Source organism: Phaethon aethereus (genome assembly GCF_964289735.1).
Source record: "Phaethon aethereus genome assembly, chromosome: 23".
NCBI classification, from domain to species: Eukaryota; Metazoa; Chordata; class Aves; order Phaethontiformes; family Phaethontidae; genus Phaethon; species Phaethon aethereus.
Genome location: NC_138599.1, coordinates 2186220 through 2258308, shown reverse-complemented (window position 1 = coordinate 2258308; position 72089 = coordinate 2186220). Strand labels below are relative to the sequence as shown.

Here is a 72089-nt window from a genome sequence, read left to right as displayed (position 1 = left end):
CCCCAGCCTGCCCTTGGCGCCCTGCTCCCGATTGCCAGCCTGCCCCGACCGCCCCGTTGCCGGAGCCCCAGCCCACCCTCACCACCCTGCTCCCTGACGCCCAGCCCTAGCGTTATCACCCTGCCCCTGCCACCCACAGCCTGGCCCTTTCAGGAGAGCTGGCCGTGGCAGCCCTGCTCTCGATGCTTCAGCTGCACGCAGACCACGCTGGGGCCTCGGGCTGCTAGAAGGCAGGATCCTTGGGGCGCAGTGCTCTGCCATGGGAGCCATGCGTGAGGGCTGCCCAACAGCCAGCCCGTGGGTTATAGATGTGTCCATACCTCACCTGCTAATTTGTCTTTAAGTTGCTCACAGTGCAGCCCCTAGCCCTCTCCATCTACCTGTGCACACCAGAGCTAAGCAGCTGTACGCAGCATGAACCCAAACTTGCGGAAGGGTCTGCTAGCTCAAGGCCCTCCCTGGCCATAGGGAGGCCTGGTAACAGGCTGCTCTCATTAAATTCAACCCTTCCCTCATTTTCCCCATCTTCGGTTTGTTGAATAGAAACAAAACATAAAAATAGGAGATTAATAATTCCCATCTGCAGAGATCACAGCTCAACAAACTCACCTCGAGGCAGGCCCGGCTCAGCCTGCCACCTTTCTTGAGGGATCTGCATGCCTCTTACAGCATGTCCTCAACCAGGGCACCAAGGGGGCCACAGGAGGGCTGGGGGTGGGCAGACAGGAGAGCGAACATGCTGTACAGCCATCAGCAACCGGCAGAGGTTATAGCAGAAGAGGACAGTGCCTACAGTGTGGGATTTCTTGGATATGTGGGTGGAACCCACAAATCCAGCACTGTCTTCTTGCTGCATGCAGCAGCAATAGAACAGGGAACCTGCAACCAGCTGCCTCCACTGGGGAAGAGCTAACTGCAGGATGAGATGACACTAGCATTTGTAGGATCTGCTACTGGATGAAAATAACAGCAGAAAATTAGGACAGAAACAGAACTGCCAGAGGTTTTAAGTATTTTAGCATGAGTACAGCAAGTGACAGTGATTTTTCAGAATAGGTAAATTCATTACAATTTCCTGTACTAAAAATCCCTCATGAGGTAGTGACTGATGTTTGCTGATCGGTTTTGGCTGGATTAAAGACATCCTAAATGCTTGTTTGACATAAATGGGTATTGTACAGAATGAGCAAAATAAAGAGATAATGTAGGCTTTGCAAGAAGTGATTCATGAAAGCAGTCATTTTATTTGTGATTTGTTTAGTTCTCATAATAACTGCCCACATATTTCCATTGTTTTATTCCTGCCAGATTAAGTGCTTCCCACATTTATTTTCAGGTTCTAGGAGTGGGAAATATGATAGGAATTTAAGTAAATTCAACAGTAGCACCAGATGGAGCTTGGTATTAGGACACCTGAAGGGTGGGGGGGAAGAAGGAGGTAGTAAAGAATAAAACATGTATGATTACTAAATATAATCAACACCAACTTTTTCGTAAATGTCTGCTTGTTCCAAGCTTGAATAGCAGGTGTTAGAGGGCTATAAACTGTGATTATAAGTGCTTAACAGGGATCAGTTAATCATCTGTTAACTCTTAAGTAGACTCCACATAGAGCATGGCTGAAAACATGCTGGATTTGCTATATGCTCTGAAAGTCTCCCATCTTGTAAAGCGTTTTCCCATAAATTCTTTCAGGAAAGCCCAAGGTCTATCAAGGTGTCAGAGTAAAGATTACAGTTAAGGAGTTACTGCAGCAGAGAAGAGCACGACAAGCAGCAACCAGTGCAGCGGTAAGAACCTTTTGGAGTCTGCTTTGTCTTTGTCTCTCAATCATTTTTGCCAAAACTGTAATCTCCAGGCCAAGGAGACTGCCAAAGTCTGAGTGTAGCAGGCTGGTCAGGGTGGGGGAGAAGAACATTCAGACAGGGTAACTGCAGCAGTGATCTGAACAGGTGATGGTCTGAGCCATTAGTGCAGAGAGAAAGCAGAGCTAGCGCTCCAGAAACGTAAGTCACTCTGGGATGGAAGGCTCACATGGACAGATTTCAGTCCAACCTACAGTTATCAGCAACTCCAGTATCATTATGGTTGATAAGCAAGGCGTGCCATGGTCACTTCCCCTCCACCCCCATGTGGCCTGGCCAGGCTGAAGCATGCACTAAACTGTTCTGCAGCATCAGGTGAAGGATATGCTCATGGCATGCCTTTGACCCGACCTGTGCAGCTTTGAGCAGCAACCAGTGCAAAGCTCTGGTCACACTAAAGCTCCCCTAACCTCCCCCTTTTCCACAAGGGTCAGCCCTCCAGGAAGCTGCTTTCAACCACCCCCTACCCCTGGAGGCTTTCTCTCGTCCAGTTAGGTCAGGCAGGAAATGAAGGCACTAGAGGTACAGTGCCTTCAGCAGCTCCCAGGCAGTGGAAAGGATTTGGGAATTTGGGACTTAACAACAGCCCCAGATGTTGGCTAGCAGAAAGGAAGAAGACAAGGCATGGGCAAAGACCCCTTGAAGAGGGCTCCATCCTGCTCCATTAGGGCTCCTTAGCATAATATTCAAACGTGCTTGACTGAATCCAGGTCTCTAACATTTTTCAGTACCACTTGGGCAGCTCCTAGCCCCATCCCTTCCAAAGGAGGCGACTGAGATCTGTGTGTGTGTGTACACACACACGTGTACACTCACTCTCTCACTCACTCTTCCATTCTTTGTAGCAGTCCTCTAGCTCCAGCCACTCTAGGGATTTGCATAAAGAGGTTGGTAAATCATTACTTCTTCCTGGTTCATGACCTTATAGCTTTGGGTGGTTTTCAGATTTCACCTCCCAACTGCTGTACCTCGTTGCAGCTGGGTGCACAAAAAGCTGATCAGCCCGCAAGCCACAGGCAGAGAGGCCTGGCCAAAGAGCGCACAAAGCTGCTGAGCTTTGGAAATGCTGGGTCACTCCTCCAGCCCTAATGCAAGCAGCCTCTTCATCGCAGCCAGGCATCACAGGGCTGCGTGGAACAGGTTTCTGCTTCCCGCAGCAAGTTTACACAGCACTTGTTTTGCCCACACAGGAAAAAGTGAAAAGTGTCAGTGCAGGAGGTCACCTTTGTGATCTGCAAAAGGTACGCGTTGTCCTGGAGAGGCCCCAGACGTTAGGGCCAGCAGGGGAAGCTGCCTCCATGCAATGAGAAAAGCCAAACCTGAAAAATTCTGCTGCCGGTGGTATGGCTCTGTCTGTTTTGTTACACATCTGCAGCCAAAGAGAAGTGGGGTAGTCCTACAGGCACCTTCAGCTCAGAATAGCTACTGTTTAATACATTAAATGAACAGGGATGTGCTAGGAAGTTGTTGCTAGGGAAATGAGCCACTAACTCAACAGCATTTTCAATAAAGGATATTAAGTGGAAGTCTGTATGAACTAAAACTGAGGAAAACAACCAGTATTTGTATTTGCAGAGTAAAATCCTGGTCCCAAACAACAAGCATCAAAACTCCCATTGCTTTTGGGGTGGATTTCTCTCCTCCAGCAGGTCAAGTTCCTAGAACAGATTGATCTGTCTGCTTCAGTTTCCAGCATTCCTCAGAAAAAGAGACTGTCCATTTTCACAGAGGCACATAGCTGTGTTGGAGTGGGGAGTGATGCCAGAACTGGTTTTCAAATGACATCAGCACTAAGCACGGCGACCCAGTCTGATGCCCAGCCATGGGGATACCTGCAATTGTCTTTAGTCATGTTTCAAGAGTTATCACTACAATTTGTTAATTGTTCATTCTCAGTCATATTTATCTCTACAGATTCTTTGAGATCCCCCCACTGTGGATTTCATGGTCCTAGAAATGAACACATGTTCATTTCAAAGGCAGCCACATCTCTGCTGAATTAACAGTAATAATGCCGTAGGAAGAGCACACTAGCAAGGTGCTGTAGCAAGTGCTTTACACCAGGTTGGTGGTATGCTCCTCCAGTGCCGTTATAGGCTCAGGGAACAATGTTGTTCTGTGAATGCTAGGGCAGTTTTCCACGTCACAGCCATGAGGTAAGTAAGATTTACCTAAATTGTTTGAAGCGAAATTCTGAATTACATCAGCAAGCAGAAAAATGCTCCCCTGTGTTACAGTATCTACAATTCCTTTTCTTCCCTTCTTTTTGGTCAGGTTTCTTGGGGAAACAGCAGCATCCAGTTTTCAGAGTCTGTGTCTCCTCCTCACCCAGGTTGGTACAAAGTCCATCCACATGTCCCTTCCCACCCCTTTCCCAATTTTTCCCACAGCCCAGAGTCTTTCCAGCCCTTGGTTGAGGCAGGTACTACTAGATAACTGGCAATGCAGCCAATCAGCACCTGAAAGCAGCCCAGGAAATGGAGACAAGGATGCCCTGAGGCCAGCAGGATACAGTGAGGTACACACTCACATGCTCTCATTTGTGCAGTTTCTTTTTCCCAGAGCAAGGAGCAAGATTCCCTTCAGGAAGGGATGCTCATCCCCTGGGGAATAACACTGCTAGCATCACCTTCTCCAGGCTGCAGTCTGTGGGTCCGATTGCACGGAGCTAGAGGGTCAGATCACCCTGGAGCACCTTGCTGAGCTTCAGCGGAGTTGGCTGTTCTCATTCTCCTGGCAGCATCCGTAGGAGTGTGTCAGGTTTTCAGCAACACAAAGAGTTTTTCCTCCTCTATGTGAATATCCAAGGGAAGGGGATGGGGAGGAATAGCAGTTTGAGCTCACAGATCCTTCAATTATTCTGCAGCCAAAGCAGAGAGACCTAAAAGGTTGGGCAGGCGTGAATATATACATTGTATGGACAAGGAAATGATTAAATCGTCAATATTTGGGAATCAATCTGTTTATGTTAATACAGAAACATGAGACATACCAGAGATTTTCAGACTGGAAAGTCTCCATTTGTTTATGTATTTTGGATGCTTTTCACTTCCTCCCCACATGCGGCTAAACACTGCCACCTTGAACCTGCAAACAGTTATGACTGAGTGACTCTTTACCCATGAGCAGTTCCATTGCCTTCAGACCTGTGCCCCTCCATGTAGACAGGTGCTTTTAACCAGATTTGAACGCAGCATGAAAAGATAATAATTCTGAAAAGTCAGATCTGCTGTGGGCTTTCATAGCCCAGCAAGCGTGTTGCAGTACAGTGAGTCTGACCCTTACAGCTTTCTAGGAACTCACACTTTTGCCAGTAACACTATGTGGATGCAATGCCGTGTTATCACTGACTTGCTCCACTTTGTCTGCTCAGAAGTTTGTCTCCTCTCTGGCTGTTTGGAGGATGAAAGAGCAAATTATTCTTTTGTTACCCCCTTCTTCCAGTAGATGTAGCTACCCTGCATCTGGACACTGGGTGAGGCAAAGGTGCAAGCTGTCTGCCAAGCTGTGAAGCATAAATCGCTGCATGGTGAGCTTCTAGGTCTGTAAACAGTTGACATTTGAAGGGAGGCCAAAGGGTCAAGAGTCTGAGGGAGTTTGCAACTGGATCCCTGTCCAAAATGGCTGGAGCCAGAAGAGTTTCCAGCAATATTGAAAGAGCTTTGGAGCTTTCCAAGGGGACTAAAGTTCCCAAGTTATTTGCATGCTTTTAAGCATCTTCCTCCTGGTGTCTCCTTCCCTAGAAAATTCACCCTGAACTTGAAGGACCTTTTTCCTTGTCTAAATCCATAGGGCTACTGAACATATGAGAGTACTGAAACCTGACCTGGCGCAACACCTGCCCTTTGTGAAGACAGATGCTGAATAATCGGCTACTGTCTCATTTACCTTCTCTCCTAGCACCTTTTGATGCAGAACCCATCTCTTCTGTTCCCAACTATTGTCCATCATGGCAGTTTTCGAATTGCCTCTCCTGTGAAGAAAGCACTAGCTATTTGGAGCAGCTGGTAGATTCCTGTCTTCAGACAGAAGCGCCCTTAGACCCAGCCTTTAGTACTTTCCAGACGTCCTCACACTACACCTCGGAAGCCTTCCAGCCAGTCCCGCTCTGCTTTAACCAGAGCCTGGTAAGCTTTGTGTCCCAGGGGAGCAGCCACAGGTGCACTCAGAGGGAAGATGGGGAAGGGAGTCACATCCTGGGGCAGAACAGCAGCAAGCTGATTTGGAAATGTGGCTGCTTTTAGGGGCGTGGGGAACAGCCACAGAAATGCAGGTTGCTTGTGTGGACTTCTGCATGGTTTCCTGTTGGGAGCAGAGGACAGGGAGGCCCAGCCAAAACTAGAGAGAGGCTCCAGAATAGGGAATGTCCCTTCTACAGATCCTGTAGATTTTCTGCAAAGAATAGCCCAGTTCCTGCTAGCGGTTGTCTAACTTGCAGAGAAGTTCCCTATTAGTACTAACATCACAGGAACTGCCTCTTGGGTTTAGGCCTCCAAGGGCCAGATCATCTCCCTGCGTAGCCAGACCCTCCTGAGAAAGGCAACTGCATCGAAATTCTGTCTGCTTGCCGCATTTCCCCAAATGACACCCTGAAATGTCTTTTTTTTTTTCCTTCTCTCAAACTGTAGGCTGCTGGATCCCCCAGTTCAGCTGATCTGTCCAGCCCATTAAACTATAGCTGCTCTCCTCCTCAGCTATCTCCTTTCACCCCGCTGAGCCACAGTCCACCTTCTGCTCTGGACACCAAGACCTATGGCTACCCTGCAGAGGAGTGGTCTTGCCATACACCCGCCCCATACACCGCCTCTGCGTGCTGCTGCACAGCTTGTGGCTCCCAGCATGTGGACAACAGGGTCCCACAATACTTCCCCTGCCCCAGCACGGACTGCATGGACTACCTACCGCCCATGGCCATGGCTGATGACTTCTTCAGAAGGGATAGGAACTGTGACATGTGCTATAGTTAATGGGGACTGCGGTTTTACACATCCACTGTATCCAAATCAGATTAATTGCCCATGAACTATGCAAAGTTGTGCTGCCTAACACAGTCCAGTTTATTCTTCACTACTCACACATTTTCTACATGACACTGTCACTACATTAGTCCTCCTGTCTTGTATGGTCAGGGGTGTTTTGTTATTGTGGTGGTTTGGGTTTTTTTCCTGTTTGTTTTTGTTGTTGTTTTTTAAAGAAATCCTAAGCTGCCTTACCAAATACATGTCATTAAGCCACCTCTTTTTGATACAAATAAATAATTTGGTACGCATGATGAAGCCTGTTTGTTCCTCATGTGCTAAATGTCAGTACTTTTCTCTTCTGCTAATGGCCCGGGATCCTGGCCCTGTTCTCACAAAGCTGAGGAAGAGATACTCACAGCAACCTACACAAGGAGCACTTACTCAGAGCATGAAAGGTCTCGCTTACCTTTTCCAGCAGATAAAATGTCTCTAGGTATCTCAGCACCCAGAATGCTATCAAGAGAGAAAGCTGTGCAGCACCTCTCTCTGACATGGTTCTGCATCTTCTCAGCCACTGCTTCTGCTCAGGCTGCCGTGATGATGTTCTCTAGCAGTTCTTGTAGAAAAGGAAAACCACTATTTTCCATGCAAGCTCAGAGCTTAGCCCATGGGTCATGTGCCCGAAAGACCACTCAGGCCTGCTCAGAGGTTAAATCCAGTGTGAAACTTCTTTGGCTGCTGCTCAACACCAGCTTCTCCATGAAGGCAGAGTTTCAGTGAGAGGCTGATGTAGTTTGGCAGGCCTTTGTATAGTTTGTTCTGTTGATATCAGATTTTCTGCACCTTGCAGCATAATCAACTGAAGAGGACCTAAATGATTGTTTTTATTTTTTGGAAGTAGGTAACTGGAAAGTTATCATACCTGAGGATTCCCTGTTTCTTGCATAAACCCAGACCTTTTTAAGACTGTGTTTCACCTCCTTTTAATAGCATTTGGTGAGAAAGACTGCCAAGCCACCAGTTTCTCAGCTGAGTACCCAGACTGGAAAGAAAGAAGCATCTCTCGGTATTAAATCCAACACAAATGAAAAATCCAACACAAATCCTACACCTGTGAAGACAAATACATAATTTAACTATCTCTATGCTCACACCTTCTCCTCCAGACACTTCTACAGTTAACTGAAAAGCTTTCCTCTCCTCAGAGCTGAAATTACGCATATGGCTGAGGATGCAACAGACACATATATCTGTCTGGCAGACAGGGAGGTTTTCTTCATTCTACCAAAAAAACCCAACCAATATTTCCACATTCTGTGAAATCTATGAAGAACTAAGAGTAACATTTTTGTAATGAGACTTTAAAAAATATTTATATAATGCCAATTATTTCAACCTTCTATCCCTGCCTTCATCAGAAAACAAACCTGTTACCTCCCATGCAGCTTCCAGGGTTCTCTCCACTTCAAGTTCTAGATGAGCTAAAAATGACTTTTTTTCCATGTCCAGTCCAGGTCCCTGGACAAGACGTTTCATTTTTGCCATGCTAGACAAGGAGACTACACAGACATAACTGTATCTTTCCAACATCCAGTTCCTTTACCTCATGTAAAGTAACAGGTTTTTTCCCAAAACTTGCTTTAGAATAGTTTGACAATTTTAAATATCTTTCCCTCTCCCCTGTTGTTACCTGATTCATCTCAGAGTTGATTCAAGTGATAAATGCATTTAGTCACAGAAAGCTTATAAATAGGAGTTAATAGCTGTATCTTTGCTGCAGTTAAAGATGTGATTACCCCTGTACCAAGGGTATGACACTACTAAAATGATACTATTAGGTATCATTTTAATAGTGCTGGTAGGTGCTTCAGCCCCTGAGTGTTATCTCAGGACACTGGAGGGTTACACTTCTACTGCCTCAGCCTGCTCCACAGCTTGCTGAGTGCCAGCTACTCCTGCCTGCTGCTTGAGGAGTGGGCACACCTTTAGCCACATGTCAAAGCCCCTTATCACCACCATGAAAGAACCACAAGAAGATAAGGTTGAGGCAAGATACTTGAGGCTTCTAGTGGAAGTGGGGTGACCACATCCTCCCCATGGGTTGGCAACATTAGCCTGAGCTTAACAGAGCCAACAAAAGGTGTTCTCCTATAGCAAAGGAAAGAGCATGTGAAAATCTTCAGTAAGCATTCAACAAGGAGGGTGCCCATATTAACACATCTTACACCAAGGTTAACAGTATCCCAGTCTACCCAGCAGTGCCAGCAAGGAAGTCAAGTAAGCGTTACAGTCTAAGAACGTATCTCTCACCTCCCATCAGGAGGATGAGTCGAATATGTTACCAGCAGACTGCACATTTAGCAGTATATTGTGGCATAGATGTGTACAGCTATCAGTGGTTACACTGCCTGTCCGAAGAGGACTGCCCTGCGCAAAGACTGTGGTGTGCAGTGGGGAGGTTGTGCCCATCATTAAACCTATGGCTGCTGTCTAGGCATGACTACTTAGGAATGGCAGTTGTGAGCATGAGCACTACAAACCGCCCTACATCCCACTCTTATTCTTGCTCCTTGGATGTTGCCTGGCCCAGGCAAAAAAGCACTCCTCTAGTAGGGGAAGCTGTCTCTTGAAGGGTTGGTCTGGTCTCACCGCTGAGCTTCCACACTTCCAGGGCTTGCAGGTGGCTGAGGTCCTGAGATGGGAGCATGCAGTGTGTTCTTAAAGATAGCAGATATTTAACACCTGTTGGCCTCATGCTGCATGGGACCAGCTGCTCTGTTGGGACAAGGATGTTTCCAGCAAAAAGTTTTTATGCACCAGGGTCTTTGGACTCTAACAGCTTCCATTAAGTAGTGCTGTCCTCCATCCCTTGCGGCCTCTTCCTTTTTCGCTGCTGCTCTTTCTTCAGTTGTTTTGCAATCCCCCATGCCAGGGACTGGAAACGTGTTTTAGACACTGTTCCCTAACTCCATGTCAATAGCTCCAGGTGACATATGCAGTGCAAGTAAAAGCTTGCTGACTGTTGACACAATGATGTCTTGTTGACACAAAAAAGGAAGAAAAACAACAGAGGAGGACTATTCAAATGTTGATTGTGCATTTTCTGGCTATGAGGAACATATTATTTCCCCCTTTTATTCCCCCCCACCAAAAAAAAAAGGGGGGAGTTAAAGGAAAGTAGCTTGGGTCATACCTCCAACAGAGCAGGCACAGCACTACTGAAATGCTGGCATTTCATCAGTCCCTGCCAGAGGAAGTGCTGCCAGCCTATATAAAAACGTGTTTACATAAAAGTGAGGATCACCTCATTCTTACAAAAGCCATGAATAACTCCAGAAGTTATAGAGAAAATAAAAGGTTCTAATTTTCAGGTTCTTTACCAGTCGCACAGAGTATTTGATCAAAAAGATTTCCTTGCCAACCGACTGGCAACTTTTCTATGGTGCCACTTCAGAATATTTGTTTGGTGATAACAAGCCTTTGTTATTAGCAATTTATCCAAAGCCACAGGTAGGAAGAGATAAACTGTGCAAACAAAGAGGTATCACACACTGCCAGTACTGCTACGGTTATAAAAGGTACATTTCCCCTGAAACAGTAATAAAAAATTGAGAGGTTAACTGTGAACTAAGATACTGCTTAAATCAATGAAATTCACCCCAGCACAGAAGACTTAACACTCAGACCACCTTTGAGCCTTAAAATGGATTTTCGTGATACACGGGCCAGGAACTGGCTGGCTTGACAGGGAAAGGGAAAGGTGCTTTACATGCATGGGGAAGCAGCAGCCTCCAACTGTCTCGTGGATCCAGTCCAAAGACAATATGCGCAGCTTGTTGATTATGGCTGTCTGCAGAGCAGGCCTCTAATACATGAGCTTTGGGAAGCTGAACACAGGTGTGCTTGTAGAGAGAATGAATCCTTCCTGGGTCGGTCATGGGATCTTCCCTCTGTAAATCTAATCAATCAGCTCTGAGTAACACAGTCTGCTGGGGTGATGCTTTGAATGAAGCCACATCCATCCCTCCCCAGACCTATATTTTCCCCGATATTCTGGAGATGGTATTGTTTACAGACTACAAGTCACTGTATTAAGTCTGTATTAAATATCCAATAGCAGGCAGGTGAAACAATAAAGAGATAAGCCATTCTAGAATACAGCTCATGTCTTTTTTTCGCTTGATGCAAAAGGTCTTCTGTCATCTCATAGACATTTTTAGATGGCAAAAAGCTTTTTACATTTCCCCTAGTGTACCACATGCCACATGCTGGTCACAGTTTTACAGTTTTGTTGCTAGCAAGTTCAAGAAATGGATATTTTATTGACCATTTTGTCTTGACACACAGTAGTAACTCACCAATGCAGTTATCACTCAGTTCAGGGGTTGTTATAACATCCCTTCAAAGTAAGAAAGCACATGCTTTTCTGGCCTATGCCCCAGACACATGCAAATTTATGCAAACATATGCAAATACATGTCTGCTTTTTTTTGTCAGTGGATATTGGCAGGTTTGTAGATACGATGTATTGAGAAGCATAGCAAAATAGCAGAGAGGAGGGATGAGAAAGTTGAGAAGATCTCTGCATTTCTTAAGAGCTTTTGTTCAAGTCTGCTAAAGAGTTGTTAAACAGTCCAGGTCTGTGAGACTGACAAGCACTTTAGAAAACCCCATCCCATTGAGCTAGTCAGTGGGTGATCAAGGAAGTTACTGCAGTGATTTAAGATATCTGCCCTTCATCTTATTGTTCAGTCCTGTTAGAAAAAATAACTTGTACAACATTGAGAAATCAGTGAACTATAATTCAGAATGTGTACTGAAGATGAGACACCCTCTGTGAAAGGGTTGTCAAAACATGGCTTTCACTCCCTTCAGGCATCTACGTTCATCCTATTGACCCGGCAGAGACACTGTTGCCAGTTGATTGCACAGCAATTCACAAATCATTTCACAGAAAGAATAAGAATCTATCAAAAAGCCCTCTTAGTAAGAATGGGAACAGGAGAGCACTTACCACATTGCACTCTGACCCTGCTGTGTACAGGCCACAGAGCTCAAAGATTTTCTACATTGTCCATGCCTAAAAGCTATTGAAGATTCAAAGGAAGCCTCCATCTCCTACACTGGCATTAGCCCAGGTGAGGGTTCAGCTCCCACTCTGAGTTGCGTCCAGACTGTTCTTTGCCATTAAAGCTGGAGACTTAGATTGGATCTGATGTCTCAAAGAGGAATCCCTTCACTGGGAAGCACTCAGAAGCCACACGAACCTGCGCTGCTGAGAACCTACCCCATGTACTTGCTCTGACAAGTATCTGTTTTCTTGAGGCGGGGTGAGACTGTGGCAGTAGACAGCTCCTTCAGCTTTCTTCCACACATGCTAAGAAATGGGGTAGTAGCAGCTTGCAGGACCCCTTGCTTGGAGCTCTTGAGTTCGGATGTCCATTCGCTCAGGTGAAATACAGCCATGGATGATGACTCAGTCTGACTTGACTTCTTCCATCCAGTTTTTTCCCTCCTCTCAGGTTCCTGCCTTCCCAGGCTAGTATTTCTCAATGTTTTATAGCCAAACTACCATCTTGTGTTCCATCACCACTGTGGGCTTCATTTGCCACCAAATCAAAGGTTGGCTGCACTCCGAACATTTGCTTATTTATATAACAGCCATTTGCTTTGCTTGCCTCCTTGCTTGCGAGCAATGCTTGAGGTTTATTAGTATTCTTTGTTAACTAAATAAAGTTTTCAACCATTTGAAAGCTCCTCTTCCGGCACCTTACATGCCACTCATGGTACACAGGTTGAGAAACACTGTCATCTCACCCTGGTTTAAAGATTCTAAGAGCAGGGACCTTGGTTACCATCCTCACAGTTTCTCTAAGAGGCCTTGTGCAATCGGCAAGCTGAAGATGAAGCCATTCCACAAACTGCAGGCAGCCTAGGATCTGGCATTTCGGTGACAGGAAATGAAAGCAGATGCAACTTTCCCTTTCTTCAGCAAATGCCTAACCTGCCAAAAATGTAGAAGTTCATAACATACTGTCTGAAACTGCATGCAGGCACCCAATACATACATACACACACTTATATACATGTATATGTGATATTAGGTACGGATAAAAACATATCAGAGACTACAAGGAGCTCCAGGAGCCTTTTCATAACTGTAGGCATGAAACCCGGTCATCCCTTGAGATTTGCTGCCATTATGAAAGAACTATACACTGATATCTCCTCAGATGTATTAGGAGTACCAGCTAATGGCTGCTTTGTGCTCCTCGATTATGGGTTTACTGAAGTGGGGAACCCCCAAGCCTACACCACTTCAGTGTCAGACCCATGTCATATGACTTGGCCTCACTATTCCCCTGGTAAGGACAGACAGCTGTGGTGTGCACAGATGTGTTAGGGAAGCAGCAACAATGCAGATCACATACCTGATACCCAGCTTTTCCAGAAGGAGCCATGTGGATTGGCTGATCATTGTCTAAGTTTCGGATGCTCGGGTCTGCCCCGTGGTCAAGGAGCAACTGGACGATTTCTTTCTGGTTCTTGTCACGAGGCAGTGCAGCTGCCATATGCAAAGCTGTATTGCCATGTGCCTAATGCAGTGTAAGAAAAAGATAAAGAAGAAAGAAAGAAAGAAAGAAAGAAAGAAAGAAAGAAAGAAAGAAAGAAAGAAAGAAAGAAAGAAAGAAAGAAAGAAGAAAGAAAGAAAGAAAGAAAGAAAGAAAGAAAGAAAGAAAGAAAGAAAGAAAGAAAGAAAGAAAGAAAGAAAGAAAGAAAGAAAGAAAGAAAGAAAGAAAGAAAGAAAGAAAGAAAGAAAGAAAGAAAGAAAGAAAGAAAGAAAGAAAGAAAGAAAGAAAGAAAGAAAGAAAGAAAGAAAGAAAGAAAGAAAGAAAGAAAGAAAGAAAGAAAGAAAGAAAGAAAGAAAGAAAGAAAGAAAGAAAGAAAGAAAGAAAGAAAGAAAGAAAGAAAGAAAGAAAGAAAGAAAGAAAGAAAGAAAGAAAGAAAGAAAGAAAGAAAGAAAGAAAGAAAAGAAAGAAAGAAAGAAAGAAAGAAAGAAAGAAAGAAAGAAAGAAAGAAAGAAAGAAAGAAAGAAAGAAAGAAAGAAAGAAAAGAAAGAAAGAAAGAAAGAAAGAAAGAAAGAAAAGAAAGAAAGAAAGAAAGAAAGAAAGAAAGAAAGAAAGAAGAAAGAAAGAAAGAAAGAAAGAAAGAAAGAAAGAAAGAAAGAAAGAAAGAAAGAAAGAAAGAAAGAAAGAAAGAAAGAAAGAAAGAAAGAAAGAAAGAAAGAAAGAAAGAAAGAAAGAAAGAAAGAAAGAAAGAAAGAAAGAAAGAAAGAAAGAAAGAAAGAAAGAAAGAAAGAAAGAAAGAAAGAAAGAAAGAAAGAAAGAAAGAAAGAAAGAAAGAAAGAAAGAAAGAAAGAAAAGAAAGAAAGAAAGAAAGAAAGAAAGAAAGAAAGAAAGAAAGAAAGAAAGAAAAAGAAAGAAAGAAAGAAAGAAAGAAAGAAAGAAAGAAAGAAAGAAAGAAAGAAAGAAAGAAAGAAAGAAAGAAAGAAAGAAAGAAAGAAAGAAAAAATAAAAAAAGAGAAACCTTCTGCTAACCTGTGCCACCTACTCAGAATTGTCCTAGAAATGGACACTTGTGAAATGAGAGCTGAAGAAGCCTCACACGATTACTTACTGGGACGTGAGGGCATATCCCTGCTCTGTTTCTCCCAGGTATGGCTGCTCATGCAGGAGATTTGTGGATTTAGATTTTTTCAGTCTGATAGAGCACTACAAATTGGTGGGCATTGATGCTTTGGGTACAGCTAACAAATAGTCTTGTATCAGCAACGTTCCTAATCGATCTGCAAACCCCTGCTAAATCGTACCGTCCGTACCCTTATGTAAGGAGCGACCCAATGAGTTATTTGAGTAACAGAAGGATAGAGGACATGTAACATGCATATTTATCCAGGTCCAGGTGAAACAATAGGAACTATTTCACTGGGAAACATTTAAGTCAGTCCAAGTGACACAAAACACATTATGCTGTGTTACCCATCACCCATGGGCTACGCAAGGATCGACAATAGCAGACGCATTTGTGCTTCACACATCGCCACTACTCCCTTTTACAATCACTTGCAAGTGCAGAAAGTTGCAAAGAGACTTTGACACAAGTGAAAGCCAGACCCAATAGTGTATAGGTTATACGTGAGGCTCAGACTGATGTCCTGGATAACAGGCATCTCAGATTGTGCAAGTCCACCCAGGTGACCAAACTCATGGCATTAGAAAGAGGTGCTTTGAAAGCCGTCCAGCTGAGCCAGAGGTCCAGCAGCCTGTGTCCCTCCGTGACTTTGTGTACCATGGACCAAAGAGGGCTGCAGGTATCTTGGCTCTGCAGCAGACAAACTAAGTCATGCCAGGCTCCAAACCTTCTTCTAGTTCCTTCCCAGAGTGCTGAAGGTAGTGCTTGGCTTTATTTTCATGGCGATTGTCATTAAGCAGAGTCCTGAGGTCAAGGGCGTACTTAAGCATATATTGACTCCAACTTTTTCAGTAAGAGGATTTGCACAGAAATCATAGGTAAAATTTGTGAGCCACGGGGGGGCGCAGGATGGAGCATGCTGAGATTTGTTGCAGAAAAGCTCTGGTATCACCAGACCGTGTAGAAATCTGTGCCCCTGCCTAGTCAGGTATGACTGGTAACGGTTTTAAATGAGAAAAACCTAATACGCAAATGCACAAGGCAAGGTATTTTTAGTCTGCAAGAAGTCTCATTTAGGCAGCTGTATATTTTTTCTCTCAGAAACAGTCACACATTTCTCATGAACTTGGAATGGTTGGACACAAATTGCAATGTGTATTACTATTTCAGTTGTTAAAAGGAATACATATGATTTTCAGGTTCTATTTACCAGTGATACATAAGGCACATTGAAGCACAAAACAAAATAGCAAAATCTTACCAGCTATTCTAAGACAAGGCATTTTTTACAAGCCCTGAACAAGCAGATCCTTGTCAATTTTATCATTCCATACAGTCAAGGGATAATTACAAACTCTTTGTAGGAACTCTCGTTAAAATGGACACATCTGCATTTGTGGTAGAAGCACTTGAAAGCTTCCAAATCCAGGCATGAGGCTAAGAAAACAAGACAATCTGACAATGCTTGATCTTGAAGCTTCTCCATTGACTTTAATAGGGCTTATGTGAGACAATGTCCCAGAGCACCAATATGTGGACTCCAGGAAGCTTTCATGAGAAAAATACTTGAAAAGCCTCAATGCTTTTCTCGTTATGAAATCCACAAGGAAGTGGATTTGGAATGAGACAACCTCAGCAAGCAGTGGGTGAGCCAGGGAAGCCAAAACATCGACTCCAGCATCCCTGTTTTCTTGTCGTCTTCATACTTGGAAGAGCTAAAAAGCCAGGATGGGTATCAGACAACCTTGCCATCATATTTCTCACTGTCTCAGACAGCTTAACAACAAGACTGAAGACTCCAAGTGATCCTATCACAGTAGAAAGCTCTCAGAGGATTGTGATCAGGAGACAACAGCAGACTCCCATGGACAAGCTAGCACCTGCCTAATGGGTCTTAAAAGATACAGAAAGAATGTAGTGAAAAGGCAGCGTAAGACCCCTCACTGTACAGAAAGACAGAAACTCAGTGTTATTACCAACATACACAAAGCAAAACATGTTTCCTCCAGTCCAACAGAAATCTGTAGGCAAAAAAGCCCATGAAGCTGCCCAGTATCTGCAGAGATGATAGAAAACATTCAATTCCTGTCTTATGGACACAAGCATATGGATGCTCTAGGGAGTACAAGCAAGGCTAAGAGACTGAAACTCTTGAAATGAAAAGCTAATGCACTGACACTCTCAAAACTGGGAGCCCTGGCCTTGTCCTCCCCTCCCTCTGTCCTTTCCTGCTCAAGGGTACACTTCTGCAGAAGCACCCAAATCACCCACTTAGTCCTGCTGAGATGGGGAAGCTAGGTAAGAGCCAAAGCACTGGCTGGTGGTGAAGAGCAATGTCTCAGCTAAGGCACAGGAATGTCAGGATTTTTGCTTAGAAGGAAGGGTGAAGCTGATACATCTGCAAGATAGTGTCACTGCTTGGTATCTGCTCAGAGGTGAAGCATGGGGCAGCAAGGGGATGGGTGACACAACAGGAGCACTAGGAAGGTTTCTAGCTTGCTTTATACCACCTAGGAAGCCCTGCACTGAAGAACCAGTGTTAGCAAAACTTCATCTCAGTAAGCAGGGATGTACAGGGTGCCTAAATCAGGGTCTGGAGCCCCCAGAATCAGTGCATACTACTTGCCACAGTGCATAGACTCCTACATGCTCAGCAAGGATGCTGACACACTTCAAAGAGCTGGTTTCCCCATGCTTCACCTGCCTGGCAATGTCAGCCACTGGTTCACTGCCTGCAGAACATGTCTGTCTTCTGTTACTGTTCCTGGCAGCTGTTAGGGCTTGGTGGGCCCTGTGAATATTTTCATTCTCCAGGCTCAAACTCGCAGGCACAAACAGAGCCAGAAGACTTGCAAATAACATCTAAGCTAGAAAGAGCCACCATCTCCCTTAACTGAAATAGAAGCTTCATCCTTCCTATGGATGGCATATTTGACAGGAGAGATTACTTGGTACATGGCTGCCCTAAACTGCCATTTTTCAGTATTACGTTGCTGCCAACAGCAAACCATTGCATCATTGCAGATCCGTTTTCTCAATCTTCAGCCTAATGTAATAAAGTTCATGTTCCTCCTTAAGTAACCGCTTCCCACGTCCTTCCTCTTCCCTGGTTATCTCACTCTCTCATTCTGTCAGCTTCTGCCTGCTGGGAGAGAGACCTGCATTTCATGACACAACTCACAGTTCAAGCCAGGTACTGCTTTCCAGGTGAAGTGTGTATTTACTGGAAAATGCAGTTTCTTGTTAAAAAAAAAGTTCAGAGTCAGAAACTGTTGCTCTTTTCTAGAAAAGAGATGTATGGGAAGAGAATAACTGGTTTCTGCAGGACCCCACAGATCTCCTAACACCTCTGTCTGCATGCAGCCTACCACGATAGCACAGCTCTCACACTGCTCATGCATCTCCTCTGTCTGTGGATGCACACACAAATCCTGTCCATGCATGGCCGAACTCACCTTGTTGTTGACAAAGTCCTTGGACTTGAAAGCATCCAGCTCCAAGAAGTATCTGAGCAGGGAGATGTTCCCATCCTGGACTGTATAATGAAGAACTGTCTTGTTGCTTTTCACATCCTATTTAAAAACAGAAAAAACAAGCAAAATAAGAAAGACATTATATTAACCCATCGTGGAAAAGTCCACGCCAGCTCTGCAGCTAATGTGGAGCATCTCCTTCCCTTTAGTGGCCCTCTTAGTGTCCGGTGTTTGCTTTGGGCTGCAAGAAAGTAACTCCAAAAGGCATCAACTAACTCTGCAACCAGTCACTTGAAAGGGGAACAGGCTTGTTCCTTCTGTCAGCAGTTCATTCCTTCTCCAATTCTATAGTTTGAGCATAACACAAGCATCAGGCAGGGCTGGGGAGAGTTCCCGTACAAGCAAACAGTATACCCATAACTGAGCTGATTCCTTACCCGGCTGTAGATGGAGGCTCCTGTCTCCACCAGGAGGTGGATACAAGACTCCAGCTCTTTGCTCCGGTGCTGAAGATCTTTCTGCTGCTCCTCTGTCAACGTTTGGGAACCCTGCTCCCGGAGCAGGGTGTTGTGGGACAGAACAGCACAGTGGAGTGGGGTATGGCCTGGAAAACCAAGAACGGGAGGGAGATAACGACAGTCCCAACAAAGATACTGACATACGGACAGGAAGCGAGGACTGGCGGAGAGTGAGTGTGCATCTCTGCACACATGTTGTTAAAGCACAAGCCCCTCTCTGGTTTCAAAGGTACCATATTGGCTGTATAGACACTTTATGGGGCACTCTAGCACATGCTCAGTTCCAATTGTGCATTGAATCACCACTGAATCATCAGCACCACTGAATTTTGTGCCATTTGAGCGAACAGCAATGACTGTCCCCCAGGCAGTTTCTGAGGCCACTCTGGCCTCCTAGCACACCACCAAATACCAATGAGCATCAGCCAATGAAATAGCTGATACAGTTTTTCCATTTTATTAATACCACTATAAAATATTTGTACAAAGGGTCTTACCTTCAAAATCCTTCATTTCTAAATCGAGAGGGAAACCTAGTGACAGTATAACCTAGAAGCAACAGAGAAATGGAAAAATTTAGTTCAGCAGAATACTGTCCGAGCCAAAGTCAGTCAAAACTAACAAAAATTTAAAACAAACAAGCAATCAGGTAATTATCATTTAACTACAAACTAAGCCCTTATTTGACACCAGATTTCAGTGCTGTGAATCTATTTCCTAACAAGGACATTCAGGGTTACACAAGATGATCGTGTTCCTTGGTTTTCTAAACCCCACCTAAGTGTAGTATGCTATTAGGTTCTCACTTCAGAACAGTAAAATTAAATCACTGCCCTCACCTCAAGAGTGCTAGCCTCCTCGCTTTCATCCTAGGTTAAGCAAAGGCACCAATAACACCAATTCATATTTATTCTGAGTTATTCTTGGCAAGGATAAATTAAAATCTCTCCTTGACATGTACAGCCAAACTTTATTACCTAGAAGTTTGCTGACACTGGAAATTCTCAGACTGGATTTATTTACTTTTTCTTTTTAATGTGCAGCAGATGTGCAGCAGTGTGACAGGTCAAAACCACAGCTTGTTGCAATGGCTGCAGCAATGGGGATGCAGAGCCTATAAATGGCATGAAATAGTGGAGATGAGCAGCGCTTGGATTTAGCGGAGAGTAAAAGTTTAAAATGCTTTAACTTAAGAAAATTATAGATTCTATGTGATGCAGCGAAGTAGCTCCTTGTCTATATTATTACAGATAATGCGTTTTTTGCTCTTGACTGAATAAAGGAAGTTGTTCAAATTACAGCATCTTGGCTGAGAATTTTTGCAGTGCAGTGACTCATCCAGAACCCTGTCAAGTTAGACAAGGCACAGGACAGAATCCGTCTGCTGAAGGATTATCCAGAATGGTTAGGGCTTGTGCTCTCTTTTCATAACAATACTATAATATACCCAGACAAATATTGACAAATAGCTCTGAGCTGCTGGATGATTAGAGATTAGTAGAAAAAACAATTAAAATAAACAAATAAACAAAACATAAAGCATTTCAAGGCTTTGACATCACCAAGAGGCAAGCCTATGTGAGTTTTCCCTTGTTATGTCATGGGGAAAAAAACCCCAACAACAAAAAAACAAACCACAAACCACCACAAGGCACTCTGGGAGGCTTTGTTGGAACCATCTGGATGTAAAGCACTTTTCCCCACTGAATGAAACACCTGTTTTCCAAAGAACGCGCAACGTTACACATTAACTCCCTGCGCACGACTTAACCCAGGGCTCGTGCAAGGCAAAGCTAATGAATACTGGAAACGGACTGCCAGCATGCCAGGTACCCCCTGGCACTTCCACTGACACATTCTCAGAGGACCCTGTGCCCTGCCCTCAGGTAAACTCAGCAGCAGCTGGGCTGCTGCAATGAAGCTCTGCATTGAAGTTGGCTATATTCGGTCCTTACATGAATCAAGGAAAGTGCGTTGTATTAATTCCACTTTATGGCCAATAGCTAAGCATTTAAGAGATGTGTTCCAGAACGCTTATCTCTGCTATGTAATACCGTCTAAAAATTCCCACAGTGCCTTTTATAATGTGCTAATTTGCTCTTCAGCTCTGTTAGAGTCTGGCTAGCACACAACTTAGATGTAGACCCTGTCTACAGAAAGAGGTGAAGCAAAAGGGAAGCGAACATCTGGTCATATAAGTCATGAAATTCTAGTAGATTCTGGCCATACAGGAGTGTCTAGTTTCTCTCACACCCTGGAAAATCTTCCTCAATGGATCTTGGGTTTGTATAAAATGTGCAAAATGAGTCTCATTTTGAAGGCTGTTCCTGTGCTGGCTCTGTCTACAGGGTCACATCTGCTCTCTCTCTTCAATTGGCTTGAGTCTGGACATAATTCGTTGCTCCCGTCTTGATGACACCAACATCAGGGAAGGTGTTTCTCACTGGCCTTATTGCTCCCTCTCCTCACACCCCACTACTGCCTGCAGTCTCTGGGGAACGCCTTCCAACACTTGGGGCTCAAGCCAGAGCAAGCCCACTCTGCCTGGCCTGCCATCAGCAGATTTAGAGCTATGATCTGCAGAAAGAATTTATTTTCCCCCACAGATTTGCTAAAGCCATTTCCTCTGTAACAGGAGGCTGATGTTAACTGCAAGTGTAGTCCTAAAACAGGAATAACCTGGGAAGTCAATTCCTAACACAACGGAAAAGGAGACTTTGGTCAGTCTTCATTGCTTACTGACATCTTGCCTTCAGTTATTTAAAGACACCAATATTGAGACTTTATTGTAGGTTTAAATTGCTAGCAATTAAAACCATAAAAACTTTTCCTACCTGAAGAACTTGGGCATACCCATATGTTGCAGCAAGATGTAAAGCTGACTGCCCTTTGTTGTCTACAGCGTTGACATCTGCTCCTGTCTGGATCAAATCATAGACAATAGCTGGCTGCCTGGCAGTGACAGCCACCAGCAGAGGAGTCTGAAAATAGCAGCACAGAATATAAAATGTGAGTATACAAGCAGATGCTATCATAAAACAAAGAACAGGGAAAGGCAGTCTGGGCTGAATGGTATCTAGAATCCCAGGGATTGTGGCACATAAACCAAAGACAGCTCACAGACAGATTTTGAATCCCACATATTAGGACCCATGGCATCACAAGATGGGGGGCATTTCCCGGCTCCTGCTGAACTTCGTCTAGGGTTCTTCAGCCCTAATTTGGATGACAACCAAAGTCCAGCATTTTTGAAACAGTGCTTATGTCAGTGCAACGTTTGTAGCATAAATCTGTTGTTCATAAAACCTTCAGCCTCAGAGACTACTGGCAACATACACATTTCCCCGGACCAGTGTTGTCTTAGATCATTTCATGAACTATGGGCTGAAAAGAGAAAAAGCCCATTCTCATCCCACCTAATTTTAGGATCCTGCCAGATAAGCAAGGCATATCAAAGCCCAAGGCTTCCTTTGCAGTAACAGAGAGACAGAGCTGGATTTTTCAGGGCGTCAGCTGCTCTCAGTCATGCAAAGCCCATGTCTCAAACATCACTGTCTGCAGGAGAAAGTGAACTGTATTACCTTTCCTCTGTGTTCCTTGGCATCAAGTCTTCGCAGCAATTTCATGCGCTCTGCAGCTGCCAATGTATACGCCCTCATACCTTTAGCTGCATAAATATGTAGAATTCTAAGACAGTAAATAAAGACACCAATCACTGCTTGGCCATGAACCACCCTGGGAGCAAACAGTTTTACAGTATAGCCACTTTGGGGGTTTTATAGCCAGTGTTCCACAAAACCATGCCATAAGCCCCAAAGGGTTTGACCTTGAAAGCACCCACACCCACACCCACAGAAAGGGCTTCCTACCTCAAAATAACTGCAGCATTCAAGAGCCCTCAGCACTCCTGAGCTTTGACATGTTGTTTCCTTTCCACTTCAGCACTTTCTTTCAGGTGAGATTCGCCCTCGTGCTGGGAGGTATCTAAGTCCCCCACAGAGCCTAGTGTTTGGTCCCAGTGTACCACATTGTATGTATGTATCACTTGTTGGGGTGATAGGGCCTTGTATGCATCGGTGCTATGTCACCATCTGGGATTACAAACAGACTCTTCTAAATGGTGTATTTCTAAACAGCCTGTTAAGCTCTACTTTTTTATCAAAACTACTGGTGAGAGGGACTGAGTCCTTAGCTTGTGCATAAGACAAAAAGCTGTCACAGCCCATAGCATTTACAGGCTTGCTGGTGACACGGCCCTTAGCGACGGGGAAAACACTTCACTGCTTCACTTTGGTTGCCTGGCTGTATGGCTGGAGTTGGAGCGAATCACACAGAGCTACTCACGGGTTCCATTCCCCCAGGTCCTATTTGCAAGGGCACCAGGCATGCACAGGTAGCTTTGCACTTCCCCTCTGCACAGGAGGAGAAGACCATCCTACAGGCCCCAGGCTTGTTTTGCTCCAGACAGCAACATTTGATACTTGCTAGTCAGCAGGTTGTAGGCAGTCATTTCTTTCCTCAGGTAATTTTGTACCCCAGAGCCAGACCTTGCAATTTCAGGAAGTAGAAATGTGACTTTATGGCTAGTCTGGTTTTCAGCCAAGCTCAGCGTTAGCTGTGGCTGCACACCCACACAGCCCGAGGAATGCCAATAGAGGATAATAGTGATTGGACTAACATCTTAACTACAGACTTGTTTCTGTGAGTAAGGATAGATTGAATAAACAGTGCCTCCAGGCCATATTTGGATCATGAAGTTCCTCCTTAGTCTGCCTTAATGTGCAAAATTAACAGAAAGTCTAACAGCTAATCTGTAGTTCTAGCCTGTACATATGTTATTGAACTAATTGATTGCTAAACGAATGCTGGGTTACGCTTTTGGATAGGAAATAAAACACTCTAGGCATACGAAAGTTACTGTAGAGCTTTATTGAAAAAGGTGTTGTCTTTTTCTAACCAGAACAACCCAGAAAGAAATTCGGAAACAGTTCATCATTGTTTCATATTCACACACAGAATTTACATACATTGGAGTGAAAGAAATTTAAAAGCAATCTTAGCAACCACAGGCTTGATTCACAACTGCATTATCCCAGTTTTACCTACTGAATGTCTTTGTACTCATACAACTGGAGTAAGCAGTGGTGAACTAAGCTCCTTAATTTCTTTGCTGGGTTTTTCTGCAAATGTAAGCCACTAATTTCAACGCACCTGAACTACTGCTATTTTTAAACGACTTTATGATCACTTACATGATCGATTGCTTATGTCTTCCAGATTTGTCAATATTAAATAATAAAATATGCTTTGAAAGTCCTCAAGACTTTTGACCTGAGCTTGCAAACCTCACTCAGGCATAAACTGTAGGTCACTTGAAATATTGCCTGGGTGGCAACTGGAGTGCTGGACACCAGGTAATAAACAGTGCAATAAATTATTTTGCAGTTAGTCTTGCAAATAATAAAATCACGTAAGGATCCTGGGCTTTAGAAAGCAGAAAAACCCAGAGAAATTGTGTTCACCAGCCGAGTCCCTTGTTTATTAAGAAAACAATAAACAGAGTTAGAAGGGGATATATCTCCTGCAAATAGGTTTGCCTGTGGCATGGACTTCGGAACATCAACAATAATATTCACAGTTGCATCAGAGGAAAAAGTAAAGCTACTCATTCTCCAGAAAAGAAAATCAGAAAGCTATAAAGAAAATGTGTGCACCTGTGTGCTTGGGAGACTACAGCACAGAGGAACTTTCCATAGCAGTAAGGCACAAGAGAGGACACTAAGGTTCCCTGGCTCAGCATGACATCACCGACTTCACATTCAAATGCTACAGAACAAACAAAAGTACCGCCGGCTAATAGTAATGCCATGAATTCCTTGTTAGACTGAAGTCCAGATTTTGGAAGACCCTGTCTTCTTAATGATCTCCTGATATGGGGCCATGTCTTGCAATCCTGACTCAGGCAAAATTCCCGGTGACTTCAGTGGGACCAGGATCTGTCCATTGGTAGAACACGCAGCATTACCAGCCAGCCACAAAATCAGCCCCCCCTCTCGAAGGTGGATATTTTAGAGTCCAAAAACATTCTGCAGCTGAAAGACCATGACTCCAAACCACAGTCCCACACCTACATGGCTGTCTTCCAGTGACAGACAAGGTAAGACCTTCAAGTTACACTCTTGTGTGAACTTAAGCATTTCGTCTAGGCCACTTTGTGTTGCTCTGTAAGTAGGAATGTCTAACTGCACTGGTGTTTAGTTCAGCTGTATTGACTCTCTGTCTTCAGACTAATGCACCTACCTGCCCCTGTAGAACAAAACTACACTTTACACTTTCCTATTTCCCAAAGGGTCGGCCCAATTTAGGAAAGAAAAATGTCAATTTAGGTCCCAAAAATATTTTCTAGTGGCCTAGATCAGGTAGAGGTTCCTCCGTGGACAGGGCAAATACACACACAGAGAAGGAATTTACACTGAGCTCTGGAAAGCAGTCCCGTTGAACTCGGTGCTGCCAACAGAGGTAAGCGTACCCTCACCAAATGCTACAGCTGGCCACGGCTACACTATAGTACGTGAATTTGAGACCACGCCCTGTGTCTGAGGATGAAAGTCACCTTGTGCTGATGCTGAGCACGAGAACTATGCAGTACAAAAAGTCTGCCTGGGAGAGGTAGCAGGAACCGTAACAGCAGAGAAATCTTGTGCTGGGCCCCAGGACAAAGCAAGTTTCACACACACACAAGGCGTGGTGTGCTAGAGGTGGACACCAAAATCGCAAGTAAAGTTCCCGCCCCACCCCCCAGCCTACTTTTCCTCTGTACTCAAAACTCACTGTGGCACCAGGTGGAGTATTGAGTAGGTGAGGATCAGGCCCCAGGTGTGCAACTTAAAACCCTTCAACAGAGAGAACATGGTTTAAAACATACGTATCATTGTCTTCGTCTTCTAGAAGCAGCTTCTCAATGGGCAGCGTGCTGATGACTCGTCTGGCATCGTCCAGCTCCTGGGGGGCTGGTTCAGGAATGGAGATTGGCAAGGGCACAAACTGCGGTCCGGGAAGCGTGGAAGAAGCTGCCTGGTACTGCAAAGTGGAGGCTGGCAGCGCAGAGAGGGGCTGTGCCCATGGGAAGTATGTGAGAGGCGGCTGCTGATCCGTCGCCTCGAGCTGAGGCACTACAGCGGGGGTGGTGCTGCGGGGCTGTTATAATAGAAGAGAAATAAAACAGAATAAAACAGCTGGCCGGGGTTGGGGGGGAAGACACAAAACAACAGACTAAGGGTGCTCAGTCTCACTTTTAACATCCCTTTTCCTGTCTCTCTGGGTAAAGCGTTATACTGAGTGTGACAGTTTTCCCACGCCGGCTCCCATGGGAGCAGTGGCTGTGGGTGTCACAGGTGCTTGCTGCCAGTAGCTCACACTCATGTCAAGTTCCCTTTAGCCTTCTGTTCCCACTGTCACCCTCACTGTAAGCCCATTAAACAGATACACCCTATGCTGAAAACTGCCACCTTGGACAGTTTCTCTTTCAAGTTGAATGCATGGGCACAAGAACTTTGCTGTCACAAGGCTGAAGGCAGCTTATTCTGGCCTCTGCGACGGTCCTGAGGAACCCGTCAGCCGGGGCAGAGCCGCATGTGAAACGGTAGCCCTTCCTCACCAGGGAAGGCCACAGGGCACAGGCGTGGGCCTTTGCTGATTTGGTGTGTCAGCTTCAGCAGCTGAACTGAAACATTAAAAGGAAAACAAGCTGCTTAACTGAAACAGAATTGTCTGCCCTTCTCCTCTAAGGAAGAACAAGTCATCAGCCAAACAGATTTTTTCCAACCTGAAACCAAATAATCTGCTATGTTTATGTGCTATTGTGGCCTTGCTCTTTCTTCTTTAAATAGCAATTTTTGAGAAATTTATTGCCAAGTAATTTTTCCTGCTTCACCCGGTGGATGTGTTTCCTGGAATCCCATTTACTTTTTTTTTTTTTTTTAAAGTTTGGAATTAAATCATGAAGAATCCCCTGGATACTGCTTAGGTCTCTGGAGGGACTGTGTCCTAAGCACTTGTCCAGACAACAGCATTTATTGACTATAATGTGCATCCACTCCATGAACTACTTTAATTCTGCTTCCTCAGGTATTCCAAATCCAAGCTGAAGAACACCTTCCCAAGTTGGAAGCAATGACAACAGTAAATGTAACACTCCCCATTATTATCCCTGATCTGCAAAGAGTATTCTCCTACAGTAAATAACTGTTCATAGACTTGGACAAACTTGGGGCAGTGGCAGCCCTGCTGCTGACTTGAGGAGAGAGGACTCATTTTCCAGGACACCAGCAAAGAACAGTGTATGTGTTAATAACATGGAAAGTCTGGAGGAGTGCAGAGAGCTGGGGAAATGGCAGGGAAGTGTGTCTGATTTCAGTGCAACCACAACTTTTTGTCCTGCTCAAACCATACTAAAGTCCAGCACAGTGCAGACAGGGCCAGTGCTAGAACAACTATGTGGCATGGATGCGAAGGCACACATTATAGTAATAAATAAATTATGCTAAATACATCTGGCACTCCCCATGGCTCTTGCTGGAAGGTGGGGTATTTGCTGTCATTTATACCTAAGTATTTTTGACTTACTGCAAAATTGGTGATCAGCGGTTGAGAAGTGTAAGTCAGAACAGATGAAGGTCCAACCAGTGTGTAACTGGGACACATAGGTTGAACATACATATCTGCTGTGTATGGACAGCTGACTGCCTCGTGGGACACATAATCAGGGTAAGTGGTCCACTGAGTTAAAGGCTGTAAGGATGTGGGAGAGGGCTGGGAGATCCAGCCAGAACAGAGTGCTCCTTCATCTGTAACAGGCAATGCAGAGGCAGCAACATCCATATCAATGCAAGGCTGGCCTAAAAAACAAGAGAGAATTAAAGCCCAGTTCAGCATAGCCTTCCCTGCAGCAGGGCTGACAAACACTTGAAAAGTCAGGGAAACATTACCCATTGGTGAATAGGAAGGAAGCGGCTGATGGGGCAAAACAACCTAGAAGAGAGAAGAAAAAACCCAGGCATTAAGACCATAAGCATTAAATTCAATTCCCTCTGAGAAGCACTGAGGGACAGAGCGTATTACCTATTATCAGCTGATTATCAGCTCCTATTTCAATGTTGGTGCCTGAATGTTCCCACCTGCCTCTACAGAAGGGCCAGGGAGCCAGTGCACATAACCCCAGCTCTGTTCATGGGCCTAGCCAAAGTCCATGTGTCTCTTCAGCTCAAAGGGGCCTCAAAGAGTATTTAAACCTTGTGTTGCAGAGGGAATTCCTCTTCAGAGAGGAGCCAGTCAGACTGCTTCCTCCTGGGAGGACAGACAGCGGTAGCCTGAAACTAAAGAGCAGATAGCCAAGGATGGCTCTGGCTGATCTCTTTTTGTGCTCTTGAACAAGGTGCTTAACTTCCAAGACACTTGCTATTCCTAGGAGGTAGATCCTACCAAGTGCAAAGCACTTTCACCCTTCCATTAAGTCACTCCACCAAAAGTAAAGATATATTTATAGGTATCTCCAGATAACATGGGGCTGCATTGCCTTCAAAGTGCTTTAGAGATGCAAAGATTTCTTTCATTGCCAAACTATTGCCAGCTGGTGCCAGGGCTGGTCAATCATTTAGCTACTGAGGAAGAACTTTTTGCCTGTGTGTGTTTTCTCTCCTACCGTTGTAGCTGCCGTTGCGCTGGCATTATGAACATTCCCCCGTTTCCTTTTCAATAGCTCCTTCACTGGCTCTTTGACACGGACACCTTGATAGGGGCGAGGCTGCGGCTGCTGTTCTGAAGCAGAAGCTGAGAAAAAAAAAATTGCAGGTGACATTTGTTTTCCTTGCCCGCTGTTCGCACATAGCCAAAATCCCCATGGCAGCCTGCTTGTCTGCAGGCTGTATTAGTCAACACGGGTGGAGTCTGGACTCATAAACATTTTCTTCCTTAGCTGATGGTGTCTTTTGGCCCATACGTGATGTCAGATGGCATACGCCGCCTTTGACCTTTGCTGCTTGGATGCTGTGATCACACAGGTGGATCATGAGGACAACCTAGCCTGAAATAAGTACGCTTGCAATTCTCTCCAACTGTTATATAGCTGCAGCAATACAGACAAACTCTGCCCACCCACCCTTCCTTTTTTTTTTTTGCAACAGAGCCTTCATACGTAATTCACAGCGCAAGAGCTTGCGCAGGCCTTGCAGGCGCGGTGGCCTGGAAGCCAGAGCTGGCCTTTTCCCTGCTGCACTAGCAGGTGTTTTTGTGGTCTGCAGAAGCCACGTCCTATCAGGCACAGGGCGTAATGAACATGTTCTGTTGAGTAAATAGGCATATTACTCTAGACATTCATGAAAGCTGGGGAGGATGTAGTACAAGGAAAAGGGGTTGCTGCTGTTATGCGGAGGATGATACTCTATTCCTAAAAGAAACAGCTATCAACAGACCTCCACCTGCCTATGGGGGTATACTTCACACATGTGTGAAATGAGAGTAGTAATGGTGAGCCACACACCCTGAAGGGAGGTGAAAAGGGTGTCCTTCTGCAAAACTTACCAACTAGGTGGACAAAAAATGAAAATAGAGAGAGGCAACAAACAAATGCTGGTTTTCCTCAAACTGTCTCTAGACTAAACCTTTCATTCTGTTGCCTTCAATGAGATTTCAGTGTATTGTGATGCTCTTCTTCTTAATCCCTGAGCCTGAAATTCTGTTTTCCTTAGGCTTCTGACAAAAATAGTGTGCTTATTTTATTCCTCCTGACTTCACTTGTGTGTATCTGCTTTATGTTGCTTCAGTACCACTGACCTGCAGTCCAGCATTTTACACCCACCTGAAGGACAAGCCAGACGGACTATATCCAACAGGTGTAAAATCCAGATTTGTTAGTAGATATCTAGCCTATGACATAACATAATTGCTGGCCGGGTAGGTACGTAAAAAAGTAGAGATTAGATATTCAAGAGAAATACATTATATTCTGTACTTAGATGCAAGCTATAAATGCAACCCGAATTAGAAAAGAATCCTCATTTTGAAAGCCATTTAACTCATCACTAGTTTGGCATGCATACCTCATAACTTTTGAGAACGGGCAGGTATACTTAAGTGCCATCCTGGACCAGAGTTATGTTTCTGTTCCAAACATAGCTTTGTTCATAGCCTGGCCAGGAGGTTTATAGCTTGGTGAGCTGGGACATGACTCGGCTTTGTGGACAGTTATATTGACAACATATGCCAAAGCTTATACCCATAAACTCTGATCCATTTTGAAAAGTAAAGCTTACAGCCAGCTAAAAAGGCCTATCACAAAACCTTGTGACAACTGAAAGTTGAGGAAGCACAGTTCTTCATAAGCCAATATTGTCAACCCATACTTTGCATGAAGTATTTGGAGGCAATTGATAGCAGAAGGAAACCATAGGATATCAAAGCTCAGGGAGGCCCAATATTTGGCAGGTAGCAGTAGTGGCTACCTGCCCCTTTTTACTGCACTTTGGTTAGTAAATATTCTAACTGAGAAGTTTTCATTTCTAAGGATTGCAACTGGCCTTTGGTTTTATGAAGTGCGGGTGGATATTCAGCTCAAGTCTTAAACTTAAAATATTATTCCACCAAGGAAGCATTTATTCAGATTTACATTCTGTGCTTCACATGACAGAAGAAGATGAATCATTTTACTTCTGATCATCTCTCTCAGTTACATGCAATTACATGCAATTACACTCTGAGATGTGGCTATTACACCTTTCTGGGGGAGAAAAACTGAGTCTAAATACAGACATTGTAAGCGAACCTCAAAAAATATTTAACAGAATGAACACTTCTGCTTTAATTTCTTTTTAAAAAATGAAATACTTCTTTCTCTTCAACTTTGCTCTACTGTTAACCCTTTCTGACTCACTGCATATCATTTAATCATGAAATCTTGATCGGCCATTATAAATACTTTTGGTACCAGACAGCACTACATTTAGCATTGAACTGTTATCTTCATTACCTTTTTGCATATTGGGAAAATACTTTGCTTTAAAATAGTAACTGAAGAAAAGATTATTTTTCAGCCTTTGCCTGATCTACCTTTGCTTTCTGTGGACGTTCTTTGTGGGACTTCAAATTGGGTTACTTGCATTCTCATGAATCCTCTGGCTTTGGAAATGCAGTTAACAAAGAGGATTAAGGTCACTTTAGTTCTGCATACAAGCATCAACAAGGGCTTTTAATACAGTTCACATTTTGCTTTTTAAGTTCAATTGGTATTAATTTATCTGAGTGCAAACAATAGACAGTGCTAAAAAGTGCTGTGGTATGAGCTGTACTGAGAACTCTGAAAAAGAGCTGAATACTAGACAGGAGGTCTGAAATGAAGACTATCACAAAGGTGCTGTCTTGGTCTTAGAAGAGATTTATTTACATTTGGAAATTATTTATCTATACTTTACTGAAAAGCTCTTCAGAGTCAGACATTGCTGCTGCTGTTTATGCCACATGGAAACATTAACTCTGCCAAAGCAAATATGACGTCTGCTATAGACTTCATGAGAAGCAGAACTGTACCTCTTGGGTAGTATGTTACCCCCGAGTCATCACACAGATTTCAAAGGGCCTCCTTGCAGAATTAGGGTGGGGAAGGAAGACAGTTTCTGGCTCCAGCTTTGGGGGATGGGAAAGAAGAAATTTACTGTAAAAGCTGACAAATATACCTATTCAGAGTTTCCGGTGTAAGCAGAGTAACCAAAAAAAAAAAAAAAAAGAAAAAAAAAAAGAAAAAAACCAAAGTCTGCAGAACATATTTCGGTTCCCCCAAGCTGACCTCCAGAAATAAAAATAATGCTAGCACAGCTGCTTTTCCACTGTTCAAGTGAGTACCAGTTCTGAGCATTACAGATGAACCACAGCAAAATGACTTTTGACTTCAGTGTACAATTCCTCATAAAGCAAAAGAAATATGATCATTAATATATGATCATAAAATAAAAGCATTTTGAGAAATAATGACAATTAAAATAGCCTTGTAAAGGAAGTACCTGGATTTAGTGTCTCCAACTCCTTATACCAGGCTTGTCTTAATAAACTATGAAGCCTGCCTTGGACCGGGTTTCAATTATATTTTTATTTAAGTCATGAGCTGCAAATGCACCAAGGTCTGCATGCCCAAATTCCATTCAAACAAATAAAAGGGACAGCAGTCCGTGTGCTCTAGTGCTCGAGTGCCCACTGTGTTCTAGCTTGTCTATTCGATCCTTGGTCAATTCAAGGACCACAGAACAGCCATATGCTGTTCCTTAATAGGTGCTGGATCTTGATTTGCAGCTGCTCTCTGAATTTGGAGTAGTATGAAGCATCAGAAGTCAAGAAAGAAGAGAAGGAATCTAATCCAACCAGTTGGAAGCTTTGCAATAGTTTCTACGTGTAAATATATTTTAGCTCATTGCAACGCTTTTGTCATGCTGCCTTACAAATCCATGGTGTGTGTATACACTCAGGCTCCTTTCATCAGTGTTATCACTTACTGTATTTGCTGAATGTCAACAAAAACCCAGCACAGACCTTGAAGGCTTTTGAGTAATCTTTCAAAGTGGCTGGATAACACAACAGATAATGACAAGGTACCAAATGCAGCAGTCCCACTAACTTTAAGTATCAAGTGATAACAGAAGAAAGTGCATAATGATGTTTGATTCCAGATCACTCTGGAACTCAGCCTGAAAGTGTCCAGACTGCACAGACAAGATTGAAGGTTGCCAATTTCGGTGGACTCTGGATGAAGAATTGACAACTCCATTAGTGTTGTTGTTAAGGTCAACATGCGCGTCTCTACATTGGTTATCCCTCTGCCAATTGGTTTGCACCTAGGAAAAAAGATAATTTTCCCTGCTGAGTATGAGTCCAAGTTGTGCTGAACATAGCAGGCATAGCCAATGGGGATTTTGCTGTTTGTTTCTGGGGAGCAGCTCCAATCCCAGCTCATGGGCTGACAAGAGCTTCAGGAACATGCTTCCCAAGACCCTTTGCCCAAGGTGAGCAAAATGCTGAGCAAACTAATGTGTTGGTCAGTAATCGTATAAACCCTGGCCTTCAGTTTGTGCTTCGGAGAACCTGAGAGGTGTCCACAGCATCTAGTGCAACAGGCAACAGTATCCCATTTTTGCATGATATTTGTCATCCCCAGATTTTTATCAGTACAGCATCTATATACAGATACAGTCTTTTTAAAGATACCTGCTTCTCATTAACATCCATGAAATGCTGGTCTCAGTAAAAGTTCAGACAGGGAAAGCATACCAAGACATTGCCAAACAATTAAACCAAGCAACTTCAAAACGCATCTTCCTCTACATTTTTGTTTAACCATTGCTGAAATTAGAGGGAAGATAATGGCAAAACAGCTGTTGGAAGACTGCAAGTATTGAAGCATGACAAGTTTCACATCACTAAACTTCATATTAGCACCACTGGCCTTCACACACACATGAACTGCAGATCAGTTTAAACCTTCGTCCTTTCAAACAAGTCAGAATGATTTCCCATCAGGCCAATTTTCAGTTTGAAATACATTGCTAATCTTTAAGAGTTTGCATGATTACCTGCCTGCAACAGCAAATGACACACTTGTCACTGTTTCAGAAGATTTACTGTTTCTTTGCTCACACGCTGACATGTGATAAGCTTATCAATTGATCAGCGTTATCAGTGTAAATATTTTTCTTTTCTTCTTTCACTTTCAGCATAAAAAAAATTGAAAAGAAACACAATAGAAAACTTTTTCTTATTTGCAGTAACATCAAAAAGCAAACAGTAACTCTTGAATAACAAGAAAAATTTAGATTTCAATCAACAAACTAGTGAGTTTCTGGCTTGGATATTTAAGACCAAATTACTTTAGGCAGCTGCTGACATTTTATTCATACACATTGAACTTTGGTTAATAAAAAGAAAAAAGTGGCTTAGCTTTGTATACACTACTTGGATACTTAGACTCTAATCAAAACCTTTTTACAGTAAGATATCAATGTCCATTTGGCAAGGGACTAAATATTTCATCATGGCTGTCTGCATTTTACATTGACTTCAGATACAGAACCCTTAAAAATGTTTTTTTAACGTGTTAAAGCTAGTAATACCGTTTTTGGTCTGTTGCTGTTTTGCAAATGAATCATGTGATCAGAGCTGACATGGCTGCTCCTGTGATATTGATAATGTTCCACAGTACATCATGGATCACTGTGAAAAGCACCTTGACAAAATGTAGCCCTTAGCAGCTACGCAGGCGATCCTTCGTATAAGAATTATTTAATCAGCTCCCCTTGTATTTCCATCCAGCCTACCTAACCATTCATACTAGTGGATCAGCAAGGAAAGGCAAGGAAAGACAAGTAAATCTAAGTCCAATTCTTAACTCTGCCAGGACCTCTGTACAAAGCTGAGGGAAGGGTCACACAGCTGGTAGATCTCCAAAGTTATTTGGCCACCCAAGCGTAAGTGCTTTAACAGAACTCTCAAAAGCACGTTTCAGTGGTTATAGAAATGCCTGCAGAGGAGGATATGCAGTTCATAGGCAGTTAGATTCCCCTTGAAAACTCAGAACAGTACAACCAGGAGAAAAACAGTCCTTATTCCTTTGGCTTTCTTGTGTTTGTACCACTCTTACGACAACAATCTGCCAGTCCCCACAGTATTCAGGTGGTGCTAGAAAGGTAATCCAGCTGCAGCCATTCTCATGGCAACAGCCAGAGCTTGGATGCTTTGACTCAAATCACACCACCAGCACCCACTTAGTAAATAGCATAATATTTGTAAAGGCAGTAAGTAGCATAATATTTGTTCAGGTCTCTGTGCTCCCTTAAGCATAGCCAGCCAGTTGGGGAGGCTTAGAGTGCATTGCAGAATGACGGTTCCCCAGTCATGACCAGAGATGATGAGCCCTGTCCTTATTTGCTGGCTAATTACATAGTTTCCCTCAATACGTTACTAAGAGTGAAAAAACGGAATGATCTTTCCTTATCTCTGCGTTATGGTAAGTCCAGGGCAGGGAAACAAAGTACTGAAATCCATTTAACTGTACAAGAACCCAGATAGTAACATGATGGAGTCACTCAGGAGAAAGGTTCTTCATTTCAACTTCATCCCTGGCCCTCAGCATCCTCCAGGGTGTGTCTCTTTAACTGCTCCAATCGATCAGTCAAAAGTGAAACACTCTGAAATTATCCATCTGCAACTCATGACCTTGGAAACAAAAATCATTTATTTCTACCAAGATCCATATTAGTGAGTTGTGTTGCTGCTAATAGGCTTGGGTGCCTGGTACCTTGCCTAAATGGGGTAATACAGACCTGACATACATTCTCTGGCTGGCCCCGACAATGAATAATCTACCATACTATGCTCACACACAAAATCATGTGTACAGCATTGCCAAATAAATCATGAAACAACTCAGAAAATGTTTATCTGTATTCCATTTGGCTATAACTTGCTTCATTATCTTGTCAATAACCTTTCCATCTGAAATGATGTATCTCAAGGCCCCAGGTTTGCGGGTCAAGGCCCATTTGAAGGACTGAATGTGCAGCTCTTTTTGTGCATCTGACACATCCCAAATCTCCTTTGAATTGTTACCGTTATTTTTTGTAGACAACCCTGACAAGGAAAACTGGACTGGAGTGGATATTGTCTATACTGTTTGTTGCACTACGGGTGGATATTTTAGTAAAGGTTTAGTTAAATGCAAAGCACTAAGCAAACATCTGGGCAGAGAATCTGCTCTACAATAAACAGAAGAACTCAGAGCATGAGCAAAAGAGCCGAGTGATGGTTCATTGCTCAGCATAAGGAAATGAACTTGGGAGGGTTCTGAGCATAATAAAATCAATAGACTAAATATTTCACTTGCTTACCAGCAACTCAGTACAGGATTTGACTAGGTCTCTTTCTGCTCTCTTACACAGCACTCTGACTACCGAAGTCAGTGAAACATGTTAGCTTGAGAGTGGTATATTTCAGAACTATGCCCAGTATCTTTATTTCCAGGTGTTTATCTGCAGTTGGAAGATTGCCAAGAATGAAATTAGCCTTGGATTCTAGCAGTGCCCTTGTACCCTGCCTGCACCATTCTTGGGGGAATGGTATGCTTTTGACTACTGTCCTTTTAAAATAGGTCTCCTTCACACCTCCAGATGATCTAAATGAGTGGAAGTCAGGAGAGCACTGTGCAGAACCTACATTCTGTTCTGTGTTGCAGATTGGCAAACAAAATGTTAATTTTGTATTTTTCCACCTGGATAGAAAGGAAATCAAAGGGAGGTCTGAAGACGCTGGGGAGACAACATGAAAGGCTGGCTAGTAATCCCTATTACTTTGATTATTCTAACAAAAAAAATTCCAAATAAACCAAAAAAAGAGCTTCCAAGTGCCAAATTAGAGTTGGCTACATTGGCCATGTAGTGGTAAGGGCTACTAAAAATTATCTGTTTCAGAACAAGAGAACCCCTGTTACAAAGAGGAAGCTGAGATAGACAGAAAGTGTCTTAACCATAAGTCTCACCCGCACATCCTAATTCGTCCCAGCCCATAATACTCTTTCCATTTTAGTAACGCAAGCTTTCCATTTAATTGCTTATGTGGTCATTTGTAGAGCTTGACACCTGCTTTGTAAAGCATGGATAGGCTCAACTTTCATACTATCCATCTTTCCCAGTGGGGTTTTACCAAAATTAAAACTCACAAGGTACAGCATATTGCAGTTTCACCTCTCAGTCTCATTATCTGATACTTTCAGAAAGGTTGTACAGACCCCACATCTGTTGTGGGCAGAAAAGGACTTACGCACTTAAAAAGCCTTTGGGAAGAGGTTTTCAAAGGTGCAAATTCACATATCTCAGTTGCATGGGAATCCAAGCAGTCAGTGGAACAGCTAAACAGCTGAATGTCTGCCTTAGGTGCAGAAGTCCCATTGGACTGCAACAAGAGTTGAGTGTCCAAAGCATTTTGGGCTAGCCAAAAGCATCACCTACATGTGACTCCTGCAGAATTTCAACGTGATTGCATACCCTCTCATAACAGAAACTATTTGCATGAAAGGTACGTTCATTTTGTTTTCAAAATACAACATGAGGTAACTATCTGCATAAAGACACGTAAGTGGAAAGCAGCTGGTGCTTTAAGAGGTGCTGCCCATTAGAAATTTCCCATCCCTGAAGGGTTGCTGGGCTGCAGAGCGGGCCTGCTTCCATTCAGCAGAATCCTGCCAAAAGCTGGGAAGCCCCGACCAGTCACTTCGCTTCTGCCGTGGGAGGGGATGCTTTCAGGCTGAGACATTCTCTGGGGTTTTGCTGAGCGGAAGCTCTGGGCCCCACTCCTGCAAAGAAGTGCACTGTGCCGTGACCCTGAGGGAACAATTTCCAGTGCTCAGGGCCAGCCATGCGAGACTCCCTGGAGGACAAGAGCCTCTGACCATAGCAGCTGAGGGCAAGGTCTGTTAGTTTTCCATCTGTTCCTGCAGGGCTTTCTACAGAAGGGTTCCCTGAAGAAATGGGAAACTGCCCTTCAGAAGGTACCCATGAGAAATGCCCTCTGGTGAGGTCACACCTATTTAAATGAGTTATTGTGTCACTCTTGGGTTTTCGGTATGTAAGAGTTTTTCATTCTTTGGTGGTTTTTTGTTATTGGGGTTTATTTTTATAGCTGGGGAAAACGTATGGAAGTGATACCATTCCTTTTGAAGCCTCCTATTTTGCTAAAAACCAGTTATAATCCAAGTCAAGGCATCCTGATGGAAGAGGTTGCTAGGACTTCTATGTAGTACCTTTTCACACAGGTACAACTAGAACAAAAAATTCTGCCTTTGCTTTCAAGCTGGCACCGTGTTTGACCACAATTGAAAATGCAGCTCCAGCCTGGGAACAACTCTGTTCCAGTAAGGCAGGAATGCTTTAGCGTCCAGTGTGCCTTTTGCTTCCTCTGGCAACACAACGGTGCACGACCTACTCATATCCCCATATTCCCTAGTCATCCTGCTGTTTAAGCATGTAAAGTTGGCCTTAATAATTGTCCTGTTTTTGAATCCAGTCTCCTCCAGAAACTAGGTCCATACTATGAAATTTGCAAAGAGGCCTGAGGGAATAAATGCCTGACTCCAGTTGACTTTCACTGGCACTTCAGTTTGTACCTCCCCTTGTCTGCCTTCTGAATCAGTTATTACAGCATCCCTGCTGTCTCTGACAGTTCCCAAGCGGGATAAAAATCTCTTTTACGTGTGACCCAGTACGTGGTCATCCGCCTCTCTAGCCTGGTTGCTCCATAATACAGCAGCTTAGAGCACAGGGAGGTAATTTACCTGCAGGGTGAGAACTGTCCAACCCTGACATCCGTTCCTGGGAGTGCATGGCTGGGTGGCAGCCTCGGTCTCATTTACCTGGCAGTCTGGCAGCCCAGTACCACACGTGTGCAAAACGAAACAGTTGCTCTTGCCAGGCTTAGAGCCATCTGTTTCTACACCGAACATGGGATGCTTTGTCCCATACTTGGGGAAAAGCTTCACCCACCCCTCAGAAGGTCCCCACAGACTTTTTGCCCATCTATCTAAGGTGCCCTTTTGCCAGAATACCTGAGTTTTGGCTTTAATTGTACTGAAACCCTCTGCATGGCAGAGGAAAGCTCCTCCTATGTCCTAGGTAGGGAGCAGAACAGAGCAGGGTTTTTATGCTCTCACATTAGCCTAGGGCTCGTACAAGCACGCACCAAGTTCCCTGGTCTCCCATGCTGCCTCTGCATCAATTTGTATTTTATATTTTATAATAAATAAATAATAATAAATAAAATAAGTATTTTATATTTTAGAGCGAACATGGCTTGCATGTGGGCACTGGGACATCCATGTGATCGCAGGTGGTTTGAACCAGAAGGTACAGGAAACTTGATGCCACAGCTGGCCACACTAACAGGAAATAAGGTGCACCAGAGACACCGGCTGGAGACTCGCAGAGATACTGGCAAGTCTAACTTCCACTGAAGCCTTTGCAGCCTGGCATCTGAATCACTGTACTGACCCGAGCAATCTACCTACGGTCACACGGCAGGTCTCCAGTAGAGCAGGCAATCACACCCAAGCTGCCTGCATCTCAGTCATCAGGATACTCTTCCTGTCTACCTTCTTCAAAGCCAAAGCACATAATTCATTGCTGTGATGGTATAGAAAAGAAGCAGGGTTAATCAGATAACAGTTCCACGTTGGAAAAAGGAACGCAATGACACAGCAGGCAAAGACAGCAAATGCCAACAGTGAGCACAGACTCAGCCAGGCAGACAACTACAGAAATTTCCCCTCAGCTCCTTCTGTGTCTTAGTAATGCCGGGCTGCTCTAGAAACCAGCCCAGGTCAGAAGTCTGGCCACTCCACTGGCTACTTCATCTGACTGGTGTGAAAAGGACTTCCTCAGCAACAGAAGTCAGATCAAGGCAGTAACTGTGTCTCATGCAGGTTTTCAAAGCAGTAAGGAAGCAGTGCTACAACGGGAGATTCAAGTCTTGAGAAGCTCTGGGGCATGGAGGGACAGGTAGGTATTGGCCAGAAGTTATCCTGTCTATAAACTATCAACAGGGAATGGCTGACATCAAGGCACAGGTTTTGATCTCTCTCATGCAGGCATATAATTCCTGCTTACCTTTGAAAGCACTGCATGTGTCAAAGAAAAAATGCAAAGGAAAAATACCAATTCAGTTACCAATTTTGTTCTGCCTAAAACATCAGGTTGTTAGTATTGCTTTGTCATTGCAGAAAAATAAAACCAAAACAAACCATTAATGGACTTCTGAGATGGAAGATTAGATTCAAGATTTGAATCTAATAATCTTGCAGTACTCTCACATCATATACCTACTGATTCTGAAAACAGCACAAGATAAAGGGGGCAACAAGCTGTGTTGCCATAATGCAGCCTGTTTACTGCTTAATACTTGTCACACAAATTGCAACACAATTGAATGAGCAGTCAGAACTTCTTGCTACAGGACATTACAGTCTACAATATAATTTCACAAATATACATTTCAGCTTCCAAGCGTTCAAAAAGCAGGAGAAATGTGTAACAGAGAAAACAGACTTTAACTGCTAATAAGCTCAGAAAGGCATACGGATAGTAAACCAACCTCTGAACAACCTGCAGGCTCTTAAATAAAGATGACTAATGTTAGTTCCATATCAGAGAAGTCATTGGCAAATGTTTAAGAAATTAGCTTCTTCCATTCAGGTGTATTGTATTATTCCAGGTTAATGGAACAGCAAGGTGAAATGCAAAGGATGGCAGCACATTTGCAAAAATGAACGTCATTACAGATCCATACAGTGAGAATGAAAAACTTGCAAGAAGCAAACACCTACCTGTGTTATGATCAGTAAACTATTCGAGCAAAGGTGGGCCAAGAGGAGTGAAATTATCTTGAAAACAAGAAAACTGATTTCCTGTAAAGTCATAACTGTATTGCCCTCAACTGCTTTGTTCCTTATCTTTTTTATTAGTTGAAAAAAGTACATATCAAAAAAGGCACAGAAATAAGATTTCTCACAGGTTTCACTTTTAAAAAGGAAAATTTTCTGGTATGTAACCACTGTAACCTTTGATATAATACCTGCATCCTGTTATTGTTTTTATGAATCATAGTCTTCCACTTGATTCATACTGATGAATGCCAACAAAGCAGCAATGCTGCCCTGTGTTAGTATCCCTGCTGGAAAATTAGCATCATGCCTTATCATTTGCCTCTCTTGACCCATGCATCTCTCCACGAGTATTGTCTCCTGTGCTATACTAATGCTTACTTCATTACAATCTTTAGATTTTATCGCAGTTATGAAAAACAAATCAGAGCTCACTTACATTTTTGCCAGTGCATATTCTGTGTCAAGTCGGAGTCTTTTTTTCTCTTTGATGAAGAGAGCTTGGCTTTTTAATAGCTAAGGTGTGTTTGACTCCTTTACGGGGATGTGATAACTGACTGTCAGGATGTTTCTTTCAGCTTTTTAAAAGCCCCATGTTCCCGCTGAACCCTGTGATGTCATCACATCCTCTGACCACAACCACTTCTATATTTTCCCTTGCTCTATGTTCTTCTTCATGATGCTAAACAGTCCCTCCAAGAGCAGTGAATTCTGGACAATATTATGCACAAAAAGGCACTCAATATGACCAAAATGTATTTGAGCAAACAATCAAACCTGCAACCTGCCACTCATGGGGCTTTTACCATAGATTTGCAAAATTAGGTCAAAAGGTTGTACAGCAGAAAAAACAAAAGGGTCTTTTAGTAATATTTTGAACTTCTGTGGCACTAAGGATGGTCTTGTTTCATGTAAGACAGCATTCTGCTACTTCAGATGGCATAACTATTGGCTCCGTACACTTCAGCTAGACTGAACCAGCCCACACGCCGTGTCTGCCTGGCCCTTTAAATGCGCAACACGCTTAAAATACAAAACTTGAGTGTTTGCTCCTGCGTTATGAGAATCTCAACTCCCCGGGGCCACTAAATTTGAACTGATGAGGAAACACCTGTAAACACTTCAAGCCTCATTAAATGAGGACGTCCTTCATTTAAAAAAGAAACCCTTTTTTCTGTTTTGCTTTTATCAAAATACAACACCTCCTACTAAAGAAGAGACGTCCCTTTCAAAATAGCTGGCAAAGCCAGAGGAAGGCTGAGAGAGACTTGCCATAGGAGTTCAAATAAGTTCTTAGCATTAATAACAGCACCATTATATCTTACTTATTCACACCATTGCATGAGTATAACCTCTTAAACCTCTTAACATTCTTTCCTCTAAAAATCAGACCATCGTGATGAATTTTCACAAGTAACACTGACTTAGGAGCTTCATTCTAGGAGAAATAGTTGTTGGAGGCTTCACAGTGAGTTAGTATTCCAGCATTCCTATCTTCCTGTTCAGTTTTTAATCACTGAATTGCCATGGCCCCAAAGTTTGCTGTCTCAAATTTCTCTTCCCATAAAAAGAACAAGGCAGGATCCGCTCAGTTCTTTGGCCAACAGTCTGTTAAAAGAATTTCGTCCTTTCAGGGATGCCAGACACTTCTCGGGAGTAGGTCCGTTTTGTGAACCATTTTGCGTTAGCGTAGCATTTAATGGAAAAACTCAAATTAATCAAATTAAGATTAATGCTTGATTGTATTCCCTCTAGTTCAAAGATTTGTCAAAAAAAAAACCAAAAAACCCCACAAAGAAGCAAACCCCAAAGCAAGCAGAGTGGAAAGAAATAAGGAATGTGTATATCCACATTGCTGCCTTCCAAAACACCATCCACCTCCTTAGTTCTCAGGCATGAGGGCATTGTTTAGCCATGTTTTGCATATCTGCATTAATGCTTACTACCAGCCACAAAGTATAATATCCTCTCTGCTGTTGAAGTGCTTAGTAATAGCAGGCAATCTGTTAGCCAATACTTCACAGATGGACAGGTAAGCTAGAGCCTAACTCATAGCCCAATATAGCCAGATGAAGTGAGGAAGAATATTGAAACTGGATTCAGTGGCATTTCAGTTACATCAGAGCAGGAAGAATTTGAGGATTGTCATATCTCCAATAAAAAAGCAGTATCATATTTCTCCCTAAACTAATGGAACTTCATTTTAGAAACCACTTACATTTGTAGAATTGAGATAAATACTTGTAATGCAACAGAAAATCTTTTCCTGACAAATGACGTGCTTTGAAAGCCAGGGCCTGCTCATATACTTAGATTTACTTAAAGCTTACAGCACAAGGCAATCTCAGGAAATACTGTGAGAAGTTTCTGCAGTTTGGCTTGAGTCAGTGCATAAGGCAATGTCAGAGGGTGTTTAGGACTGTACTCTGTTGCAGTTTTCTTCTGGAAATACCTGAATTCTGACATCACAGAGCTACTGGAAAACAACATGGTAAATCAAGTTTTTAGGCAGATTTCTGCCAGGAATAAGACCTTATTTTTAAGTATGAGAACACACTCTGTGTACATTTGTGCTCTGCGGAGTAGTAGAAGCACAGCCTGAGATTTGTACACACCAGGTCTTATGTATAAGTGAAGGCAGATTGCATAATACATAAAAGTAAATATACAGACTCATATATTAAAAGAATCTATGTATGCATACCATCTCACCTTTAACTATACTTTAATTGTGCTTAGAAAAGCTGTGGATAACATTAAATCACTCAGGATTAAACTGTTTTTAAGGTTTTTATATGAATACTTAAAAAATATGAAACCGGGCGATAAAGTCTTGTAATAAACATCTAAAATGAGGAAGTTGCAAAAAAGGGCATGTTTTCCACAGATAAAAGAGACAGCACTATTTTGGTGGCTGATAATAATCCATTTCCATATTTTACACACATTTATCAGGTAAACTTTTGACATATTAACAGAGAGTCACTCTCTGAAAAGTAACTTCACAGTTATAGATTAAGATATAAAGGGGCACAAGTGTGTAGCTTAGTGACCCCACACCATACCAAGCAAAATAAAAGCTCTGTCAAATATAAGCCCCTTCTTATTGCATGCATTTTGCAGAAAAATGCAATTTGATTAAAAACCATTCTACTAATGATGTCCAAAGGAAGAGACAAAAGCAGAGAGAAAGATGAAAAACATCACTTAGCAAGTATCATATTTGCCTCTTCCTCTGAAAACTGTCTGCAAATCATGATTCAAGTTTATAGTCTACAAAAATGGCTAAAGCCTAGGCTATTGTTAGATGATCAAACAGCACCAACAGTAGGGAAGTTGCTGTACCTTAAGACACACTCAGAAAATTAACTGCAGCCTTTGCCACTAGATGCAAATACAGTTGCCTCCGCTCACGCCTTGACCCATTCACCGTAAGACCAAAGCAACAAGCTCTACTTCAGGCTACATGTTAGAGTCAATCAAACTTTTGTTTGGCAAGGAATGTCTCTGCCCTGAGTTAGGGTACCATTTCTCATGTTCCCGGTGGCTACAGTTCGAGCCATGTCCAGAGGCCAAAAGATTCACAGGCAGCATTATGATTTGGTCTGACTGCCACACACAGCTGTTCAAAGGATAACCTGAAATTAGCTGCAAAACAGCCATGCGCTGTATACAGTGCAGAAACCTTTCTCTTTAGACCTACAGTGAGATGCATTTCTCCTAAGCAGTTGGTAGCTCTGTACACACAAAAACCAACCAAGGGTTGCAGGAGATCCCGGTGGATCCCTGCAGCTGATCTTGGCAAGGATGGTAAGAGCGGAGTGCAAGGATGATTCAAACTGCATGTGCCTTATCTCCTCTTCCAGCCAAGATGATCCAAGTGTGGAGGAGAGATGCCCAGCATCAGTCTTTCCTTCATTAAGGTATGTGGGATAGGTACCTCACCAGACAATGCCGGCTGGAAAACCAATACGTCAGCCACAGTGTTCAGAAATCTGCAGCTCCCCTGCTAGTAAATCACCCACTACCAACCAGCAGGCGAGTCTTTCACCTGAACACTCAGAGAAGTTGCAGAAAAATCCATCCTTTCCTCTTTGACATGACAAAGACTGCCTCCATCTCCAGTCTCACCTGTGGCCAGCAGTGGATTCACCAAAATCCACTGCAACTGGCAAAGAGCCATACAACCTCTAAAGTAACCTCTTGCCACTGGTTCCCCCCACTACAGAAATACAGATGACCAGGGTAAAGTGATTGAGAGAATGCAGTTATTTGGTAATCTTATACCTAAGCTCACTGCAAAGACCAATGGATAAACTGGACACTCCTGTTAAGGGGGAACTAAAAACAACAACTGTGCCTACTCAGTGCTGGTAGCAACATGGCCCTGCCAGAATTTTAAGTATACAAATGATACAAAATGACAGGGGTATATTATGGTTGATAATCTGAACCTGAGCTTTATCTCACTCCCTCATCTCTTTGATGTTGTCTTATTCCCAGGACAGAAGTTGAGCTCATAAGTAATTTTCTTCCAAAAGTGGATTAACGCTGTTGACAAGTGTCCTGCGTGTTAGTTTTTATTGTTGTTGTGGGGGTATTTTTGTTTGGTTGTTTTTTTTGGTTGGTTGCATTTTTTTGTTTGTTTTTTTTTAACATGTAAATATTAGCACATTAATCCTGACATACAACATAAGAAGTATGAATATGTAAGTAAGAGTTATACATACCTCATCATGCAACACAGACTGAGGCAGCTGATAGGAGCTTCAGCACTTTGCTCAAGATCATAAAATAAATCTGTAGTAGGGCGGGGAGGAGAGGCCAAACTTTTGGGGATAGCCTTGTGTAAAAGACTGCTCACTAATGTGCGTCCTGAGGAATGTATAACTTCTTTTTACATACTTTTTACAAGTAACATTGAAGCAAGCATGGTACAATAAACTCAGTGATTTTTTTTTTTCTTCTTTGTTTTTCATTTTTTATGTGAGCCTCACACCTCCCTCTTTCTCCTCTGAAACAAGCTCTGATTCATACCTCAGCTTTGATAAGGAACAAATGATGAAGCCTTCATATATGCTCAGCGCTAGAGATTAAGTCCTTGGGCGGTGTAAACCAACATAGCCCTCATGACCTCCCAGACAGTGAGGATCTGAACCTGGGACATTCTACATCCACTCCAGGGTTACTGCATATATTTTTTGACACAAAGGAACGTCCCATACTGGTCAGGCCTAACACTGGGAACAAAGGAGAGCATGAAATCCTTCAGAGCTTCTGCACACAGATGCCTAAGTGAAGCTATTTCCCAGCATCCTCAAGAAATTTCCAAGTTCTAGAGTAAAAAGAAAGCAAAAAAACCAAGCCAACTGTATTTCTCACACTGAGACCATGTCTGCAATTAGAGAGATGAGAGTTTCCCATGAAAAAACACTTGTGTTTTCTAACACACATGAAGTTCTAGAACAGGCCTGTCCAGGATTTCTTTGTGCTTTATACTCTTTAGGACACCATCTGGTCTGTTCCTGAGCTCCAAGACGTGATTGGTTTATCCCACTCCAAAAAAAAAAAGAAAACCAAACCAAAACCCACCCGACCACTTCTTAAAGCTAAATATGCAAGATGTTTGTAGTTGCCACACGCACATACTCTCAGATGTATCCTGTCCTTGCTTCTCCCTCTTGCTGCTCGCACAAGTGCCATGTTCAGCACCATCTGCTTGCAGCCTACCTATTCTCCTCAAACACTCGGGTGTTTGTCTGTGAATGAGTAGCAGTCACGTTTAGTTCGAATTTCCGGCACTGAGTCAGACGACAGGAACAATAGCACATAACCCGGTCTGTGTTCATACTGCAGCTGGAACTCAGATGTGAACTAACCTTGACTGGGCCAGCAAGAGGAGCAAGAACAGCGATGATCCCACAAGCCTCGGCTTCTGCGCTTGCTCGCAAAGCCAGCCTGGGACCACAGGCACACTCCTGAGTAGCTAATGCGCACTGAAGTCCTTGTCACTGCAGCTTCTCTCCACAGTTATGTGTTCAAACTAGTTTGTGTACGCCTGTTCATCCTGCGAGCTTGCCTCTGACTGCAATGCTGACAGACGATCTCGGGTGAGCCAGCGCTGGGAGCAGTTGCACAGCCTCTCCCCTTTCGCATGTTGCAGAGCGGCTGCTAAAGCGGATGGCGTTGCGGGGTGAAAGGAGCAGGGCATGTTTGTAACTTCCCCGCTTACAGTAACACCAGTCTGGGGACTTGCTGGCTTTCAGAGTTTGTGTGCACCAATACAGTGAAAACCACCCATCCAAGCTATCTGTTGAGAAATTACACTTAGAACCACCCCCAAAATAAATCTGAGATTGGCAGAAATCAAAAGCAGATCTCAAGTGATTCATGAAGAGAAAACAGGATTAAGAATATCATTGAATGTTACGCACATAAATCGCATGACTAGCTCTGGAAGTTGGCAATATGAGGCAGCAAGAAAGCTTGAGATTTCATCGGTTATGAAAGCAATGCAGCGTAAAGGATTGTTCCATGTTCCCACTGCAGTCTCAAACAGACTTCCTTTTGCAGTGGTCCTACACAGAAGCCAGTAACATGCTTCACTAAAGACTTCAGTCTCTCTTTGTTGAGTCTGCCAAAGCAAAGCATTTCTTTAAGGAGTTCTTACCATCAATTCTCTAATAGCCTCTCTTTCTCCTCACAGAAGCAAAACTATAGAACAAGGAAGACTTTGTATAACATGAATTCAGTGATACTTCTCACAACCAACATTCACCATTTGTAGAAGTAGGTTTCATTCAAAATTCATGTTACTGTTGACATGAATTTCAGATGAAACCCACTTTCTGAGGATCTCTCTTTTGACTGGATGCACACTAAGGCAAGTCTGGAAAGGTATTTTGGTTAGAGCTCACACTCTGTGCACTCAATTCATACAGTGGAAGTAACCCATCTCAAACAGAAGTATTAATGGTTGAAAAAGCCACATTCAGCCAAGCCATGTGCCCAACTCAGCAAAGTAAATTGGGGACTTCAACACGTCCTTCCACATTCAGATATTGGCCCAGGCTTGTTAAAACCTAAGCAAGCAGCATTTCTTCAAGCTACGGGCTTTAAGCAGGTACTAGATATTCTACTATCAGATCAGACCTTTTGCCAGAAACCACACTGTCAGGCTGCTTCTAGCTAGTTCATTTAGAACATGAACCTTGCCACTGTTACCAAGGCAAAAGCTTGACCCCTGATTATGTCAGCAGGAAAGTCAAGTCACCTGTGCCTGGTCCCTTCTGGAAAACATTCATGCTGAGAGCACTCTCTGTGCACATTTGCCCCCTGAGTTTCATAGAGAAACAGGACTCAGCAGCTTTGGCAGCATCCTCATGCCTGCCTTAACCAGAAACCCGTGATGTACAGCTGCAGAGGAGTGCGTAGAGAGCTACAGAGAATGATAGCACTGTACTGAGCTGTGAATCTATACAAAAGTTCCCATTGCTTCATTCAGCATTTACTTTTCCATGGTGTCTTTCAAACATCTGGGAAACCCTCTTGAGGGTGCAGTTGGTTCTGAAAACTCAGGGCATAGGAAGTTCACAGTTCTCTCCATTGCCTGCAGGACCACCTGTAGATCTCAGCTCATCTCTTCATTCAGAAGAGATGCTTAGTCTGGGGTCACGGACTCCATGAGGAAGTTGGGGGAGGGGGAGGGAAGTCTGGGGACAGTTTCCTGTCAAGGACCTCCCTTTTCATCATCAACAGCAAGGATACAGCTTTGTAGACCCTATGTACAGAGCTACTAACAGGCCCTTGGGACCGTGGAAATGTCAATTTCCCCTCCTAAAGACATCGAACACTGATTTAGAAAACAAGACCTGTCAGATCTTCATTTGGCCCTCATGCTTAAGAGACAGCACAAGATTTTCAAACTGAGTTCACATCCAGATGAAGAAAAAGGAACTAAAAACCTCCCATCTACCTTATCAGCTCCAGTTCCTGGCCAGGCTATGCTCAAAAAACCTGATGTTCAGTTTGCAAAGTTACACCAGGCAGCTCGCAGGAAGAACTTTTACCAAGGTCCTTGCCTATTTGACAACTGATTAGAAAGAATGGAAAAAAAATATCTAGACTAAAATGCAGAATTAAAAGCTTGGTAAAGTGGAAGCATTGCTGCCCACTCTAGAGAAGTGTGCAGAGCCGAAAGCTCTGCACTGGAAGGGAAATTATGAATGTTAGCTGTGGTTAGCAGGAACAGAAGATGAAATGACAATTTCTGGTCACTGCCATGGGAGCAACAACCACCTGGGTCTCTTCTAAAGTCAAATAAAACTCTAGGAGTGATTGCTGGAATTCCTTATGCAACCTCATGCTGAATTGTCTGCAGGAACTGATCGTGGGTTCTCTGTCACAAATAGCTTGGACCTCTGCTACAGGCAGGCTGCCTCTTCAGGGTTTCTTTATCTTCTTCCAAAACACAGTGCTTCCAGTTGCTCTGAGAAAAGAATTGTGGAGGGAGTTTGTCTCAAGTTTACTCTTCTTTCACTAATATTTTTTTCCTGCACTAGCAATGAGATTTAATTAATTATTAGTTTAAATGCATTGTACTTAGAAGTGGAGAAATTTTGAAGATAGAAATATTCATAGAGGTGAGAAGGCACATTTATCCGGCAGCTAAGAGCTGAAAGTTATTAATGACTCATTCCTGGAATTTGGATCTCAGTGTCCAGGATGTTATTATGTGCGTCAGTATCCAGGCAAATCAATGGAAGCCATAAAGAGGAATATGATGATGATTATGATGACCCAAAGACTCACTCATTCTCACTTGCCTATTGTCCTTACAATGCTTTATACTACACTGACCTCCATGTATATAGCCTTTCATTTTTGGTGTTACTGTGACAGCACAAAATTGTATCTTGACCAAAATCCCCAAACTGTTGGTATTAAAAAAAGGCCACATCAGCAAGTGTGAGTGACATATTTCTGTGCCCTCATGTAGTTAGGGAGACAAAGGCTTCATGTTATGAAGCAAAATTGCCTTTTTGTGTTTAAAAAGGTAACTACTTTGAGAAGAGTGTTGCAGCGCTTTTTCAGGATTTAGTAAGATGCGATCTGCAGTTTCTGCAAGTCAGTGGAAAGATTTCAGCAGCCACTTTCAGAAAGATACTCAAATATACGTGAGCCTTTGGATGCAGAGGTGTCTGTCAACATTTGAATGATCTGACTCACTCGTCTACGAGAAACAGTCCCTACATGCTCAAAGCAATTCTCTGCTGAATACAAAACCGAGTACTGATTCAGAGTCCTGTACTGCACCAGTGACTCCAGCAAGAGCCATGTCAATTGCTTACAGGCAGTTCTCATTGCCCTGAAACTATGTCAGCAATAGCATCCAAAGGGGCAATGGAACACAAGCAAAAGCTATAATTTAGGTAAAAAAAAAAAGAAATCTGCTTTTGCAGTTAGTATTTACATACAAATTACTGTTTGCCTCTTAACAGTTTGTATTAGTTGGGTGAAACTGCCACCTGCTGGTCAGCTCTCTGGCAATCGAAATGGCGTTTAGGGCTCAGCAGTTGTGTTACCAGGAACCGACAAAGCCAGAGAAGGAGATTTGCAAATGCAGAGACATCAAATCTTGCAGCTCAGTCTTGGACAACCTCTAAAACTCACTACAGTCAGGAATTATATAACGGCCCAAAAGAAAGAGACTACGTCACCTAAAAGCCTCCTCCAACTCAGGTTCCTGTGGTGTTCTGACACTAGATTGGTAACAGAAAGAACATCCCAAAGATAATTAAAAATGGTTGTCCAGAAACAGAGCAGAAGAACCAAAGTTAACAGCAGTGACACTGCTCCAGGATATGCGTTGCTATTGAGGAAAGGATGATGAAAATAACATGCTGTCACGACTGTTAACACTATATACCTCATGCAAGTCTTTAAAACACAATGATTTGGATTAAGGAAACATCAGAAAAGAAAATGTGCTCAAAACAGTTCTTGAACAGACAGAAACACAATGCTTACAGCTCTATGTGCATAAAGGCATAGCTTCCCTCAGGCAAAAGCCTTCACCAGGGTGTTCTTCATGGCACAGAAACCCTTAGGACATCAAGAGGACTCCTAGCCCTGTAGGTCTCTCTCATATGCTCAGCTGCATTCATTAATATTCATATTGGGAATGCCAAGTTCGTAAAATAGGCCAGTCCTTGGCCATGTCTCTTGGCCCATCATATGATCATGTCTAGTCACTTACTAAAAAGAAAAACTCCCTGGAAGACGAGAATGTCACTCACAAGCATGCACACACAGGCACTAACTCAATACCAAGGTCTTGAAATTACGCTTCTTCTCTTAGGTGAACCTTCAACACCGTGTAGTGTGTCCTGGTTTCAACTGGGATAGAGTTAATTTTCTTTAAAGAAGCTAGTGGGAGGCTATGTTTTGGATTTGGGATGAGAAAATGTTGATAACGTGCTGATGTTTTTAGTTGTTGCTAAGCAGTCAAGGACTTTTCACCTGTAATACCCAGAGAGCTGCCTTGCCTAAAGTTATACAGGCATTATGCAACACAATGATGAGCCTTCCCCCAGGTCCCAGTCATGTCACAGACATGTCTTATTCAATAAATCTGTATCAGAATAGAATTATTGAAGGAACAAGCCTTTTTTTGGTTCCTTGTGACCAGACCATCTAAATGCAGAGCTGGAAGCAAAAGCTTTCTGGTACATATGATACTTTCCCACGTGAAGTGGCATGTAATTAGAGTATTTCATTTGGAAGGGACCTACAACAATCATCTAGTCCAATTGCCTGAGGAATTCAGGGCAGTAGTGAGAGAGATCCCCTGGGAAGGATAGAACCAAATAGTTTAGAGAGTGAATAACAGATAGTTTTCTCTTCCCCAGTGCTGGTGTGCTCTGAAATTTTTTCCATTTGCTGTAACCCATGGCTTCAGTGAGGAGTTGTCTTTAACCACTACCAATCAATTGTATCTGGAATAACAACAGTGTTCTTGCTGTCCTGCACAGGGAAGTGTTTCAGGTCTGGAGAAAAAGCCACTCCAGGTGTATTTGGCAAGCCACACACCTCAGAAGTGACTGGAAGCTCACAACACACTCAGTGGTACAATAGCCAATGAAAGTGTCAGGAATAGCCAACAGCTGGAAGAACAGCTACTACTCTGTACAGGGTGTGGAAAGAAGGGGTAATGGTTTTAAACTAAAAGAGGGCAGATTTTGACTAGATATAATATAGTGAGGGGCCAAAACTAAACACAGTATTTGAGGTGCAACCTCATGGATTTCACTCCATTCACCACAACTCTCTGGACTCGGCCACCCAGCCAGTTTTTTAGCCAGCAAAGAGCACACCTGTCCAAGCCACGAGCTGCCAGTTTCTCCAGGAGAATGCTGTGGGAGACACTGTCAAAGGCTTTACTAAAGTCCAGGTAGACAATATCCACAGCCTTTCCCTCATCCACTAAGTCGGTCACCTTGTCATAGAAGGAGATCAGGTTAGTCAAGCAGGACCTGCCTTTCATAGACCCGTGCTGACTGGGCCTGATCATCTGGTTGTCCTGTATGTGCCACATGATGGCACTCAAGACAATCTGCTCCATAACCTTCCCCGGCACTGAAGTCAGACTGACAGGCCTGTAGTTCCCCGGATCCTCTTTCCGGCCCTTCTTGTAGATGGGCGTCTCATTTGCTAACTTCCAGTCAACTGGTATCTCCCTGGTTAGCCAGGACTGCTGATAAATGATGGAAAGTGGCTTGGGGAGCACTTCCACCAGCTCCCTCAGTACCCTTGTGTGGATCCCATCCAGCCCCATATACGTGTGTGTGTCTAAGTGGTGTAGCAGGTTGCTAATCATTTCCCCTTGGATTATGGGGGCTTCATTCTTCTCCCTGTCCCCATCTTCCAGCTCAGAGGGCTGGGTACCAGGAGAACAACTGGTCTTACTATTAAAGACTGAGGCAAAGAAGGCATTAAGTACCTCAGCCTTTTCCTCATTCTTTGTCACTATGTTTCCCCTCACATCCAATAAGGGATGGAGATACTTCTTAGCCCTCCTTTTGTTGCTCATGTGTTTATAGAAACATTTTTTGTTGTCTTTTACAACAGTAGCCAGATTAAGTTCTAGTTAGGCTTTGACCTGTCTAACTTTCTTCCTGCATAAACTCATGACATCCTGAGTTGCCTGCCCCTTCTTCCGAAGGTCATAAAATGTCCTTTTTTTCCTGAGTTCCAGCCAAAGGTCTCTGTTCAACCAGTCCGGTCTTCTTCAATGCCAGCTCATTTTTTGGCACATGGGGACAGCCTGCTCTTGTGCCTTTAAGATTTCCTTCTTGAAGAATGTCCATCCTTCCTGGACTTCTTTGCCCTTCAGGACTGTCTCCCAAGGGACTTCGTCAACCAGACTCCTAAACAGGCCACAGTCTGCTCTCTGGAAGTCCAAGGTGGCCGTACTGCTGACCCCCCTCCTTACTTCTCCAAGAACTGAAAACTTTGTCATTTTCTGATCATTATGCTCAAGATGGTCTCCAACTATCACATAACCCACAAGTCCATCTCGGTTCACAAACAACAGGTCCAGCGGGGGACCTTCCCTAGTTGACTCATGCACCAGCTGTCAGGAATTTATCTTCCACACACTCCAAGAACCCCCTAGACTGTTTCCTCGCCACTGTGTTTTATTTCCAGCAGACATCTGGTAAGTTGAAGTCCCCCACAAGAACAAGGGCTAACAACCGTGAGACTTCTCCCATCTGCTTTTAGAATATTTTTTCTGCCTCTTCATCCTGGTTGGGTGGTCTGTAACAGACTCCTGCCAGGATATCTGCCTTGTTGGCCTTCCCCCTGATTCTTACCCATAAACACTCAACCCTATCATCACCCTCATTAAGCTCTAGACAATCAGAACTCTCCCTAACATACAGGGCTACCCCACTGCTTTTCCTTCCTTGCCTATCCCATCTGAAGAGTTTATAGCCATCCAACAAACTTCTTTTGTTTCCCCTGATCCTGTACTGTACATCCATTAAAAATTTGAAATCATAATTTTGAAAAGGAAGATATGTAGCAACAGGCTTAGCCAAACGTGGCTATAAGAGCAGCAACGTTCTCGGGCAAACATCTTTGATGTTCTGCTCTGATTTTTAAGGGCAGTCAGCTAAACTGCTGTATCCCTAGGAAGATTTATGACATGTTGCTATAAAACAGAAACACTGTTTGCAGACTTGAATTTTCTGGTATTCATCTATGTCTGTAAACCTTCTATTAACCCTGATTAAAAAATGGAGATTTAAAATATAGCAGATGTTTAGAAGTTTCATCAGCATAAGTCATGTAAGTAACATTATCAGAGGCAGTCAAAGAAGGCATCTGAGAAGAATGCTCAAACCAGACATTCTCATTTAAAATACAGCACTGACTGCTATCTAACCATCTAACTATCTAACTATCTAACCATCTATGCTACATTTTTTGAGTAATCCCTCTCTCACCTATTGCAATGCAGAAAGAGAAGGGTATTTTCTTTCACTCCAGATGCACAGAAAGCGTTTTATTAACATTGACAGTTCCCTGGAAATTTAGGGGCTTTCCTCTGTAGGATTCAGTTGTGAAAACTCCCTGCTCTTTTCTTTTAATGACTGGAACTCTCACTGGGTGTTCTTTTATTGTATTAAATGAAGGTACAGAAACCAGCTATTATTGTACTTGATGATTCTGGTGCAAGTACCAATGAAGGCACTTAATTTTCCATTTAACCCTCTCCTTTGTTTCTGTTTTGTTTACCTGTCAATAGCTTTGCACACTCGGTCTTCACAATTTAATTTACTTTCCACACAATTTCACCTCTTTGAGGTACTTTAAACCAGGGAAAGACTAATGTTGAAAGCTTACCATGCGAGAAACTCAGGCCTCAGGAATCCTTACCTGTAATGTGAAGCTCAGCTATCAGAATTCATTCAATTCTCTTCTGTAATGCCAGTCCTGTAACCAGTTACTGTATGACCCAGTATCTCTTCAGTAAGACACTACAGTTACTACAATTTCATCTAGCTTTTACAGCTTGCTTCCACCAGAGGAACTTTCAATGCATTTTCAGAGCTCCAACTGACACCTGACAAAATCTGATGAACTTCAATGATTACATTCTCAGTGCAAGATATAGAAACCTCAAGTGTTATGACTACCACAGTTACACACTCTTTTGCACTCTTACTCGTATTTTTTTTTTAGAATAATCTTTTATCAATTAGATAAAAGATCAGTCAAGATCAATCTAGCCAGAAATGTATGTTTCTGAGAGTGATCCCTGTGCAAGTGTAAAATGGACAAATAGATTTCAAAATATTAGCCAAAGTTACTTTGGAAAGACCTGCTTATAGCAAAGATTCTGGGAGTTGCATTTCCCCTCTGATAGCTACTCTACACTTCCTAGTCATTTATTTGGCCCAGATTTGACCGGATTCAGCAACGTGTTGCTCTGTATACCCGCCTGGCAAAGGGCCAGGCAAAGATTGCTTATGATCTATGAATGGAGATGCATTCAAGCTGGGCTCAGAGGAACAGCTTTTCTTCCAGCCAACACAAATCCAAAGTGGAATACATTTGCACAGGTTCTGCAGAAAGAATTTGGGGATTTCCCCTCACACAATCAGGCTGCGAAATGCTGAATACATTAAAAAATAAAATAAGATTGTAACAAACCTATTTTAAATAACTTCATTTTTTCCCCTCTAGAAAACATCACTTATAGAGGAGAAATACAAATTGCAGGATTTCCCTTCTCCTGTCTTCCTGTGCTCTGTAAAGTGTCAGACTTACTGGGGATATCAGCATGGCAAAAATACAAGGAGAAATGACAATGCATATGGTCAAAAGTGGAAATAACTTCTGTATTCATTAAAATTCAGGCTTTTTTTCCTTGTAACTTCATGCACCTAGGTCACTGAAAAGTTCCAATATCCAATCAAAACACCAGATATCAACTGGCATACAGATTCTCTCTTTGGATTATGGTGTGATCTGTCCACTTTTGCAGCAGCATCAGTTGTAAGTGCAATTGTTACCATTTAGGAGACCTAAATCCAAATATTAAGAGAGTCAGTTGTGGGTGGGTTTTTTTTTTTTTTTTCAGATTAGACAAGGCCAAGTGATTTCCAAAGAAAGAATTTTAAGTTGCTTTTATGTTTACAGAAGGGCAGAATTTTCATATTAGACAGAACTCCACATGGTTTGGATTATACATTAAACAATGTTAAAATCATTTATTCCTTTACAATTGCAGGTAGTGAGGGCACAAAACCTGGGTCTATTGGAGTTCAAGTGCGTCGCACAGAAGTGTGCCAAACACAGGCACACTACGGCTAGGTGAATAAACACATAGCTTTCAGGAAGAAGTTGCCAATGCTGACCTGAAAACTATGGGAAACACTTGTCTATAGGTCACATATTTCCTCTTGGTGAAAATCATGGTCTCGGTGTTGCAACTCACCTGCAGAGCCGGATGGATGGACTACAGCAGCCTTTCTGCTCACACCCTACATGCACACACGCTCCCCCAGCTGCCCTTTGCAAAAGAACAGGTAGGAAGGTGAATAATTCGTTCTCCAGTCAACACCACATTTTGTGCGTTTATCACAGTCAATCCTGTGCCATGGAAAAGGAAAAAAAAACACTGGAATTTGACAGAAAGAAAAAGGAAATTTGTGTATTTTTACCAAGAATTAATTTCTCTGCAGCCAGTAGCAGAAACCAAGCTTTTGAAGGCACAAGGTCAGGGTGCAGAGCACAAATATCTGCATTATGCTGGTGGTGCTTAAGGCTCTCCAGAATTTGCATAAAGTTTTCTGTTCTACCTGATAACATCACAGAAAAACAAACCAAATCAGATCATACTGTTCCAATTATAAGTTGCTACAGTGAGGCCAACTTGGACTTTCCCAGCTAAACATCTCGATATTGTGAAAATATTATGACTCAATTATTCTGATTTGTTTCTTCTAACTTTGTAGCATATAAATGAAACATTTTAAACAAATGAACAAATATACAAATTAACTGAACCGAGATGCTAAATATTTTCATATAAGGAAAAGCATTGTTTTCAGTTTCCCTTCCAAGGTTTGTCAACACTCAATTTAGTCAAAACTAAATATATTTTCTTAACAGCCATAACAAATGGAACATTTCAGCCTTTAACCGAGGTATAAAGACCCAAAACACAACAGTAAATCCTGCCCTGTCATTAAATCACTGAATACTCAGAAACAGAATGAGCTTTTTGATTTACTATACATATATATTAAAAAAAAAAGCCAACCGAATCCCCAAAAAACCCAAATACAACACATACAACCAAAACCCAAATTCACAGATACAGAGTATCAAGTGCAGGATTCAGGTAGGAAGGGCCCTCAGGAGGGTCTGCATTCTGTTCTCATCCTCAGTGAGAGATATTTTCTGAAAATTGTGCATTATTTCAGATTTCTATCATCTAGTTTAACATCTCTCAGAAAAGCCCCAGTACTTATGGGGCAAGCATTCTGCTTTTTGTGAAAATCAGTTTCTTTTAAGATATTAGAAAAGAAGTAGCCCTGAAATTATTTACTCATATAACAATAATATACAATAAAACACCTAAACTTTTTAAAACTAGCTTACTAGCCTAAACTGCTCTTATGACATATATGATCCCTTTCCACAGAGACCTCGGTCATCACAGTAATATTTTCTTGTGATACTGTACTTAACCCTGTGGACAACAAATTAGATCTTGTAATTCTTCTTGAGCTTGAAAAGTCACTATTGCTGTTTTCCTTCCTAAATTATTATAGGAACTGAAGGATTGAAAGATGAAGGTACTAAATACTTTATTGCGTTACCATTAAGTCTGCGCTTCATTTCAAGCGTGAAATGTATTAGCTGGGCTGAAGCCTATGCTGGTCCATAGTGTTAAGTGTATGCTTCGGTGATGATTAGTTGTGGTTTAAGTCATTTGACTGCAGTCATGCAGGGATTTTAGCCGTATGCGGTCGTAACTATGTCACAAACATAGTTGCAGAAAGCTCCTCCACATTAGACAATCCCATTAGCAATTTAGAATGTACCTCCAATAACTTTTAAGTCCTGCTCTCCATAAGCTTATACCGCACTCCATCCTCTGTAACCAACAAATTTCTGGTTTATATCCTGCCCTTACTACTTTGGGAGAAGACTTAAAAGACGAACTTTTCAGGCAAATAAGCTTTGGGAAAAGAAAGGGAGCCCAGCATGGCTGGACCCTAGGAAATCTGTCTCAGGAGCAAGGTATTTTGCTAGCTAAAGTTAGTTTACTTCTCCCTGACTTGGGAAAAAACTCTGCTATACCATCTGTTGCCACTTTCCTCCCTGGAGTTTCTCTCAAGCATCAGCTACTGCATAAGGGGAGACTTGCTGTTTCATGTATGTTCTGTGGGAGAAGCGTGAATTATATCTCCAATAATATTAACATTGGTCCCAGGGCCGCAAAAAATAATCTATTTCAGAGCTTTTGCAATAACACTCATCACCTTAGCAGATGAGGATCTTGCTGGTAATTAGTACAGGCTAATTACACAAGGCTTGCTGTGTGCTCCATGGTTTCCAGGACTTGTCTGTCTAGCTCAAAGATCTCTGCTGGAGGACTTCTGCTTCTGGAATTACTAAAGCATAAACCACTGCAGCAAAGCATGCAAAGTATTTGGGGTATCTCTAGGCATAAAAAGCCAAAGCACACCTGGCTGCTGACAACAGAAGATGAGTGAGGTGAGGAGGAGAAGAGGCTGAGAACAGACTGTGCATAGAGAGGAAGGGCCTCTTCACCCGGCCGTACTTGAGGTTAACATCCCCACCTATGTCCCCCAGCCTGAATGTCTTCAAGGCTTGGCAAAGATAAATACAGTCACTCTCTAATGCTGGTTTCACATTCACATCAGCTGGGCCAGTCTCCTGCAGGAAGCGTGAAACCCGCTGCCCAAAATTTCTTGATTGCTCCTTTTCCATTCCACCTAGAAAGAAGCAGTCAGCAGCTAGGCAATTTGCGCTAGAAGCGCAGTAAGGCAGGACACAACATGTTTTATGGGGACATTACATTTTTCTGACTGCTTGGATTTGGCTCAAGACATAAGCGGCCTAAACAAGTGCAGCTTACTCTTGTTGACTCATGCTGCAAATGACCACTTGTCCTGCAGGAAGAGTAAGATTTACTCAATCTCTCAGGAGCAAATTGGCAACTCTCAGAGAAATTGGTGAAACAGTACGAGCAAGTCAAATGTCTCTTGTGGTACTTCACTTTTTTTTTTCCCTTCCGACTGTTCTGGTTTATTATCAAATTTGAGACGTCTGACATTTATCTTAAAGAACCAGCACCTGGAATCGAGTGATTAACATTATATCTCCATTTAATTAACAAAGGCCAATCCCAGGGACTTAAAACTGCAGAGAAGTACTTGCAAACATGAGACTAAGCATGTTTAAGATTAAGAATAGACTACAAATATGAAAAGCCTGAAGTTTATTTAATCCTATTAATCTCAAGTCGATCTTATGGTTTTCAGGATCAGATTCAAGATTTTTGAGTATTTAAAGCCGGTGACATGCACAAGATCTGGATACACTCCTCAGATAGTTGTAAAACCACCTGGAATCTGGTCAGTAGTATCCACAGGCCCTGACTCTCGCTGGCTGTTGCAGTTGGCCTATAACATTATAACAGCATCTAGCTCACAGCACAACAGCAGGAGGAGGAAAAGGATCCAATGGCAGTGCAAACATAATCCCTGGGGACAAGTAAAAAGGCAGCTAGCCTCAGAGAGGGAAAAACACAACTCTTTAGCTACTCCCAAGCTATGATAAGTCTGACAGCACATGGAAGAGGAGAGGAGAGCAGCTAATCCTCCTGTCATTGATTTACAGAGACTTCTGGGCAAAGTGTGGATGCTCAAAGACTGTTTTTCTGTCATCCCTGCCATTTTGTATACAAATTGTTTGTTTCTGGCTTATAATTCCTCTAAAATACGTGGCAGTGAAATATTCACTGCACAACTGTGTATGTGTTGTGGGAGCATCAGGGTTGCAAACACAAATAAGCTTTTTCTTCCACACTTCATCCTCTTCCCCTCATTCCAGAAGCCAGTCTTTCATCCCCAGAAATGCATGGCCCAAATCATAGAATCATAGAATCATTAAGGTTGGAAAAGACCTCTAACATCATCAAGTCCTGACATTTTGTTCCAGTGTTGGGCCTGGGGCAGAGTATATAAATGTGGATAGAGATTCAACATATGGCATCAAATAACTCCAAACTCAAGCTACTCCAAAACCATTCTTGATTTCTAGCCTCTCCCTTTGAGGTCAGAACCAGGTACATGCACAGCAGACTTGTATGCGACACCTGAAGAGAAGCAGAGCCCAGTAAAAAAAACCCCAGAAGACCAACAACAGAAACCACCCAAAACCCCAAAAGAAAAACAAACAAACAAACAAAACCAAAACAAGATGTGTATTCAGAGGAAACTCTTAGAGGGCTGGCTGCCACCCAGTTCAGGGACAGTTCCTCACATGAGTGACACTCAGTATAACTGAAGATTAGGACCACACAAATAGACTGAAGGTGGTGATTCCCAGCAATCTGAGTGATGCTTGAAGACGAGCCCCCCTGTAAGATACAGCTCAACCCCCCTTTCTCTAGGGATACCAATACCTCCTTCCCTGCATTCAGGAAAGGATGTAATCTCTGTGTATAACTTTCTATGTACCTGCTCTAATCCCACAATCACTCATGTCAAAACCAGCTCTGGATTAAGAACAGGGATTTTTATTTTTGTCCTAAAATAATGTTATTTCACTACTAATCCTTCCTTTCTAACTGTCAAGATCCACAAGGCCACCTTCTTGTCTATTAGATATAGCTGGAAATTGAAAAAGCCACAGAAACCTGAGATGAGGAACAGGTTGTAAGAGAGCAGAACAACACATTGAGTAAGCAAGAGGACATGAAAGGTTACCGAGGTCTACGCTGGGGCTTACAGAGGAACATGAGTCAAAGATGTCACATGAGTTAGGCACAAGTACACAAACAGATCCGTGCCAGCTCCTCCCCTTTTAAGTAGAGTGACTAAGCAAGCTCCCAAGGAAACCGCCCTTTTCAACAGTCGTTTCTGTTTCAACAGTAACACCTTCATCAAGTTTCTGATCCTCCTTCACCCATGGAAACCTACCCTACACCTCCTGGTTCCACAGCAATTCACACATGCAGAACACATTGCTTTAGAATTTTACCATATTAAGACCACTGTTGTTGCATATTTTGGCTCAGATAATGGTGCACAGCATCCAGACAGCTGAGGTGGATGATCTAGTACTGTTTTTCTGTCATCCCTGCCATTTTATATGGTCGCATGATGAAATCATTCTAGTGAATGAAGACAAACTCCAAGCTGTATCTTAGGAGCTTATGCTTCTAAATAGCAAAAAAAGGCTCAGACCAAGTGGAAGGCGTAAGGCCAGCAGAAAGTGTTAACAACAAGCTACTCCTGTAGCAGAGGCCAGATGCCTGAAGCCATACTGCCCTGGGCATGGAACACAGAAACAATGTGACTGTCTCCAGTTGCTCACAAACAGGAAAAAACCTTGAGATGGTAAGTATTAACACACCCATCACAATAATTGTGAAAAGAAATACACTTAAGTGCTTACATATCCCATCTCCAGTCCATAGAAACACAGCTTCCCACAGGTAACTCATGCAACCCATCTGACTTAAGGCGAATTCCCCAAGATGCCTGTTTCTTTCTTCACTGTAAGTGCAACCAGCTGAGATTTCCATGTTTAGCTTATAGATAACTGATGTTAAAGTAGATGAAATTCAATCATGGGGACCAAAAACCTTTCTTAAAGTTCACATAGTGCTGATATCAGAGCTATGAATCTGACACCAGACAAACCCACTCCCCCAGATCACAGTTAGGTGGGTCTTTGCAAGTAGACAGAAACAAGCCCTCCCGGGTCTTGTGCCAGCCAGAGCTCTAGTGACTTGATTGGCCTGGCACCAAGCACAAACTCTCTTAGCATGGTGGATTAGTTTAAGCCCTGCACATACACAGCCCTTCCTGAGCACAAATGGAAAGAGCTTTCAGCAGCATGCAAAACCACACATTGACATTGTTCCTCCTCTAGTGGGTTTCTTCCACAGGAGAGAGTGACCAAGGGAACAGCATCCGTGTTTGCCTAAAGCACAGTTGCGCCTAGCAGCATCCCAAGGAATTCAAATATTCAAAAAACTTAGAATAGTGCCTGAAGGCTAGACATCTGACATTTTAAGGTGCAGCAGGTTTTGGAATGAAGCAGTTTGATGGTATCATAAATGCTCAGTTTTCTGTCTGTAAAATGTGTGCAGAAGTTATCCTATTGAGCAATATATACAGCGTAGGCCATTTCTTTGTTAAACCTCGCTCTCCCTGGGAAGAACAAACACAACAGCAAACGCAAGTTACAGCCCTGCAGAATTATCGCTCCAAGTATTACTGATTATATCAGCTGCCATTCAGCTTGCTGTAACAAAAACAACTTGTCCGGAGGGAAAGCAGTATATACAGAAAGCCACAGAGTGCAATAAGGTATTGGATGAAGCTCAGTGTTACTCACAGGCGTAGTGTTACTCCAGTGCCTCACGGACACTAACACTCTCAATGTAAGTTTTAGCAGAAAAACATCTACTTCAAAGCCTGCCATGCATGCTAACATTCATCTGCCCTCTATTTGCATCCCCAACAGAGAGGGCATGAACCATGCAAACTGAAATCCTCTTTACCTACAAGTCATCATTCCCCATGCAGCTAGGACTTGGGTTATATTTTTTCAAGGGAGAAAGAAATTTTCCACCCACCAGCTCCATATAGAACAGGGAACAAGATTCTTGTTTCCATGTCACTCTTTGAAATTCAGTCCCTCAATGAATTAGATGGTCATCACTGACCATATCTTGGGTGGTTCCCACATCTGAATGGCTTTATCAGGGTTGGGGCAGGACACTTCACACTGCACATATCGGAGCCAAATCCAAAGATTGCTAATCCACCCCTCTCAGTTTGCTGCTACTAATTTGTAGTAGCAGCAAACTACTAATCTCAGTAATATCTAAACCCCACTGAAGACACCAGTCTTATTTTACTAGGTGCTCTATATACACATTGAGCAACTGAATTTCTATGACAAAGAATTTACAACCTAAACCAAAAAAGGATGGAGAAAAGACATGAGTATCATTCCCATTTTACAGGCAGGGTTTTAGGCTAAGTCTTGACTGGGACTTTGCATTCTGGCCTCTGTAGCTTCCCTGCTTGCCACTAGTCCCCCATAAAACACCAGAGTGCTTACTTCCATGGCTAGACATTTGCACGCAAAAGAAAAAGTGAAGTTGTTAGCTTATTTGCAACTACATCTAATAACCTCAGCTGTTACAAGCATCTCACCACTGTCTGTGAAGGCACTCAGCAAGAGAAGTCTCAGCAGACATCTTCTCCCATATATTCACCACTTCACCAGTGAGAGCCAGCCTGGCAAAAGTGAAGGTAATTAGTAAAAACCATGTTTGACACCTGATTTCCAGTGAAACTTCACTAAAGGAGAAGCCACAAATTTGCATGCACAATATTAAGGAACAACAAAATCATTGTAAATTCAAAAGAATTTCTTAGCAGATTCTAGTCTAATCTGCTGAGCACAAAAGTTTTCCCTTTCATGCTGATGCATTGAATATCTAGCTAATGATGCTAAATGAATACTTCTCTTTATTCTGACTGAAAAGCTCCCAGTGCCATCTAATGTGCATATTGCATATTCCCTGTATATCTTATCCAGCGCACATCTCTTGCTGTTATGGTTTACTGGGCTACTAGTGCACCTGCAGTTTGCATAATGCTGCCTGTGCTTCTGACAGATTTGTATTAAAAAAACCCTGAGTGTAAACAAGATAAGCATGCTTCAGGGGGGCAGCAAAATGAAGGAAGAATCCCTTTTTGGTGCTTTAAAAAGATTATTTAAATATTTGTTTTAAGATGAACCTGAGAGAGGGACTGAATCTGAGACTAAAGCATGGACTAACTTTCAAGCTTTCCAATAGCAAAAATGTCAAGTGTTTTCTGAACATTTATAATGGTTATACAGGTACTACACTGTGAGCTATGTGGAAGCTAAGCCCCTGGGCCCTGCAGAAGTCTAAAACAGCTTGATGAGTCCTGCTCCATGTATTGTATTGGTACCCTTAAAAGGGTACTTCCCATCCCTGCACAGTACACTGTAACAGCTGTGGAAACACTACTCTTAAATCTTAAAATCAGGGTAGGTTTGAACACTTACAAATGGAACAGCAATACACTCACTGAGTTCTGTTTGACTTAATTTCCCTGCTCTTTACTAAGTGGAAACGCAAATTAAAATGTGTATCCATATAGCACTTTCTCTGGAAAGTCTATTTACACAAATGCATTTATTTGCAGTCATGAAAACCTGTCACCCAGTCAGGTGATACAGCTCAGCTAACAGCACTAAGTCACCACGATCTGATTGTGACTGTTGGTGCACACCATCACGTGGGAAGGGGTACGAGATGTAGAGCTTCTAGTATTACTACATATCACGTCACAAGTAGGGGATGTAGAGGCAATCACTTACAGCAGAAAAAAACCCCAAAATCTTTGGGCCCATGCCTAGCCTCTTTTCACTGAATACCAGATTCTGTCCCTTTCAGTGGCTAAAGAACAGGACTGCTGAGTTACCCAGAGATTGAAGCGATAGCCACAGATCTGAGAAAGGCTGAAACTATAGGATAACTTTCTTCCAGAAATTTTCATACAGCACAAAATTTAGATCATCTACCACTCACTGAAGCTCAAGCACATTTAATACTGGAAAAAACTTGAGCTTTTGTGGTTCTTAAGCATACATTCCACATAAAGCTGGACCTGTAGTTCCTGGACCAAAGCTAACAACAAAATCACCAGAAGTGTTTGTTCACACAACACTTACACCAGTGACCACATCATCAGGGGCATGAATCCATCTAGGTCCCCCAAAATCAATTTAGCCATGTTGGTTTATTTCAATGCAGGAATTACCTTGACAGATTAGATATCTTGGTTCTTCTCATGAATTCCTTTAGTATATGCAAGTGGCAAGAAGATAAAAAAATGCACCTGAGGTGGAAAAGGATGCAGAAGGACTGAGAAGCAATCACAGTGTTTCTAAGAGGTCACTGTTCTCCAGAGAACTGCAGGTGGCAAGTCTCTTCTTGCTTTGCACAGGTGTAAGGCTTGTATCAGATATTTGCTCCTCCTTCAGCTCTGACTTTTTGTTCTGGAATTACTGGAATGATAACAAAGAGCCTGCATATTTAATCTGTCAATTGACATTTATTTTACTAGGTAAATATTTAATTCTTTTTTCTTTTCCTTTCTTTTTTTTTTTTCCCGAGCAAGATCTCCTTGTGTGTGTCGTGCTTCCATTAGCCTCTTAACCCTGGATAGAGAGGAGCAAATTCCAAGCAACACCTGTTTTTTTTGCATTTTCTTATTTCCCTACACAAACTTACCCTCAATCAGTTACATATCCTAGAAAGTTGCATCATCTTTCTCCTCTGTTCCTTGATAAATACATTTTTTTGGAATGTGATGCGGTTTACTCTAGAAATACAGCATTCATTCTGTGCACATTGGCTTAGCAAAGCCTCACTGGAATCAGTGGAATTTTCCTAAAGCAGCTAAGACTACGGTCTGAAGTGAGAGATATTATCTTTCTTTAGAATAAAACTTTTTCTTATGGGCATTTCCATCAGCTGGTTACTGTTCTCCAACAGTACGGCCCTAAAAAATCCTAGGTATCACACTGTGAATTTGTTTGGTGTTTCCATTTCTTCTGTGTCTGTGTAATCCTTAGGTGAAAGAAAGACTTGTTCACAGAGATAGGAGCTCTGAAGCTGAAGAATGAAACCTTTTAAGAGCAGAAATTGTACAGGCAGTAGCTGTAGCATAAGGAAGTTACTGGAATTTACCCAGTAACACAAATGACAAAGAAGGATTAGATGCAGGTTTGTACTCATGGAGAAATTAGGTCAGACTCCACAAGACATGAAATAATTTATGTTAATGAAATATTAACTCACAACAAGGGGGAATATGTTGGCACTTCCATGGGAACTTACTGCTCAATAAAAAAAAATACACGTGGCAAGAAACCAACCCAAACAATCACCAGGTTAGACTGGTTTGGTCAGAGAGTCTGATCCTCAAAAGCTGACATAGCAATCGTTTATTTATTCATGGCTCAAGCAAATGATATGAACTATAGCAAGAACAATCCTAAGTAAATCTCTCCTATCACCAATAAACATATTTCCCTAAAATATAACTACTCAAGAGTAGCAATTTTCTCATTTGTCCTCATAGGCAGACTTCCAAGAGACGGTTGCACGGAATGAAGATTTATTCATGGACTGTTGTTGGACAGCTATGAGATCCAGGCTCTTTTCCTCATCTGCTCTGTGTGCCATGCTTTACTTGACAAAGCTTACTGGGCACAAGCAATTATAGATGGAAAAAGCTGGTGTGAAATGGAGAATTTCTCTAGGAGCTTGTATCTGCAACAGAAAGGTTTTAATTTTCTGGGAAAAAAGTCTGAACACAGGTGCCTGGAGGAATGAGCACAGAGTTGCCATATCTGGCTGTTCTGCATTGTAACACAAAAGCTCTGGACAACCGCTCCTTACTTCTGCCTCTTTAACAACTGTGGCCAGATGTCAAGCTATTGCTGTGTAGCCATTCAATAGTTGCTGTGAGGATTCAATAGTTCAAAGTATACAATTGCTTGAGCAACACATCCACCTTTGAAATAGAGCTACCAAATGCATTACAAGCTGCATGCAGAGGTACTTCGCATGCGTTCAGCACACCGTTTTCCTCAGGCTATGGTTACTGCCAACATTTCTGTCTACCTTTAGGCTTTCCTTGACTCCAATGAAAAGGGAATGCAGTTCTAAAACATAAGGGGGAAGCAATAATTGAATGCTTAGCGTATTTTCTCCCCTCCACCAAGCACTGTAGGTAATACGCTTTAAATACACCCAGAACTGTGTTACTGCTTAAGTGTCCGTTCAGTAAACTGTTTTAAGCACATGCTCAGCTGCAACAGGAATAGGCCCCATAAAGATCAGTGAGAGCTTTCTTAAAGTTCTGAACTGAGACTAATGTTCACTTTACCATCCTGTATAACTCACCAGTCTTTGTCCCCTGTGAGAGCCCAAATACGTTATTGTCTTATTGTGATATTTCTCCATAAACTTTGTGCCTAAGCTTAATAGAACATAAAGGCTTGGTTATTAAAGCTATGTCACAACAGAGCTGGGCATACTTAAAACTCTTGAAGATTAATTTATTCTACTACAAAGGAATTGAATGCTGCTGAATACATTTCTTAGCCTTGTTGATTAATAAGGTGTACTTCCTTATTTTTAGATAAATACCAGGTGTCACAATTATTAAAGAAAACCAAAGAGCAATATTATACACAACATTGAACAAATAAAGTAACTCAGTAATCTTTGCAATTTTGCAGAGTTGTTTTTCAGGGTTCTGCTCTTATTCATTGCATTGTTATCCAGAGATTAGCATAGCAATGTCTGTATTGAATTTCATAATCAAATGTTAACTTTGGATATCATGAACTGGATTACCCACCAGAAGAGGGGTTTTCTTTGCTACATCCTCACAGGCCAGCCAGAATTCCTGCCTTCCAATTCTATGGGAAATGTTTTTTGTTGTTGTTGTTTTAAAATAAAAATTATTTCCCCATTTACAAAGTGACTGCCTTAGGCTGAGGATAAAGGATAACAGTTACTGTTAACCTTTTACTCCTGTTTCAGCAAAGGTGCAATAATACTGCAATGACAATAGCTCCAGCATCTCTGATCTTCCCCACTGCTGGCTGTCAAGACCCAATATTATATACATGCTCAGGGTAGGATTTCTTGGTGTATCTCAGAAAAGTGTGATACATTTTCAGATGCAACCAGCATAAGTGAGTTGAAATGTCAAGGACCCTAACAGGTCTAAACTAAACAGTAAAGTTCACGCATCACATTTCAAATAACTGCCAAAGGGCAAAGTGACATGCTGACCCTACCCATCTCTGCAGGGACGAGTTAGGGGACACTTGCCTGTTCTTTCCCACACCTGACCCACCTACAGTGCAAGTCACCTGCCCAGTGGCTCTTCCCTTGTTATGTAGTCTAGGCAGAACCATGCCCAACCATTCACAGATTAAGTAGCATGTCTAGGTCTGTATGAAATCCGTTCTCTCTTTTCTTATGTAGCCATGGTAGGACTGTATTAACAGACCTCAGTGGGAGTCATTTCCCTGATGGTGAAAGCATTTGGATGAAGGCCATTGGAAGTGAAATATAATCTCAGTGTATGGGAAAAAGGCTCTTGAAACTTGACCCCGGATTACAAACCATTGTTTTCTGTGACTTTCAATGTATTTGTTCAGAAGGGTAAAATGGCTTTAGGGCCTTTATTTTCTTATCCCCACTTATGTATTACTTTAATTATTAACCCTAACTAAGCACATTTTTATGTAGTTAACTTGCAGTTAATAGGAGAGCATTTGCAGTTTGGTGCATCTTAATTCTTGTTTCATTCAGCTGCTCTGGCTTGATGAATGACTAATAGACTCCCTCTCTCTCTCCACACTCCCTGACATGCAGATATTAAGGAACATTGTTTATGTGGAATCTTTTTGAGATGAGAGGTTCTCTGAGGATTTGGTTGTGGAAGCATGAAGTTTCTGGAAAATATCTTCAGTGAATGTTAGAAGTTGTTGGAATTCCTTTCAAAGGCAGCAGAAATTCAACATCAATGGACTAAAATATACTGGAAAAGTGTTGTGCGCTAATAGAAGTGGTGTTTGCCTCACAGTCTACTGTGAGAAGTACTACACTAGTACAGTCACCTTGAAGCTTACCTCCCAAAGGGAATATAAACAAGACTTGAAACAGCCTTTGCTCATTATACAGAAATGCATTTGAAAACAAATCTTCTGATATCCCACAGACAACCAGAGACCCAGAAGATTTGGAGTCTGAAAACATACCAGGCAGAGCAGAGTACAGGAGATCAGGAATCACCTGTGGGATTAAGTATCCCCATGTCACTCACTCACACATAGAATTCATGTGGCTGCTGAAAGAGTTTTGACTGGCACAGTGCATTATATGCATGAAAATCTCATAGCTACCTGTACAATTTGTGCTTTAGTGTTTTCTCCCCTCATTGATTGCTGCCCTGTAAGTGATCCAGTGGAGAGTCATCAAACTTTCCTTGCACTTGCCAGAACTGAGTCCATGTCAAACCCAGCCAGATGTATTCAGTTATGCAGGAGAGCAAACTCGATACCTTTGTAGACATGCCTAACATGGTCAAAATTGGTGCACCAAGGAGCTTCATGGAATATTTAACTACAATAAACAAAAAAGTGCAAGGGCCCCAATTCAAATAGCACATGTTTATGGTTAATGTCAGGCTAGCACTTAACCTCCTCACTTAAGTGCTTTACTGAATCCCTACCAGAGAAGGCAGACCAATGACAGCTACAAGATAAAACATGGCAGAGAGCAACCTTGTATCCTTAAGTGACATTCTCCACTAGATCACCATCATGTCTGAGATTAAGCAGAAAAAGAAAGAAAACAGATTATTAAGCATATTATAGCCATCTCAGTCAAGATAGGACAAGAATGAAGAGAAAGGGTTTGCAAATAAAAGAACTGCACAAAAATAATCTGAAAATTTAGGGGCTTGGGACTCCACTTCCCCACCCTATTTTCACGTAGAATAACTCACTTCTCAATGTAAGCAAGCAAAGCTGTTTGAGTAGCAACAGTCTCCCAACAGAAGAACAGCAGATCCCATGTGCTTGTGTCTGTCAGGGACAGGACTCAAAAGGCAAGAGAGACAATATTGTGAAAGAGTTGGAGAAACCAAGTATTTTGCCTGGCTGCCAGCCATGTCATTGTATTTCAATAGCTAAGCAGATAAATGATCCTTTAAAAAAAAAAAAAAAGACTGTAAATAGAGAAGACTGCTTTTGAGACCTAGTCTCAAAAAGAATACGTGTTTGTGGCTCTAGCTCATGGACACAAAATATTAACCCTAACTGTGTATCCTTAAATTGAGTCTATCCTCTGCAGAGCCAGCAAAAAGCCTCTATTTTACTGACACATTGTTTTAGTATGGATGTACAGGTCTAAATTAAATTCGCACGCAGTAACAATCCCTATAAACTGCAGGGAGCCAAAAAGGGACGTTTTCAAAGGCATGAATTCCAGGAAGCATAATAGTTCTATCTTGAGATTCAGAAACGTAGACATGGTAGAAAAAAGGAAGAGTAGCTATGATATTTATAGCAAGACATTATAACATTCAGAGTCAGAGGCAGCTGCCTTATTATGTACATCTTCTGCTCGCTAAGATGCCTTGGGGTATCTGCAGGGAGCTGGCAGGTGTGACACAGCGCTCACAGAAGCCCTGCACCGTTCGAGGGGCTGTGCGACATGCAGCTTATCTAAAATAACAAGTCATCTAGGCACATGAATCCAGCCATAGCTCACACGACAGAACCTCTACCACATAGTCCCTTGTGTTCTATAATACTCGCATTTAAATGCTTCCTCCTATGAATCCTTTGAGATTAATAATTTCACCCAAGCTTCCACCTGGGCTGTTCTGACTTAGTACCTAAGACCAGCTGCATTTTAGAAAGAGCACTGTCCCTTTCACCCTGAATTCTAGTTACCGCCCACAGTGACACTGTCAGCCAGTTCAGAAACTAACACAAAGATTGGGCAAGCTTGAGACACTAATTTTGCAGGGAGGGAAGAGTAATAAAAACAGCATTTCTGCCATATTCCTCACTGACACACATTTTAAATCAACATTGGGGAGCACACGGGAATCCTCGTACATCAGATTTGTTTCAGCATGAGATTTCGACACCTTGTGATATATTCCCCCTTATGCTGCGCCTCGCTAGTCTCTTCCTCTACCTGATGCGCTTTGTTTGCTAGTGAGTTTCCCACGGTCTCATTCACAGCACCATCTAGTGTCAGCACTTGGGATACCAGGAACAAAATTTTCGATTGCTCGCTCCATTTTCTTGGCTCGGTGTTGTTTTTTAATTGCTGCAAATTAACAGGATGATGCAAAATTAAATACAAATAGATTCTCAGTGAGTGAAAGTGAAACAGTATACATTGAGACCAACTTACTGTTTTGGTTCCCTAGTTGCACCAACAATGTTGAAGTCACTGAAGAGAGCTCACTGGATCGGGTCTAAATGCTTTCTTGAATTTGGGGTTGTTTGGGGTTTTTTTTAATATGTTCTTAAAATTCAATTTCACTTTTATGAAAAAATACTTTAAAATATTTCTTAAGAAGTCAAATCTAAGTACTCACATTGTTCCTGTGCTTTATGCTCAAATCTCATTCAACCAAAATAACTGTACAAAAAAATTTCACAAAACAGTTTAGGCAACCTAAATCTGCATTTAACAAGAAACAGAAAGTGCTGATCCCCACTTCAAAATTGCTTCACACTGCTACCCTCAAGGTACAGTCAGATGCTGGTACTCCACAATCTGAAGGTTATTTGTTTGAAAGATGAACCATCTGTGGATTTCAGAGCACGGTCAATTTACAAATATATTAAAATTGGCTTTAGAGCTATTCAATGTACACACAAATGGATGTGTATGTGGATGGCTTCTTTTCTTCCCCCTGTGCCAATTCCTCTGCATAAACAAAAATGTCTGGTTTTCATTTTAGATGCAAAGCACCCAGAAGTCCCATAGGCTTGTTCCACACTGTTTCTGTCTTTCTACATTCAGGTAGTCCAGCCCAGTTGAGGCACAATAACCCATTATTCCTCAATCATCACTTACGTCTGAACCTAAGAGCTAAATGCACATTGTTTCTAAAGGCTTCGGTGCTCATGTTGAAGGTATAAAACATGATGCCAAGAACAAACATCTAAAAGCCCTGTTCTCAACAGATGTAACTGTACAGTGCTATTAAAAGGTAACAAGAACATGGCCCAAGGACTGAGTAAAATGAAATACCTTAAAACACTTTGTTCCCTTCCCTAATTTATAAAAATTATTTTGCTTGGCCCACTAAATATTCAGATTTCCAAATGACAGCGAGGTAATAAGAAAAGCCTGACTCTGTAATTTCCAACAGTAACAGTATGCAGTGGTGGAGGAAGAAGGTCAATTTTATCATTGAAGACATCCCTACATCTTCAAGCGTGAGGAAGTGGTCTTCCCCACATACAGTCATAATGACTCAGCCATTTGGAAAGAATGCAGTGAGCTCAAGAAAATAGAGGGAAAATCGAAGAGTACTATGACTCATTCCCTGTCCCACAGTATGGCAGAATGGTCCCAAGACATTAAAAACACAATAAATCTAACCAGCCTTGAGTCTACAAACCTGCTCATGCCTGCAAATGCAGACCAATTTTTGCTAACTCCTGTCAGCCCACCCCAACAACACATAAGCTTAATGGATCCTCTCTAGAGCTCAGCAATGGGCTTACTGTTGATCACAAGCATGATTTACTTCATCAGCTACATGTAACAACAGATTATGATGCATTTTGCTCTCTAGCCCCCATTTTAGATCCTCTGGGAAAACAACTATATTCTGTTAATGAACCAGCATCTGATAGTACTTTTCAGCTGAGTAAGCACAGACAATCCACCTTCGAAACCAGGTTTCAGAGTACAAATCCATTCTCTGTAGCTCCTAAAGGTTTGCTTTGGCAAAGAAAACAGAAGAGAAAAAAAACCGAGAGGAAACATCTGGAAATTTTTTCTTGCAATGACTTTCCAAGGTCTGTCTGAATAAAAAACTTTCTTACTGAAAAACTGGTTAAAGTGAGAAGCGCTCAAAGGAAGACCCTTCACAATTCTCCAAATAACAAGACTTTTCCCTTTTGTCTTTGTATGCATATTAGGCCCCTAAGTTTAAACTTTAGCATTC

General features: G+C 42.5%; 3 protein-coding genes across 3 annotated transcripts; 1 reads left to right on the top strand and 2 right to left on the bottom strand.

The window, feature by feature from the left end:
* Nucleotides 1-1691: 1691 nt before the first annotated feature.
* POU2AF3 (POU class 2 homeobox associating factor 3) lies at nt 1692-6832 on the top strand (the record flags this gene model as incomplete). Its single annotated transcript, XM_082009941.1, has 4 exons — nt 1692-1790; nt 4140-4197; nt 5766-5992; nt 6494-6832. Coding segments are annotated over 4 exons (723 nt in total), but the record flags the coding sequence as incomplete, so codon positions are not given.
* Nucleotides 6833-12758: 5926 nt separating this feature from the next.
* Nucleotides 12759-23019, bottom strand: NFKBID (NFKB inhibitor delta; the record flags this gene model as incomplete). The annotated part of the gene is made up of 8 exons (XM_082009940.1): nt 12759-12830; nt 13258-13422; nt 17974-18090; nt 18429-18595; nt 19007-19058; nt 21344-21490; nt 22091-22244; nt 22949-23019. The coding sequence occupies 8 exons, from the start codon at nt 23017-23019 to the stop codon at nt 12759-12761; spliced, it is 945 nt and encodes a 314-aa protein (XP_081866066.1).
* A 2375-nt stretch (nt 23020-25394) lies between these two features.
* POU2AF1 (POU class 2 homeobox associating factor 1) lies at nt 25395-46464 on the bottom strand (the record flags this gene model as incomplete). The annotated part of the gene is given in 6 exon segments (XM_082010063.1): nt 25395-25706; nt 27135-27406; nt 27497-27539; nt 28210-28337; nt 46401-46413; nt 46417-46464. Coding segments are annotated over 6 exon segments (816 nt in total).
* Nucleotides 46465-72089: the final 25625 nt, after the last annotated feature.